We start from the raw sequence: 72,089 nt of genomic DNA, 5'->3' as shown, positions 1-72,089 counted from the left end.
GGATCAGGCTCCCGTCGTTCCCTTCAAAGAGCCGGTTCTAAGAGTCATTTCGTTCGCGACGGACCCATAACTAGTAAAGAAAGTAGCGCTATTAGCCTTTAGCCGTAAATACGTGCGCGCCGCGGTAATTAATTATATGCGCAAATGTCATAATTCACACGTCTATTCACAGCTCATTTACATATCAGTGCAGGTCCAGTAGCAAATATACGGCCAATATAGTCACTTTAGAACAGACCAATAGAAAACAGTCTGTTTATGTGCGGGAGCTACAGCAGCTAACCCATAACAAATGACAAAAACTAGCTTCAGAGTCGACATATTTCCAACACTCACCGCTCACACAGGCTCCTCCTCACATCACAAATCTGCACTAATAAATGTCCTTTTAATCCAGACTCAAACCGATTGTCCGTAAAAAGAATATAATCTCAGTGTTTGGATCTGTGTCTGCAGGTGTAAACAAACACACGTGAGTGACGCGACTCTGTGGTGTGTTCAGGGACAGTACGGACACACACAGACAAATGACTCCGTAGATAAATACTGATGTGGAGCCACATATTAGGACATTTATCTGTCTGTAAATTGGATTAAATGAACAGAATGTAGAGAGTCTAAGCTTTATAACGAGGTATAACATGCCCACGTGAAATATTGGCCCCTATCAGCAAGCATATCGGCCGATAGCTCGGCTCACTAAAAGCTGCTGGTTCTTTTGGCTCCCAAGTGGCTCTTCAGATTGTTTTGTTGCAAGCAGGACTAAAGCACGTCTAAAGCAGGACTGAATCAGGACTGAACCAGGTCTAAACCAGGACTGAAAAAGGACTAAACCGGGACTTTAGTCTAAATGAAAAAAAAAACTCCAAAACCAGAAGGTCGTGATGTGTGAAGTGTTTAAACCCCGACGACAACATTATAACATAGAAAATAGTGTGATATGTGCCCTTTAACGGTGGCAGTTTTGTGTAGAGCTTTTCCAATTAGGCATATCGGCCGATAGCCGATATGCCTAAAGTTTCATATCAGCCCGATAATATCGGGCAACCGATGTATCAGTCGGGCTCTAGTATAAACCAGGTCTAAAACCAGTTCTACACCAGGTCTAAACCAGGTCTAAAACCAGGTCTAAACCAGGAAACCAGGACTAAAAGAGGACTAAACTAGGACTAAACTAAACCAGGACTAAAGGACTAAAACAGGACTAAACCAGGACTAAAACCAGGACTAAACCAGGACATAAAACAGGTATAAACCAGGTCTAAAACAGGACTAAACCAGGTCTAAAACAGGACTAAACCAGGACTAAACCAGGTCTACAACCAGGTCTAAAACCAGGTCTAAACCAGGACTAAACCAGGTCTAAATCAGGACTAAACCAGGTCTAAAACAGGATTTAACAGGACTAAACCATGACCGTGTCTCCTCCTCCTCTTCTATCAATAATATTTTTAATACGGTTAACTAAAGTCTGGGCTTTTTCTTTTTCTTTTAGCAGACAAAATTTCTTATGTGAAGATTTCCTCATCTTTGCTTCTTTACAGCAAATCAAGTAATCCAAAGTATTCAGATTACTTTACTCACTTTAAGTAATTTAATGGATTATGTTACAAACTACATTTTGGGGTATGTAATCTGTAATCTGTAGGGGAATACATTTTAAAAGTAACCTTCCCAACACTGGATACAGTCTGCCATATGATCGATACTAAAAAAAAAGTCACATTCACAGGACAGATATGAACCTTTCCTGAATAGCTTTAGAATGATCTTGAGATGTATCAGAACTAGTATAAGAGCACAGAGACTAGTGTACACTCAAGGACCACTATGAACGACTGAGGGACTCCATAGATCTAAGACAATCACATTCTACTGCCTAAAGAAAGAGTATTTTATCATTGTGGTATTGGAATCTGTTTCAAGTATCATGCCCATTCTTTAGTATTGAAAGGACAACACAATACTGAAGATATTTATTTCACCATGCCCAAAACATTATATATTACTCTTCAACCTCAGTAAAAGTCCACTTCAACTTCCTTTTTAAATTTCAGGTCTTTAACTCATTCACATTCACACAGGTGCGTGAAGTGTCTTGCCCAAGGACACATCAATAGAACACAATAGCAACGGGAACCTTCTGAGACTTCAGCTAACACGACTATCCATTCTATTAAAGGTGCATGGGACAAACCAGACGAGGATGAAAGAGGAAGCAGACTGGAGCGCACTGCCGATGTACTATAAAGGTATTGATCTGACCATGCCCAAATGAACAAAAGGTATTGAACTTAAATCAGAGTCATTTCCACTGGCCATACCGTCCAGCGTTCCTGTTACGGACTACGACTCTCATTTAAAGTGCACATGATCAGATAGAATACTAATTTCACTAAAACTTAAATAACATACCGTATTTTTCGGACTATAAATCACACTTTTTTTCATGGTTTGGGTGGTCCTGCAACTTATACTCCAGTGTGGCTTATATGTTAAAATTTTCAGCCGCAAGAGGGCACTCGAGGCTTGTGTACTCCTGTACCACTGTTACTTTCTTCTTCATTACGCATTTTTTGGCTGTTGCGACTTATATTCTGTAGCGACTTATAGTCCGAAAAATATGGTAATTAGATTTAAGGTTTTACAAAATCTTGCTGGTGAAGTTTATCATGACTTCCTCGTGGGCAGCAGATGTGACATAAGCATAGACTGTATAAAAGTGGACTGTAGAGTGTGATTTCACCCACAGAGTTCCAAGACAGGCAAAATGAAAAATAAATAAATAAATACAAGTAGAAATCAGTCAGCTGGATCGGGAAGTGTCATAGGCTACGTTTATATGATGAGGGTCTGAACAGAAGACGCAAAAGTGGCATCGCATTCACTTTTTATTCCAAGTTTAGACAAGGGTTTCGGGAGGAAATCTGCGCGCATACGGTGACGCAAAATTGTGTGGAATTAGATTGGGTATGCATGCCATCTGACATTTTGACAGTTTGTTTCTGTGTACTGTTTGTATGTGACATAAACGCATACACAACGTGAGCAGATCAGACCAGAGTTTTGCGTTTTGGGCAGTGTAGACGAAAACGCTAGGGCAGGGAGTATTCAGTTTTTCCACTCTGGAGGGTGGTTTCAGATTTTTGCGTTTTTAAGCCCCAAAAACGCCATCACTGTCTAAACGAAAGGCACTTCCGAAAAAATTGTTTGCCGTTTTTACCCACGAGCGTTCTTGTGTAAACAGGCCCATAATCACTTAACAACTCTATAACTAAGGAGCTAGCTATGGACTTTTGAGATGGTACAGGCTTTTTGCAACATGGCAGCAAATGTGGCCTTCCAGAAGAAATACTTTGGGAATGAACCATTTGATCATCAACTGAAACACCAGAGTGGAGTAAGAATGCAGCATAAATGTACCAAGGACCAAAATGTGTCTAAACTGCATGACTTTGATTGATACACTGATAAATAACACAATGTCAACCATGTTTAAACCTTTAGAAAAAGAAGTCCCTTGTGCATGAATAGTCATTGTATTCTGAATAGGATTTTCAGTGTTGATGACATAAGTAGATGTATTCCATTTTAGAAGACACTGCTCCATTTTCAAACTTTCCAATCCCACCATCCAGCGATAATTAAAACAAGAAAACTTGTGATATGCACTTTCATTTACTTATACATGCAGTGACATTCACATAATTTCCTGGTGCGAGGCGCTAACATGGAGCACTGTGTGGTTTATTCAAACAAACCATGCTAATCTTCATTCATATCATGCAAGGATGGGCAGAGCTAGCAGACAATAGACTGGCCTCTGACCAAAGCCAGCTAATACCCAGGCAACAACACGGTCAGGCTGAACACAGAGCCATGAATGAGGGCAGTCGTGTGCACAAACTCTCATGGTTTTGCAGGATGATGATAATGTTATACAGCTAATCCACAGTAGGGTCAGTCTGGGGCAACTCAAGTTACACAGAGTCTTACCAGTAAATGAGTTTCTGTTGTACAATGTGATGATGTATTGTTTCAGACAGAGGGCAGGGGTCTGTGAGAGTCTATGGGCAGATTACTGTTTTTAAAAAATATACAAATGTATGATTTACAAATAAAGACACAATTATTAGTCAGGGATTGCTTTTCACACATGTGCCCTGTGCCCCAGAAGAATGACATCGCTGAAGGTGCATTCACACTTGCACACAGAACATGTACAGACTGGGACTAAACTGAAACTACATGCAGAACTAATCCTGGACTAAAAAAGAACCAAACCAAGTCTAAACCTAGACTAAATTGGGTTTGAACCAGAACAATTTGACCTTTGTTTATTTATGATAACAGAGTATGATTAAATTTAGGCATTAAACTTTTTGTGTGCATAGATCCAGCAATTATAGAGATATTAATCGTTAACCAGGTCAACAAATGTAAAATACCAAGGATGTAACAATAACCAAAATAATGTGATATTAAAGTTAAAGTTCTCACAGTAATATCATGGACCATAACAATATATCGAATTACAAGTCTCTTTGCTTAAATGAATAGTTATGGTGCAGCAATAGCTAAAAAAAAAAAAAGACAGGGAACTACATGGGGAACTACATAGACCATGATCCTTTGCTTAATTTCTGTGCAAACTACATGAAGAAATAACAGTCCTAAGAACTTTTAAATCTTAGTTCTTTGAATTAAGTCTTGTCAAGGCATTTTAAGAGGAAAAGTAGCATATCCACAAAATATCACAATAAATATCGTACCATGAGATGTATATCGTGAAAATATCGTACCAAGAGCTTTGGATATTGTTCCATCTCTAATCGTGAGTCTCCCCAGCATATAAATATCGTACCCTGAGGTTCATACCCCGACGATATCGCATCGTGACACTTGGATATCATTACACCTCTATAAAATACCATCATAAAATTCTGACCTGTCCTCCAGTTCCATGTTAAACTATAGGCATTTTAGACATATGAACACAATGTCCATACTATAAGAATATGTCATTTTTAGAATAAGATACACAAAGTCAGCACTGGAAATCAATGCCAAGGAAATAATTTAGCCAGATGCAAACAGTTTTCTCCAGACCTGTATAGCACATTGGAGTCAGCGCAGCGGAAACTACCATTTTACGACGGAGACAGCTGCCTGTTTATAAATTTTAACTTTTTATTATTTAAATTACTAAATCCTTTCCTGGAGCCATTTTGTGGTTTGTTCAGCCAACCGCCATGAGGTAGTGTTTCTGTCATTTGAGTAGTAGCTACACAGTACAGGCTGCTGATTTAGGAAATTCTGCATGTTGACATTGGTGGAAATATGTGTTGTTTTTTTTTAAAGCATTTGTTATTACGTCTTTTTATTACCGTAATTTTCAGTCTATAAGGTGCACCAGATTATAAGGCGCATTAAACTAAACAAACGGACGACACTTGAGACTGATCCCTTAGCCCAGGCATCCACAATCCATTGGCAGATTGTGGCATAACTTGCCCGGCGTTGCCTCCCTGTCTTGGTGAATGTGTATTATGAATGTGAATGTGGGTAGATAATTTAAGTTTGTTTTTTTATTTCCTATGAGGAGGACTCAAATATACAATGAGTAATAATGTGTTTAATGCAGCTTTGCGCACATTTGTTTATAGTTTAACAGACACAAAATTAAAGCTACATGGCTAATTTGCATAAACTATAAATGCTGAAAAAACAGATCGCTCCTTGTGCTGCTGATGGGATTAGCTCCTGTCGGACTAAAGGACACGACTCTGCAGGGCTCCTGACTACGGCAGCTGTAATGCTCTGACGATCCATCAAGCGGTGTAGCTTTGTAGCTTACCAAAGTCATACTAAAACATTTAGACAGATTTTAGAGCGCTGTGTACCACATAAAATTGGTTCAAGGTCAGTAAACACAATCAGAATTAATACGCAAGGCGCACCGGATTATAAAAATGTCAATTTTTGAGAAAATTTAAAGATTTTAAGTGCACTTTATAGTCCGAAATATACGGTAAATTTGCCAAAGAAATTCATTGATCACAAATGTCTCTATTAGTTTGAGTGATTAGTTAAATATTAATCACTAACTTATTGTTCAAAGGCCAATATATTACACAGAATTGACTCTTGTGAGCTTTAAGTCATCTTATAATGTTGTTACCTCATCACAAACATACCTGGAGGTGTGTTTTGTTTCATTTACACATTTCAGTAATCCTTTATTATTAGTCTCTCTACATGTCCAAAGCTCAAAATGCTCTGTTCCACCTTGTGATGTCAGGCAGCGGTAGTTTTCACGTTAACAACTAACTTTTACCTTTAGTTCCGTAAAGATTGGCGATTCCAGGGCTGAAATTATTAAGTGTGTGTGTAGTGCAGTGAAAGTGTTTGGAGTAACAACACAGTGGAGCACTTCCTGTATTACCATGCGTCATCACAAGGTGGAAGAGAGTGTTTTCTGTTTGAGAGAAGAACTCTGTAAATATGCATGGTTTGTGTGTTAAATATGTGTTAACAATGAAACAAAACACAACTCCAGGTATGTCTGTGATGAGAAAACTTTATAATATAGATCAGAAAATAGCACAAAAATGAGCCCTTTAAAATGTTCTTCTACTTTCCCCTTCCAAATATAATGACCACTATATATTTTACAGATAGATATTCTTGTTACATATTTAAGAGCACCGCCCCCTCACGCACGGACTTTCAAAGGCCACCGGGGTCATTAAAAACACAGGTACTTGAGTGTCCCCTATGGAAGCCCCATTAACAACATCATAATTCACCTTTCTTGTACAACGTGACTTTATTACAGCCAACTGTACAAAATCCATAGGCAGAGAAAATGTCATACCACTCACATGATATCCAGCCTCACACGACAAGACCTTAATAAGTGGGAAATGGAAAAGGAGGGATGGTAAAAGAGACATAAATTCCGCACAATTCTAAAGGTTATTATTTCCTGGAGGTACGGAAGCCCTTATGATCAAATCAAATTGCCGGCAAGTGTGGGAATGTAAATTAACCGAGATTTGTGTCGACTGGAGCCTCTCTCCAATTTGCCTGATGTTAGACTTTTATCAGTGTCAGAGCAGACGTTCAGTGATGAGTGCTGTTAACACAAGCTCTTTGGGCAAGAGCTTCCATATTACATCAATCTGTCATTCTCAGGTTTACACTGACTCTGCCTACTGCTGTTTCAATGGAGAGTGGAGTACAAGAAATATTAACTTTGTGAGTCACATTTACGGTTACTGTAAATGTAATTTAAAGGGCCCATATTTTCGCTATTTTCGGATGTTCCTCATCACAAACATGCCTGGAGTTCTTTCAGTTGTTTCAATCACACTTTCACACTCCATACTTAGGCTGAGTTCTTCTCTCAAACTTAAAACACTTTATTCAACCTTGTGATGTTATGCTGTAATACAGAAAGGGCTCCACTGTGTTTTTAAACTCCATACACATTCACTAGAATCATTTAGATAATTTCAACTCTGGAATTTGCCAATCTCTACTGAACTAAAGGTAAAGGTAGAGGTGTAACGATATCCAAGTCTCTCGATACGATATCGTCACGGCATGAACCTCATGATACAATATTTATTGCAATATCATGGGAAAGCTCACGATATGGTGGGGAGGCTCACCATTAAAAATGTAACAATATCCAAATCTCTCAATACGACATTTATTGTGATATTTTGTGGAGGCAACAAAACTGTTAACATGCAACTTTTTCCTCTTGAAATGCCTTGACAAGACTTCATTTAAAGAACTAAGACTTAAAAGTACTTAGAACTGTTATTTTTTCTTGTAGTCTGCACTGAAATGGAGCAAAGGATCATGGTCTACGTAGTTCCCTTTGTCTTTTTTTTTTTGGCTATTTCTGCACCATAACTCTTCATTTAAGCAAAGAGACCTGTAATTTGATATATTGTGATGGTCCACAATATTATTGTGAGACGATATCATAGGGATGGGCGATATGGATCAAAAAATATATCACGATATATTTTGCTATATCTCGATATACGATATATATCTCGATATATGTTCAAGAAAAAATAACCCCCTAAAACTGAAAACTGCAAAAACAAATCTGGCAAATTCCACAAGGTCCTTTTTTTAAATTGAAGTGTAAGAGGTCAGCAGTTCATATAGGGACATTTAAGATGACAAAAAAACCTAATTACATAAATAATAATTTAACTGTAAAATAAAAGAAATAATACATATTTCCTTCTTTTCATTCATAAATAAAACAACTCAACACAAGCTCATCTTTGCATTAACTCTGTTATCCAAACCATAATCATAACTGTGAGCTCATTTAGCACAGGAAGCTCAGGATGTTCCTTATTTTAACAGACACATGTTCCTATCCAGGAGTAAGGAGCTCTGAGGTTTCCCACAATCCACTGCAGATCAAACCCAACGTTTCCAAACACTGTTGTACAAGTTACACTGCAGCAGATTATTAATTCAAATCTTCTGCATAAATAAACTTTACAATATAAAAAAGCATAACGACTCTAGAGCCACATCAGCCTGTTTGCGATAATGTGTTTAATGCAGTTTTGTGCACGTGTGTTTACATTTTACAGAAACGAAACTTAAGTGCATGGCTCATTTGCATAAACAGCGCACTTCTTGTGCAGCTCAGCTCATTTAGCTTCTTTTGGGCTAAAGGACGCGACTCGGTGGAATATGAGAATGTGCTACTTCTCCAAAGCTTTGAGCTTTGGAGAAGTAGACAGAGGAATAATAAAGGGTTACTCAAACATGTGAATGAAACAAAACACAACTCTGTCTGGGTATATGTTTTGATGAGCTAACGGCATTATAAGATAAGTAAAACCTAAGAAGAGTCCATTTTGTGTAATATAGGGCTTTTAAATGCTCTGTAAGACATAATAACTACATTTGAATAGCCTTAATAAAGCATGAACAAAGACTGAACAATAAACAAATAGTTTAAAGGTCCAATATTATGCAAAATGTACTTTTGTGAGCTTTAAGACATGTTATAATTGACTTCTATTACTTTATCAAAAACATACCTGGAGTTAGGTTTTGTTTCATTCACACACATTTGAGTAACCTTTTATTTTCAGTCCGTCTGCATCTGCAAAGCTCAAAATGCTCTGTGTTCCAAGTTGTGATGTCATGAAGTGGTAGTAATATGGACCCTTTAATAAAGCATGAAGAAAGACTGACTAATGAATAAATAGTTAAAGAATGATCCAGGTTTAGTAACTGCTTAATGAACACTCTAACCTTAACCTTGTAATTGGTGGTTTTCAAATATCAGATTGTGATAATGTCAGAGAGCCCGGAGGGGACAGGAGCAAGATTTTCCTATTGATTACACTGTTCTTTGAAAAATTAACCAATGCTGAACCTGATGTTTTAGTGACTAGACTCTACAGAGCTCACTTTAGTTGTATAATAGAAGTTTCTTGTAATTTGTTGACTTTTATGTGAAGCACTTTGGTCAGCTGAAGTTGTTTTAAATGTGCTATATAAATAAACTTCAATTGAATTTAATATTAAAAATGACTGGGCTATAAAATGTACCATGACCATCTGGGTTTAGAAAGTGAGAACACCTTTCAAGTGATGTTGTCAACACTGTGGGGTGAAGCTAACTTGAGGAACTGCTCTAACTGAAGCTCTTTTGATCACGTTACACTCCAATGTATTTTGTGTTTTTACAGTCTGTTAAACATCGTCATTATTTATAGCACAGTACTTAAGCAAACCCAAATAGGCAGTGTTAGCCTTGTAAAATGCGCAGGTACATCTTGTCTCACAGTTAGGAGATGTGGACTGGGTCCTTGGGCTCACGGCCAATGTTCTCTCTGTATGAAGTCTTTAAGAGGTGGTCTCTACACTTTGCCAAAAGATATGCAGGGAGTCTACATGGGAATAGTGAAATTTGGATCAACATCAACATCGGAAAAGTCATATTCAGCTTTTTAGGGGGTATTTAGTATTGAACTACAACATGTTCAGACCAACATTATGCACTTTGTTCATCGTAAGCTGGAATATTTATACAAGTTAGTCAATTGATTTCCTGTTCAAAACAACAGAACTGAGAAAAAACTGCTTCATAATGGCATTTCCCTACAACAAACAGTGGATTTTCATCGATTTCACTGTTGATAAATGGCACACGGGCGTTCTACATGCATTTCTATTGGTGGAATGTTCAGCAGTTACCATGGTGACAATTCACATGAGTTTAAAAATAGTCTCAAGAACACAAGAAGTACTACTAAATGGATTTAAGCAGCACATTTTCAGGAGTCTGTGATCAATACAAGCACTCGTGGTCTTGTTTAAGTGTTTGATTTTCAACAAAAAGGTGTGAGCGATGAACTGAAAAACTGTTGGTTAATGTTAGTAAGCTTGTGACTGCAATTTTGTGTGAGAGAAACATCAGATCACAGGTTGTAGTTCCAACTCAGTCCGTTTTTTTCTGGTCAAATTGTGTCAAATAAAGCTCAGATTAAGTCTAATTGGAGTGACAGAGCTTTTAACAGAGTAATGCTTCCAGTTTGTCATCAATATTCCCAGGGGGGCGATGCTAAGTATGAAGTATCAATGACGTTTTTGTGTAACCCTAAACATATGGCCTAGAGTCAGAATTGGTTTGAATAATTGGAAGCACAGAGGAGTGGGCATAGACAGGAAGTAGGTGAAAACAAATTTTATGATCCCTCAAATGGAGGACAGTAGATGATATCTCAGACTCAAAATACTAATTTCTCTAAGCTAATGATGTAACCAGTGGTGTAGTGGGGATTTTTAAAGTGGGGGTATGCGATTCGTGATATCATAGACCTGGTTTAGACCTGGTTTAGTCCTGTTTTAGTCCTGTTTTAGTCCTCCTGGTTCAGTCCTCCTGGTTCAGTCCTGGGATCAGTCCTGGTCCCCTCATGTCTCAGGTCACTATAGGACAGTACTGAAGATATCATGCGCCTAAGCAGGTTGTTTTCACCATTGCCAATAGCTCCAGTTTGACATTTAAGTTGTAGGCTATTTTATATTTGTTATTTTTTATATCTCACACCCACTATACCCCCAGATGTAACGCCGTTATAGCATAATTGAAAGTAAAGCCTGTTTATAGTGTATGTCCTCTTAAAATTCATGTGGCACAGTTATAGTGGTAGACTCCTGAACAATTCTGGACTTTCTTCTTCTTTAAATTCTCTTTGTCAAAATCCAATTAGCTATATTGATAGAGGCCATACCAACGGGTTTAGTGCTTGGTAAAAAGTAGAGCTTGCAGTCGAATTAAACTAGGCTGAAGATGAGTGGTAAAAATACATAGGCGTAATTGAGACAGAGACGCATACGTTTGAGTTTTCTATAGATGAATCTTTTCCTTTGGCCACACTTCACTGCTGATTTCAATTTCAAACCAAGGACGTTTGCTGATAAATTGAACCAGTGTTGTAGAAAGTTCATATTACACACAAACTACTCCCATGAGCTGTAAAATAGTGTAGTGTATAGGGTATATGATAATTCAGCGTCTATTTCAGCATATGAATGTTGTAGTATGTGTTCAGTACGTAACTTAAAGGGACCCATATTACACTATTTTGCGATTTAGCTTATGATGTTGCCCAAAGTTGTGTTTTGTTTCACTCGCACATGTTTAACACACAAACTCTGAATATTTAGGATGATTTTTAAACTCCATACAGCCTCTGTGGTGGATACTTCTGCCACCACTCCATAGTGTCAGTATAATTTCATTTCATTTCATTTACATTACATTAATTGCATTACACATAATTTTACAATTTTATTTAGACTTGTATTCTGATTTGAGTGCACACATTTTAGTTAATATAAATCTGATTTATTTACACTTCTTTTTTGTTTTTGAGTACCGGACGAAGGACCCTTGGGAGAGACCATCATGACTCAACAAGAGGGGAGGGAGCACTATTTAGTTACTAAGTTAGTTTGTTTAGTTTGCTTTAAGGTCACTTTATTATCACTTATTATTTTTTGTATTATAATTAGTTGCCTTCTTGCTGCTTTGATTAAGTTAGTAGTTTTAGTTAATTATTTAGTGTATTTCCTCCCTCTTGTGTTCAGCTTTAGTTGGTCCATAGGTATTTAAACCCCCCTGTTCTTTGTCTGGTTGGGTTAGTTTTGTTCTGTTCAGTTTGATTTAAGTTACCACAGTTGGACCTGACTTTTTTGTTAATAATTTGCCTAATTTGAGCCTTTGTTAAATTATATCTTTTTTGACTTTATTAAATTTAAACATATTTTTTTACCATGTCTTTGCCTTTCTGTTTGGTCCAATACACCCTTACTAGAATTATTTGGATGATATCAACCCCCGAAAATTGCCAATTTCAACTGAGCAAAAGGTAAATAGCTGTAAAAACTACTGCTTCATGACATCACAAGGTGGAACAGAGCATTTTAAGCTTTGAAGATGCAAACAGATAATAATAAAAGATTACTCAAACATGTGTGAATGAAACAAAACACAATTCTAGGTATGTTTTTGAGGAGGTTAACATTATAACCTGGCTCAAACCTCATAAGAATCAAGTTTGTGTAAAAGGGTATTTATTGTTTAAAATAAATTTGCTCTGTTTTTCATGTTTTTAAGATAGCAAAAATCACAACAGCGTTTTTAAAATGGTCTCTTATCAGCATTTTTGGAAGATTTATTGTTGCTTCTTAGGTTACAACCGAAAGCCCTGATGATGCAGAAAAGGAGCAATTGCTGTTTTGTTCTTTCTGTGTAGCAGTCGGGAAAATAAATAAATAAAATAAAAAAAATAAAAACTTGTACCGTATATTGCAAAAGTAGCTATTTGTGGTGGAAATAAATGGACAGAAAGCAGATGCGTAATGGATGTGAGCCATAAGAACGCAACTTCGAGGAACAGATAATTTTATTGGAAAAGCTGTTGAATAAAAACCATATGGAAACAACTATATGTGACGAAGTACAGTGGCTTTAAATTGGAACTAAACAAACAGAGCTGCTAAACTGAGCAGTACCTGGAGGACTAAAAAAAGAGAATGAAGGGGAGGAGGAGAGGGGTTTGGGGGTATCCACACTTCAAACTCCGCCCCTGCAGCCACATCTTTGTAATCAGAAATACCTGGCTATAATAAGGACAGCCATGTATGATATCACCAACTACTTGAAACTGCAGAGGCCACTGGAGACAACACACACTCAGTTTTTCAGCAAATTTACCGAGTTTGAACTAAAATTGCTACAAAAAAAAACTACAAGTAACATGAGATAATGCTATTAAAACATCATATGTACAGTTAAACAAGCAATAGCAGATTTAGTGTTTTGTTCCACTTTAAGGTTGTATTCACTTGCACATGTCAACACTGGGGGTGTAACGATATCCAAGTCTCACGAAACAATATCATCACGGTATGAACCTCACGGTACGATATTTATTGCAATATTTTGTGGAAAAAGCTAAAACTGTTACTACTTTTTTCCTCTTAAAATACTTGACAAGACTTAACCCAAAGAACTAAGACTTAAAAATGCTTAGAACTGTTATTTCTTCTTGTAGTCTACACTGAAATGGAGCAAAGGATCATGGTCTGTGTAGTTTTGTCTGTCTTTTTTTAGCTATTGTTGCACCATAACTCTTAATTTAAGCAAAGAGACTTGTAATTCGATATATTGTGATGGTCCACGATATTATGGTGAGAACTTTGACAATACGATATCACAATATTTTGGTTATTGTTACATCCCTACTCAACACAGATCTAAGGTGGTTCTAAACTTGGACTAAATCTGGAACTAAACAGACTATACCAAGACTAGAACATGACCAAAACAAATCTAAATTAGGACTCAAATTGGATTCAAACAAGGACAAAATGAGGAGCACAACCAGGCTTATACAGTATAGACATCAGTTTATTATTGTAATTTTCATCTCTGGTCACTACGCTACAGCTTGAGTTTCCACTTTTTCAGACAGTTATAGCACCATCACAACTGCCACCAATGGAACAAAAGGTCACATGGGTGAGGAGCAGCACCTTCTAAATGTAGTCCTCTTCTCATTTGCGTCCCAGCAGTTACATAGGTCTTTGTCAAACCTGATCCTTTGGCCCTGACAGCTCTCTGCTTTTGCTAATGCGCCATGATCTCTTCCAAAGTCATTCAATATATGCATGGTACCAGGGCATGAATTATTGAAGAGGCTGGCACCCTTTTAAATGGTGTGAATGTTCAGACATCCACTGTTATCAATAGGTGTAATATTCCGCGATCCCACTAGGCCAATGTAATAAGAAGGTTTGAAACTGACCTCTGCGCGACATTCTAGCAGGAATATGAAAGCAGAAGCTGACGAGGCATTTTGGAGCAGTCGCAGTTCAAAAGATGTACGGACATTATAGGTGCAAGAAAGTAGGGCTGAGTGATTTGAGAAAAATATGTAATGTGATTCGCAATTTACGTTTTAAGGGGCCCATATTGCACAATTGTCTGATCTATGTTATAATGTTGTTTCCTCATCTATCAAAAGCATGACCAGAGATGTGTTTTGTTTAATTTATACATGTTTAACTCACGAACTCTGTACATATATGCCAAGTTCTTGTTATGTGGTAATACAGGAAGTGCTCCAGTGTGTTTTTAAACTCCATATACCTTCACTAAAGTCAGTTGGATGATTTCAGCCCTAGAATTGCTCATCTCTACTGAACTAAAAGTAAAAGGTATCTGTTGACTTGAAAACTACAGCTTCATGACATCACAAGGCGGAACAGAGCATTTTGAGCTTTGGAGATGTAAACTGACTAATAATAAAGGATTACTTAAACATGTGAAAGTAAAAAAACACAACTTCAAGCATGTTTTGAGGACGTAACATCATTAATACATGGCTTAATAAGAGTCAATTTTATATAATATAGGACCTTTACTAATAGCATTATGTTCAATGTTCACATTTTTAAGTGGGTCTAGAAGAATTTACAAAAAAAACTGGAATATAAATTGGCAAACTAAATATTATAATACTATTAATGCAAAATATATACATAAATGTGTGAGTGAGAAAGACAATTGGATGGCATGAACTGGAACTGCTATGCATTATGTTTCATGAAAACATTTATTTTTAAACACAGCAACACGTCTTAATTTAATTGGGATGGAGCAGATGGCAGGTACAATTTACAGTTTTTTTTTGTTAGTTTTTTTCATTTAAAAATAATGTCTAATTTACACTCCATTTAATTTGTACCTGTCACATAATGTACTATTTAACAAGCTGTAATAACATAACTTGGAGTATTTGGATGATTTCAGCCATGTAGTTCACAATCTCTACTAAACAAAAGGTAAAAGGTAATTTAACTTGAGAACTACCACTACACAGAGGTGGGGACTTGGACTTGAGTCAGTATTTTTAGGACTTGAGACTTGACTTAATAAAATGGACTAAGACTTGGGACTCAACTTGGACTTGAAGGTCAGTGACTCAGGACTTGACTCGGACTTGAGGCCTGTGACTTGAGAAGACTGGATGCTTCTCGTAAAAAAAAATACGTTTTTAGAAAATATTTTTTCCTTTACAGTTGATAAATATGGCGCTGCATTTTACAGGAACAAACTGGAACATGTCCCTCCCACTTCTGTTTGTTACTTTGGATGGAACTGAAGTACTGTGATGTGGTATCCTCAAATGTACTACAGTAATACACAGTGCAATACAGTACAATACAGTAAAACAGAGGGAACTACATAGAACATGATGCTTTCAAATCTTAATTCTTTCTGTTCTGATGGTTTCAAGACTTGAAACGACTTGAAGTTCAAAGCAGACGACTTGATCTTGACTTGGACTGATGAGCCAGGGACTCAGACTCGACTTAGACTTGCCTTCCTTTCACTTGGGACTTGAGGTCAAAGACTTGAGACTTACTTGAGACTTGCAAAACAACAACTTGGTCCCACCTCTGCAACTACATGACATCACAAGGTGGAACAGAGCATTTTGAGTTTTTGAGGTATGTTTATGAGGAGGTTAAGAGCATTACAACATGGCTAAAAGCTCACAAGAGTAAATTTTATGTAATACAGGACCTTTAAACATTACCACGGTGTATAAGTAAGTTAGTTTTACTTCTCTTTTACAGGTATCTTAGCAAAATAATATTCATAAAAACAAGTGCAACACAGACCCTCCTGAAAAGTTACACTGTTTAACTTTAACAACCCAACATATTTGTATGTCATTTTTATTATACATTTTCCACATTTTGCAGTCTCTTAACTTCTTTGCAACAGAAAGCCGATGACACATTACCATCGCCTTCTGGGTTGACCTCTGCCCGTCTGGTTATGAAAGCTGTCATGGACCACGTTAGATAACTTTTATTTTTTTATATTTTCCACGAGAATATCCGTCAATATTCCCGGAGTTTTTAGCACCTCTATTGACTACAAGTAATGGACATAAAAGCTGCTTGAAGGTCACAGCTAAATCCTTGCGCATTAAAGCATCAGGTTTTTATGAGAGTGAGAAATACGAAAGACGTCAACAAGGACTCTGGCTATACGTTTAGTGGCAAATCTACACTACAAAGAGAAAAAAACTGTTATCATTTCTTTTCTTTTTTTTTGACCAGAGACTTTACTAGATGGGTTTCGTCTTTATCGGCGACATTTTGAGGACTTTCTCTCAGTTTCGTTATAGCACCCTATCAATACAATGTTATGTTTAAAGAGCTGGTATCACAGTACTTTCTGTGGTATAATATTGTTTCTTCATCACAAACATAACTGGAGTTGTGCTTTGTTTTGTTCATGTTTAACACAAAACCCCTGCATATTTAGGTTGAATTCTTCTCTTAAACAGAAAACACTCTGTTCCATCGAGTGATGTCATGTGATAATACAGGAAGTGTGTTTTTAAACTGCAGTCCATATTTCCTTCTTTACCAGTCTTGTTAAATCTGTGTATCATTTGTTCATTCGTGTTTCAATATAAAACCAAAAATAAGAAAATGAAAAAATAACTGTTTTCTTCATTATTTGTCTCCAAAACCAAAATGAAAAAAAAAAAAAAACAGGTAACGATTCATTTTTTCAGTTTTTGATTTTGGGTTAAATGAATAATGAAAAAAACTGATAGCCGTTTCCCATTTCTGTGACTTAGCCCTATACGGACTATTATGAATGTGAATGTGGGTTGATAATTTAAGTTCATTTTTCATTTCCTACGAGGAGGACTCAAATATACAATGACGTGATATACATACTTACTCCACTATGCTCTGGACTATGGTAGCTGTAATGCTCCGACAATCCATCAAATGGTGCGGCTTCGTAGTTTACCAGTCGTACTAAAACATTCTGACAGATTTTTTTAGCACCATTTACCACATAAAATCAGTTCGAGGTCAGTAAGCACAACCAGAATTCATACTTAGGCGCACCAGATTATAAGGCGTACTGTCAAATTTTGAGAAAATTTAAAGATTTTAAATGCGCCTTATAGTCCGAAAAGTATGGTACCAATTTGAAAGCCCTAAATTCACTCCCTGCCTCGATGAGCTTCATTTGACTGGAGCTGAGCACTATGATTGACGTCACACTCCCTCAGTCCACTTCTTTATACAGTCTTATGGGCAACACAGCGGTCACATCATGGCCAAACATAAGCCCTAGTACAATATAGCATAACGTGTCAATTTGGAAGACTGTGGTCTCGCTAACATGGCCAGCGGCGTAGGAAATACAAAAGCTACGGTGTCCTTTTAAACTTGGGATGCTCTGGTTGCTTTGTAGCCTCAGTCTTGTTTTCATTGATAAAGATAGAATGAAACACAATGCGTACTGCGCTGGTAATAAGGGTTCAGATGGCGAAGTTATTGCAGCCTAGAGGAAAGATGGCTGATAAGTTTTTGGGGGCAGAGACATAAGAGTAATGGAGAGGGGAATGAGGCAGTATTTAGAAATGCTAGCATCATCATCGGTAAACGATTAACACATCCCTTTAACAAACAGAAGAGAGTTAAAATAGTTATAATACGCCTCATTTAAATGCAGATGTAATTAGTAAAAACTGCTTCGTGTTTTGTTGCATTCTCTTTCTGGCTGCCATTTCAGTATAGGGAGTACTTTCTGGTAGTCTGGTAGCATATACTTTAAATTGGAAAAGAGACTATGCATTTTTCTAGGCCCTATAGGATTTAGCAAAACATTATGACCACTAATCAACCTTCAATGCCACAAGTGCCCAGGGACCCATCTTCAGATCTTGAGTCAGGCTACCTTAACTAGATGATTTTGCCTTTTCATCTTTAATTAATAGGTCAATTATAAACTATGATGGTCAATATTAATGGCTTTAGATTAAGAACATCCGTCTTATCTTCTTACTAAAATGATTTATTAGCATTATACAAATAAAGTGTTTTGTTGGGCTGTTGGTGGTGTGCAGTGGTCTGAATGCTGTTTGCAGTACTTCCATTCTGTTTTTGATGTATTTTGTAAGGTAAATGCAAGGTTAAGGTACACTTGAACACTTTATTGTCCACATAGGGAAATTTGCAATCTGGATTTGACCCATTCTTCAGTGCTGCTGGGGCACCTCGTCAGGAGCAGTGGGTGCCACAGTACTCCTCGTGATCTTGTTGCTAGGCTCTGACCAGAACTACCTTGTACAGTATTTATGTTGAAGAGCACAATCCATTATAGAAAGTTGCAGAAAAGAGAAACAATCGTTTCAGCTTGTGCAGTAAGACTCATAATAGTTTCAACTGTCAGCTGGCCTTGAGCGTTCACAGAACAAAAGTCCAATGAGCTCCACATGTTTGTTTGTGATTGGTCGTAGTTGGAGAGACACAGAATGGCAACCATACAATTTTTAAAGGTGCACTGTGTAACTTTCTGAATGGAGGGTTGCACTTTTACAATTTACATGGAGACATGCGCCAATTTACAGGTCCAATTTATGGAGAGGTGTTATGTTTAACGCCATACTGCGGTACATTCCATGGTAAGCAATCTCCCTAACATCTCTCCATAGACACAACCAGGTGCAGGAAGTGTACCAGAAAAGTTACATAGTGCAATGAGAGAAGTCACTGTTTATTATTTTTATTTTTAGTTTAATTAGAGATTACCCCTTATATGTGCCTGCTTCTAACTCCCATCAACCCTGAGGACGCCTAGCACAAGATCTGGACATGGATGCTCGTGACAGATCCCAGCAGCATTGAAGGATGGGTCAAATTGCAGGGGGTGTACCTTACCTTAGTTAAAAGTAAATTAAATCTAACAGAACAATTGTAATATCAGTCCTATTCCAATTAGATCAGAAAAACTCAAATGGCAAAAGAAGAAAATCAATTTGTCAACTGGACAAAAGTTTATTTGGTCCAATACATTTCACAGCTCATCCAAGCTGCTTCTTCAATTCTGATTAAAATGCTGGTGAACACTTCCTTTTATCTGCCTGCAGGGAGGAGCTAACTACAATGAAACTACTCTGAAACTAACACACCTACTTGTTTACAGTTTCTGTTTGTTAACTAGGCCTATTGAAGTGAGTGTGGGGTCACATTAGCAGAATCTTTCAGGGCCTGACCTAAGTATACTTATTGTTTTCTTTGTTTGTTTTGATTTAGGTTTGAGGATGGAGTTGTAAATAGGAGATAGATTATGTCTAAGTCCTCCATTTATGTTTAAGGAAGGACTGTCTTTCTTAACAAAAATAGCTTCTTTAACTCCTCTCTCAAACCTCAAACCAATTCTATTCTCTGGCTAAGATCTGGACCTCACTATCCTGCCCTCTCGTTTGTGTTGGTACATCCTCTTGTGAAGTGGCTGTTTTGTTTCTCCAATGTAGCGCTCACTGCAGTCTTCAGACCACTTTTCTTTCTTTGTGGCTTTGTGTTTTGTCCTTTGGGTGGACCAGTTTCTGTCTTAAAGTAGTCTTTAAAACAGAAACTGGTAGGTGGGCTAGTTTCAGAATAGTTTCATTGTAGTTAGCTCCACCCTTCAGGCAGATATAAGGCAGTGTCCATCAGCATTTTGACCAGAACTGAAGAAGAATCTTGGATAAGCTGTAAAACGTATTCGGCCAAAATAAACTTTTGTCCAGTTAACAAATTTAATTTCTTCTTTTGCCATGGATTTTACCTGGATGACTAAGGGATTGTACACACACTCAAATGTAATATAATACAAGTATACCATGGCCACAAACTGAAATGTCACACCTGTGAATCTGAAAAGCCTGTTTACTGTCTCTAAAAGTCTCAAATATTAGTTATTTGAGTGTTTTAAATGAAACAATCCTTACGTTCTATCCACAGAAGTTGAGCATATATTTACCGGTTGCTATGGTGATATCACGGCGGTGGGAAGAGAGCAGTGATATAAAATGTGATTTAACCTTTGCCGAACTACTTGTGTGTTATGCAGTATTAAGTATGCAGTTAGCTGTTCGTCATTCTCACGGATCGTGGTATAAACTATTTTAACCAGCATTCGTTTGTAATCAAAATGGCTGCCATCTAAGCCCTGCCCTGATTCGAGGTTCATCAACATTTAATTGTCCATTTGTATGTATGCTAATATAAACCGTCTTCAACCCAAAGCTTATAAACAATTCAGATGCCGAGAATAACAGTGTCCCGTGTGAAAAGAGGGAGGAGAGGAGGGGGGTATCTCATCCTAATGTCTTTTTCACGTCAGCTGTGAGATGGATTCTGTTCACTTCAAGGTGAATGCATCTGAATCACATTTCTATTCAAATATTACTGAAATGGAACTAATACCTCGAATCCATGGCACGCTCCGATCTGATTTGACACTGACTTATGGGCGGCGGTTAGAGGCGGTGAGGGTAAAGCGTGTGGTGTATTAGTCGATTTAAAAAAAGAGATTCACAATTTCAGATCATTCATCATGCCATTTTCAAACAGACGGGAGCCAATCAGAAAGTAATAAATGAGTTTCCAGGGACCAGTCCATTTACAGTTCAAATGATTCACAACCGGGCGGGATTTGAAATTGAAGTGAATTTTTATGGTTCAAGTGAGGAAAAAAGTATGAAAGATTTTCCAATAAAGATGTTCTGATGAAGACTGAAAAGTTTAATTAAATATTTTGATGTTGTCTGTTTATTTATCAAACAGCAAATTTGTCCCCCAAAAATGATTTATACCAAACCAAAGAATTTAATTTATTAGAGAGCAAAATTCTTTATAGTGGCGTTTCATCACAGCAAGCAGCAGGATTTTTTTGATTTTAGTGTTATTACTTTTCAACAATTACAACTCTACAATTACATGTTTTGAAACCCTGGTCAGCATTTTCTAAGAATTGTAAGTATCCAAAATGCACGCTTCGCCAACACTTTACAAAAATACAAGTCTGTTCACAAGTGAATCTCTGCGAGTTCAGATGGACGTGATTGACAGGTGAAATAGCCAATCAGGAACAGGAAGGGTTTGTTCGTATCAAAACAAATATGTCTGATTATGAGGAAAAGAGGCAAAAATACCACAAGGGGATTGAAAAACATCGCAGATCTATGCAGAATCAATGAGCGAGGCACTAAACTTAATCTGAGGAGAGAGAAATTAGACTTTGTTCTAAATGGGTGACCAATGAGCTCCTTTATTTTAGATGTGTCACTGACTGCTCAGCCATGTTTGTTGCATTGGAGAAAGTGGAGACCAGGCTCATATCCACCTATACTAGTAATTATATTAGTGATACTCAGGTCAACCCCATAACCTTTGCTGTAAGACTAACTAAGACCTTTGCTCTGTAGCTCTGATTAACAAACAAGGTCACATGACTTTTGTATTTGAATGTTTCAAGTGTACAAAGACGACAAATATAAAAAGGAAGAGAAGAGAAAAAACTTGTATGGCGTTCTGTGCGCATGGAGGAGCCACGCTATCAAGTTTTATAGCTACACACTGGAACTACACAAACACGGCTCCAGATTGAACAAGGCAGGTCACGGGTCATATGGGGCTATTGATCACACGGGCTTATAAACGCATTCAAAGACAGAGCTCCACACTTGGACAGAGACACTCACATTGCCCTTATGCTGCGTCAGGTTAGGCACTCTCTCCTGCATGATCCAGCTGCTTTAGTTCCAAATTCTATAAACGTCTATCAGCACTTTGTCTGTGAGTGTGTAAGCAGTTTCAAACAGGTCCTAAAGTGGCAGTGGTCAGGGTCAGGTAGTGTAGTCAAGACCAAGACCCGTCCGAGACCACAGTGTCCCGAGACTGAGACAAAACCAAGACCTCTGAGGGTCAAGACCGAGACAAGACTGAGACATTTAAAGGTGAAGACCGAGACAAGAACAAGACCAAGACCCATCAAGACCAAATCAAGACCGCATTTTTTTATAGATCTATCTCCAGTTGATCTAATTAATGTTTATATGTTCTTAAAATAAGCCAAGCAAACTGTACTGCACTTAAACACTCTGTATCCCTTTTCTGGACCCTCAACCACAGATTGAGAACCTTTTCTTTAAGAGAACTTCCACTGGCATTTTGTGCAAACTGCTTCAAAGTGAAAAGTGGGAAAGTAGGATTTTTAAACCTGTTTTTTCAAGTTCTTAAATGGAGTCACTTTCTTTAACTGATTTTGAGACAAGACCGAGCCCAAATGCACTCGAGTTCGAGACGAGACCAAGACCATGAAACAATCTTGGGCCGGTCTCGAGACCAAGACCGGTCTCCAGTACTACGACACTAGGGTTAGGACCCATTTCAACATTTCTTAAGGCCAGGGTATCAGGTTGGAATTTTTACTCGGTCGGGCAGAGCAGGTCACAAAAAAAGCTGACCGCTGATTGCTGAATCACTAATATATATATATAAAAAGATTGTTTGAAATCATTCTGGACTTGCCCAGGGGTAATACCAGGGTAACAGCTGCAAACAGACAATATCTTTAATAGCAAACTGAGCCAAAGCAACTGATCTGTAACATTAGCACAAGTTCCATCAAACATTAAAATCACCAGGCTAAAATTGTCCAAACTATTGCCTTGAGATCGGGGCTGTCCTTGATCAGCACAGCGGTGTGTTCAGTGGTGCGTGCTCAGGTGAGTATCTGATCGGGGCCCTGTGTACCTGCCTCACGGGGCTCCTCCTGAAGCCCTCTGGGAGAGAACGGGACAGGACATACACAGCCCCAGCCAACCCTGCAGGACGCCAACAACTTTGTTTAAAAAGTACGTTCGTTTGTGCCAAGTTACAAAGTCATAGATTTCATGGGAGAATTACTTTTTCGTTATGAGTTGAGGCTATAACAGGAAACATTATGCATTACTTCACCGCATTTAATTTCAAGTATTCTCTCACCTTCACCTTTGTAAAAGTTTTTTGAATCATTTCATTGATATTAAAGGTGCACTGTGTAACTTTTGAGGTGAAGGGTCTGCTACAATCTTGTCTTAATGGAGATGTTATTGCTTTGCCTGGTATGTTCCACAGTATGACATAAAAAATATATATTTCCATGGTAACAGGCCTAGTTACAGCTCAGATCTGTGGAGATGTTACCTGCTTACAGTTTGAATGCATGTTTTTCGTTGAGCTTATAAACAATAAAAACAGACATAATTGTATTAAATGGAAGACTTAAGTTTAATGTCATACTATGCAACATTCAAAGCAAAGCAATACAATTTCCATGGAGACAAGTTCTCCACCAAAAAAGTTACACAGTGCAACTTTAAGGCACATAAACTTGAAATAAACAGGGGTAAAATCTATTATTCAAAAACGAGGATGCATATTTCCAAATGTACTAACGATGACAAAAGGAGGACACATGGAGACATTCAACTTGAAAAACTCAAATGTGTGATGAAAAGCACAAAGCTAGTGTCATTTTAACAAGAACAACGTTGTTTTATGCCAATTAAAATTCACAACTTTTCCTTCAACACTAAGTCACAATGAGCTGAGACATTATTCCATTGTAAAATATCTATGAAGAACTATTCTATGGCACTACTGCAAAATCATAATGCATTTTCTATGGTTTAGGAAGTGTATTCAAAGCTGTACATGGCTGCAGATTCATGGTTAAGGGCAATAGTTTTGGTTTGAGTTTTTGTGTGTTTGACTCTTTACGGGTTTTCTATTAATTTTGTATTTTAGAAAAAACAGCCTGTCATCCTCACATTTCCTGCTTGACTTGGTCAGGACTTACTTGGAGGATTTTCAGCTAATAAATTTGATGAGAGTTCTAATCTCTCGGGTACTGTGCTGAGTTGAGTCTAGATTTCTTCCTGTTCAACTTTTAGGATCTTCTACATCTACACTATACAGCACTTAACATCAGCGGAATATTCACACATGCATCTATACACAGTGTTGGGAAGGTTACTTTTAAAATGTATTCCCCTACAGATTACAGATTACATACCCCGAAATGTAGTTTGTAACGTAATCCATTAAATTACTTAAAGTGAGTAATGTAATCTGATTACTTTGGATTACTTGATATTGTCATGCCTTTTAAAACTACATGAATGTAGAAACCACATCCTGAAAATTCTTGTTTGTTCTCTTCAAATTGTCTGTTGAGCCCAAGTCTCCATGAATAAGCGACTGTTTACTGTAGAGAAAGCAAAGACCAGGAAATTTTAACATAAATTTTGTCTGCTAAAAGAAAATAAAAAGCCCAGTCTTTCCTTAACCATATTAAAAATATTATTGATAGAGAAATTGTTTTTATATGAGATCACCTTAAATTATGTCCAACCTACTGTTAGGTATCATTGTTTAGACCTGGTTTTAGTCCTGGTTTAGTCCTGATTTTAGACCTGGTTTTAGTCCTGGTTTAGTCCTGGTTTAGTTCTGGTTTAGACCTGGTTCAGTCCTGGTTTAGTCCTGATTTTAGACCTGGTTTAAGTCCTGGTTTAGTCCTGGATTAGTTCTGGTTTAGACCTGGTTCAGTCCTGGTTTAGTCCTGATTTTAGACCTGGTTTAGTTCTGGTTTAGTTCTGGTTTTATCCTGGTTTAGTCCTGGTTTAGTCCTGGACTGGGTTAGTCCTGGTTTTAGTCTTGGTGTTAGTTCTGGTTTAGAGGTGCACAAGAGGAAGCGCGGTCTACACAGCGTACGAGAGAAAACACGGTCCACACGTGGCATGCGGGAGAATGATGGTGGTCCACATGTTCTCAAGTCGATGACGAAGATGAAGGTGTGTGTTTGTGTGTGTTTGTGTGTGTTTGTGTGCATGTCCCCTCGTGTCGCAGGTCACTATAGGACAGTAGTGCAGATATCATGAGTCTATGGAGTTTGTTTTCACCAGTGCCAGTAGCTCCGGTTTGACATTTAAGTTGTAGGCAATTTTATATTTTTTATTAATTTTTTAAATATATTTTTTATATATATTTTTTATTTTTTTTATATCTCACGTCGGGAGAATAATTTCCAAGACACGAATGTGTTTTTACCTGTGCACTGCTGCCTCTGTTCTACTGGCTCTTCGACCTCGTCCATTGTGTGACTGACGCCGCTGACGTTAACATGACGTTTACGTTGCTCTTATTGCCGCGTTCTGTTTGGGTTTCCAGCAATGAGTGGAATTACCGAAATAAAAAATAAATAAATAGGATGTAGCACAAAATGTGAAAACAGGAAAATATCGCCTTGTAATCCACTTATTTCAGCAAAGTAACTGTAATCCAATTACCACTCATTTAAAGAGTAACTGTAACTGAATACAGTTACTCATAATTTGTACTCTGATTACGTAACGGCAGTACATGTAATTCGTTACTACCCAACACTATCTATACATTGGTGTACACAGCTAAGACTTAACTTGTTCCCACCAATGGTCCATGGAAGCTGTAATAGAATACGAGACACTGTACCTCATTTTTACTTGTATAAATCAGAACTTGGTCCAAACAGTGGTCCAAAGTTATTCCTCGCTTATTTTATGCACTCCAAGCATCTTAATTATTCACTGCGATGACTTTATAAGCACTTTTCACAATGTTTTTCCATCACAGTAATGTTAACAACAACTAGCATGCTAATGTGCACTTCCTGACTATTGAACAATACAAAGCTTAATAATTAGATGTAGACAGAACACGGATGACTCAAGAGCCGGTTATACTACCTGCTTGTTTCTATGGATATGACACTGCTCTGTCTGGAATGTTCCGCAGTGTGACATGTCACGGCCCAGGCTGTGTGTCTGCACCCTGCCGCTCTCCTCTCTCCCTCTCCAGGTGTGCGCCCTCCTGCCCTGCCAGCCTGCGCCATGGGAGTATAAAAGCCGCATGTCGCTCTATCCTTCTCTCCTCCGGCTCCTGCTCTGTTCCATCCCCCAGGGCTTGCCACGCCACCACGACTCCACGACCAATACCACCATGCTTTTATAATAAATACCCAACTTCTCCGATGCCGTGTCCCCCTTTTTTGTTGCTGCCCTTTGAGCCAGGGCCGTAACAAGTGGAGGCTCATCCAGGATTGACCCATTCCTACTCTCAGAGGTCTATTCTTTGTCTTCTTAAATACGCTACCTAGCCCAGAGTGCCTACCTGCTGCAGAGTACAGACGGAGGGGAGAAGACTAAGAATGGCACAGACTTTTTAGGACTGCATTCTGTGTTTAACGAGTATACTTAAGTTGGGGCTCATCCTACAGAGTTGGTAAAGTATCTCTCCTAGACAAATCTGACTGCGCGTTGGGATTTTGTTAGATATACTCTGGCCAGACGTACCTTATATTTATTCAATTACAGGTGGTTTTATAACTCAAAAATACCAAGAAAACATACATACTAAATGTGAGCGGGATTGCCTCTCCACAGATCTGACCTGTAACTTGGTCTGGTATGGTTTCCATGAAAAAAGAAAGGTTTTTTAATACCATACTGTGAAAGATTCCAGACAAAGCAATAACATCTCCGTGGAGAAAAGCATTTGACAGACACAATGAACCTTTAAATCATGTGAAGAATGGAAAAATTCAGCTGTATTTTAGCTCTCATTCAAACAACTAGCTTTTACAAGAAATAAAAACATTGTTGGCATACCTTCAGGCTTTGTAAATAATACCCATAATCCCTCACAACAATTACCGGATTTAGCAACACACAGAATACAAGACTGAGTAAGAGCCATGATCATAGTTCTACCTTTTACACCATTTTCATATTTTAAAGGTCCAGATTACTCCATTTTATTTCATATACACATGTTTAACACAAAAAACTACATATTTAGGCTGAGTTCTTCTCTCAAACAGTCCACCACTAGAATCATTTGGATAATTTCAGCCCTGGAATTGCCAATATCTATTGAAATTATGGTAAATGGTACTTTTTAACTTGAAAACTACCACTGCATGACATCACAAGGTGCAACAGGGCATTTTGAGCTTTGGAAATGTAGACAAACAAATAATAAAGGATTACTCAGACATGTGCGAATGAAACAAAACACAGCTCCACATGTTTTTGATGAGGTAATAACATTATAACATGGCTTAAAGCTCATAAAAGTCAATTTTGTGTAATATAGGACCTTTAATTAGTTCAGTCCAATAACTGCTGAATTCTTCCCTATGAGCACCACATTGTACATCTCATTGGGGCCTTTTGGTTTCACCGGGTCTGTTTTCTCTCGCCAACGAATCCCGTGCTCTCATTGTCGCGAAAAGTCTGGAGGGCACAATTACAACTGGCAAAGGGGAGAAAACGTTGGCATTGAGAAGAAATATGAGGTGTAATCGGGCTCATTTTTCTTATCACTTTTGGTCGCAGAAGCCTTGGAGGAGTGAGAATTTCCCCTGATAAAAGCAGCTTCACAGAAACAGTGGCGCAAGTAGAAAACATGCTCCATCTAAACTCCACGCTCTCCACTGGTTTGTGCTGAATTGGATTATCTTATTTTTTTCTTTTTTGGTCTTAGAGGTTTTTGCTATTGCTTTGTCTGGAATATTTCACACTATGGTATTAAAACTTTCTATCTTCATAAAGACCAAACCAGATGAAGTTACAAGTCAGATCTGTGTAAAGGCAAACCTGCACACAGTCAGAATGCCTGGTTATCTAGAGTTGTTTAATGTCATACTGTGGAACATTCCAGGCAGAGCAATGACATATTCATGGAAACAAGCAGATGAAGGACCAAAAAGTTACATAGTGCTTTCCTTTTTAGGCTACGTTTATATGATGACGGTCTGACAGAAGAAGCAAAAGTGGCATTGCGTCTTCTCTTTTTATTCCACGTTTAGACGAGCGTGTTCAGGAGAAAATCTGCATCATACGGTGACGCAAAAGTGTGTGGAATTCGATAAGGTATGCATGCCAGGCGGATAGGTGGTGGCGCTAGGTGGTGACGTAGACGTGTACGCAACGTGAGCAGATCTGACCAGAGTTTTGCGTCTTGGGCAGTGTAGACGCAAACGCTACGGTGGAGCGTATTCAACTTTTCCACTCTGGAGGGTGGTTTCAGATTTTTGCGTTTTTAAACCCCAAAAACACGTCAGTGAACAAAAGGCACTTCGGATAAAAAAAACTTTAGAAACACAGTAGACCACTTCCTATATACCACATGACATCATAAGGTCTAACACAGCCTAAATATGCAGGATTTGTGTTTTAAACATGTGTGAATGGAACAAAACACTACTCCAGGTATGTTTGTGATGAGGAAACAACACTATAACATGGATCAGAAAATAGTAATATGGGCCGTTTAAAGCTTTTCTGGAGTTCCATCACCTGCTTGTTTCCATGGATATGTTGTCATTTTGCCTGGAATGTTCCACAGTGTGACATTTACTTTATCGATCACCTCACATCTCCTTCTACCCCCCTGAATCTCACGCATACTAAATCTAATAAGGGCTAAGTGCTGTACAACAAAGGACATCATCACTTTGCAATGTCATTGGGGAAGTCCAGCCACTAAACGAATACAGCAACTTTAAAGGGCCCATGTTATGCTATTTTCTGATCTAGAGCATGTTATGATGTTGTTTCCTCATTAAAAAAAATACCTGGAGTTGTGTTTTGTTTCATTCAAATCCTGCATATTTAGGCTGAGTTCTTCTCTCAAACTGAAATCTCCACCTTGTGATTTTTGGATTACTTTAAAGGCCTTGTACCACTATGTCCCTTCTCAATGTTGCACAGAAAAAAACAACTTGTGATTGTCCTGGTACTTACTTCCACATGGTTCTCATCCAACAACATGCCTAATTGGACACAAGGGGGCGCCACAGTTGTTCTTACTTTGTTTCTCATAAATAAAAACCTTTATTGCCCCGAAGGCAGTTTGTCCTGCACACTACACAAAGGCAGGACAGAGACCACAAGAACACAGAGAGGCAATGTTAAAATACAGTCCATGTATTAAAGCAAAGTGTTAGGACTTTTAAAGGTTTTATATTACACCAAAACTGACTCTTGTGAGCTTTGAGCCATCACAAAGTGGAACAGAGGGTGTAAACGAAACAAAACAAAACTGTCATGTGGTAATACACAAAGTGCTCCACTGTGTTTTGCTAGAATCATTTGGATGATGACTAGGGATGTGCAAAAATATTGAAATATCGATATATTGTACCATTTAATGTGATGATACAGTATCGATATCGTGGGCTGCTGTATCGATATATCGCCAAGAGTATTTTTTTATGTATTTTACTAAATTATTTTGTTAGAGAGCTACAGTTTTGGTGCTTGTTTAGAGGAAGGAAACTTGTTTATGCACCACATTTGACATTTTCACTGTTTTGACGATTAAAATGTTTGTGTTTCATATGAACTTTGCACAAAAAGTGGTTTAACAAAGACTTTTAGTATCACAGACATGATTTAGTCTTTGTTTTTATTGAACTGTATCGAATCAATCTAAAATATATCGAATCGCACCGAAAGCTCACTATATGGAGATATGTATCGTATCAAGATAACTTCTTAATGATACCCAACCCTAACTCTAATCGCACACTTTTTTCTTTTTTTAATCAAGTTATCTAGGGGTGTGAAAAAATACTGAATTATCGATATATTGTATCACTTAATTTCATGATACTGTATTGATACTGTGGGCTGCTGTATCGATATATTGCCAAGGGTGTTTTTTTTTGGTATATTTTAGAAAATTATTTTGTGAGAGAGCTACAACTGTGTTGCATGTTTTGAGAAAGGAAACTTGTTTATGTGGTACATTAGACATACTCACTGTTTTGAGTAAAATGGGCATTTTATAAATTAATGCACAAACATAGTGATTTAATAAAGACTTTTAATATCACAGCAAAGATACAGCCTTTGGTTTATACCGAACTATATCGAATTGTATTGAATAGAAAGCTCACTGTATCAAAAAACGTATCATATCATGGCCTATGTATCAACGTATGTATCGTACTGGCAGCTTCTTAGTTATACCCAGGCCTAATGATTACAGTCCTGGAACTGCCAATCTCTGTTGAACTAAAGGTAAAAGGTAGCTGTTAACTTGAAAACTACCACTACGTGACATCACAAGGTGGAAAGAGCGGTGGAAAGATCATTTTAAGATTTGGAGATGTAATAATAAAGGGTTACTCAAACATGTGTGAATGAAACAACACAACTCCAGGTAGGTTTTTGAGGATGTAACAAATTATAATATGGCTTCAAAATCACAAGAATCACTTTTGTGTAATGTGAAAACCTTTAAAAACCTGTCGCATTCTGTTTCTTGCAATGCATTGTGGGGGAATAGTATGGAAGACTATGTACATTCAGACACAGCCATGCTCTGAAATCAGGTACAGAAGTCAACACATTCCCACTCTCTTTTCTTTGCCCTTATGCTGCACCTGGAGGCCCTGAGCTGATCTGATCCGCACACAGTCAGTGATGGAGGAGCTTTTGCACAGCTCGCCTCCGCTCGTCCCTCACACTAGATCTTAATTAACTCACCATAACCACGCAGACGATTGGAGCGAGCCTGGGAATCGGTCAACGGGGACGATTTCTCTGAGAAGATCTGCTCATTCAATATTCATTATCACACTGTCCCATTTCCTCACAGTGGTAGCTCGGGTCCTGTGGGGGATCAAACCATCTCCCCCATGTATTTGAACGCATAAAGCCTTCCATTTGGAGACTTCATGTGAAATTTATTCAGTGTAAAAAGGGCCCATATTGCGCTATTTTCTGATCTATGTTATAATGTTTCCTCGTCACAAACATACTTGGAGTTGTGCTCGTAGTATAGTAATACTAATAGCAATATTGCCATAGTACTGTCACTATATAAAATTAAATGAAATTTTAATTAAATAATATTCAAAGTTCTCATTCTTTTTCACTGACAAAATTTCTAAAATTTTCCATGACTTTTTCATGACATAAAGTGAATTTTCCATGATTTTATGGCACCAACATGTGTAACTGATCATACTTTTAAGGCTAAAAATGAAATGTTAGCCCTTTCCACTCACTTTATGGTTTGGTTTTATAATTTTTTTAACATTCAAAATACTATTTATTGTCATCTCTTTTAAACAAAAAACACATACTATACGTTCAGAAATAACCATAATAACTTAATGATAACGAAACAAAAAGATATAGTTGTGTGAAAGAGAAACTAAAATTCCATGACTTTTCCAAAACTTTCATTGAATTTACAAAATTCTATGACTTTTCCAGGCCTCGAAAATTACATTTTCAATTTCCATGACTTTTCCAGGATTTCCAGTAGGAACCCTGAATATTCACTCATGTTTAACACACAAATCCCTGCAGTCCTCTCAAACAGAAAACACACTGTTGCACCTTGTGATGTCATGTGGTAATACAGGAAGTGCGCCACTGTGTTTCTAAATGCCACACATCTAGAATTGTTAAACTTTACTAAACAAAAGGCAAAATGTTGCTGTGAATTTGAAAACTAGCATTTCATGACATCACAAGGTAGGGATGTAATGATATCCAAGTCTGACGATACGATATTATCACAGTATGAAACTCACGGTACGGCATTTATTGTGATATCATGGGAAAGCTTACTATATGGTGGGGAAGCTCACAATGTAACAATATCCAAATCTCACGGTACGATAATATTGCGATATTTTGTAGAGGCAAACAAAACTGTTAATATTCATGACTGTTAATAACTGTTAATAATGTTTTTTCCTGCTAAAATGCCTTGACAAGACTTAATCCAAAGCACTAAGACTTAAAAGTGCTTAGAATTTTTATTTCTTCTTGTAGTCTACACTGAAATGGAGCAAAGGATCATGGTCTATGTAGTTCCCTCTGTTTTTTGTTGTTGTTTTTTTTAGATATTGCTGCACCATAACTCTTAATTTAAGAAAAAGAGACTTGTGATTTGATATATTGTGACAGTCCACGGTATTATTATGAGAACTTTGACGATACAAAACATTCTTATCACAAGGTAGAACAAGGTGAAAGAGAATAATAATGCAGTATATCCTAGAAACACACACACACACACACACAAAAAAGGAACCTAGAAACCTAGAAACGCACAAAACACAACTCCAGGAATGTTTTTGATGTGATAATAACATTATAACATGGCTATAAAATCACAAGAGCCAGTGACCTTTAAACGCATAACGCCTCCCATTTGGAAAGTCCATGTGAAACTGCGATGCACTTTCAAAAATTAATCAGTCATGACATATTTTCACTCCGTTTGATTTCGTTAACTAGTGAGAAGTTTCCGCGTGAATTGGTAACACAGTAAATACAGTGCACAGCTTATTTAATGCTCTGGAAATTGCCTGGGAAAGATGGCATTTGAGGCTGATGGTATTATGGAGCTAAGAATGCGGAGAGGCGCCTTCCATTTGCCCCGTGCGCAGGAAGAAAGAGCCTCGGGGATGGGTTTAATATCCTTATCAGAAGCCAAAGAGAAGACAAATATAAACTATTCTTGTCCCCTCAGCTCGAAGCCCCGGGGGAGAGGGGTATAAAGGCAGTTCAAGTGTGCGGATTCACGAGGTGCAGGGAGAGCTGGCATACGAGAGGTAGTATATGGTAAAAGCAGGGTTTCTGATGGGTGATAATGAAAGGCTGTGGAAGAGAGCTGAAAAGTAGAAAGAACTGGAAAGAGGTGGTTTTGCAGTACGCAGGGGAATATATGTATTCATGTAACTTATGTTGTTGTCAAATGTATCGAAATATCAGATATTATGGGCCGATATTTGGACTTTTTATCATATCAGCAATATTTTGTTTTGGTCAATCTGTTGCTTAAAAAAAAAGACACACAAAACTTTAAAACAAACAGCACAAATCATGACTATACTTAAAGGTTTGTGGTAAAAAGGGCTCTGAATTAGTTTTTAATTTAAATTACATTATTTGGACAAAGTATTAAAAATCTGTCCCACATATCTACCCAAAAATACTAGCAAATCATATTGACAATAGTTGGCTTTGGTATTGGCCCAAAAAAACAAAACAAAATAAAACATACTGGTTGTTATTATTAATGACAATAACTAGTTCATCTGCACACCATACGATAAAGAAAGTATTATGTATTTTTTTAACAATACTGTCTGCTAATCCTAAAAGAGATAATTTTTAATATTGCTGTGGTATCGAAATTAGTAAATTAAGGTAAGGTCTTTAATGTCCCAGTAAAGAAAGTTTTAATCCGTATTCAACCCATTAGTCAACGTCTCTGGGACAATTTGTCAAGAGCATGTCCATATCCAGAGGTAGGCTCGGTCAGGACGAGGGCTGGGTATCATTAAGAAGTTACCGATATGATTCATATCTCGATATATAGGCTACAATACGATAAATATCTCAATACAGTGCACTTTCAATTCGATACAATATATTTCAAATCGATTCGATATGGTTTGATAAAAAATAATGGCTAAATAATGGCACTTCTTGTGATAAGCTAATGAAAATGTCAAATGTGTTGCATAAACAAGTTTCCTTCCTCTAAAAAAGCAACAAAACTGTAGCTGTACACCAAATAATACTCTTGGCCATATATCGATACAGTCCCTGATATCAATACCATATCATCACATTAAATAATACAATATATATCGATATTTCAATATTTTTGCACACCCCTATTCAGGACTGCCATAGCTTGGGGATTCTTGCGTATGAAGTCTTTTCAACACTAGCAAGATTTACGCAGTCAAATGAGACAAAACATCCTTTGCTCAAAAAATGTAATAGTATGTCTTATTAGAAAAGAAAAAAATGATAAAAGACAACAGTGCCACAGATATTAATGTGAATCAATGTGATATTTTGGACTGCAAACCAAAAATGGAAACTATCTGAGGAAGTAAACATGGCATTTGAGATAATATGCTAATATGTTTATGTGAAGCACACATTGAAAGTTTCAACCAAACAAAGCAAAATGGTCAAAAATGGTCATCCTCTTAGAAAACAAGAATCTTTCAAACTTCCACTGGCCACTGTGAACATTGTCTAAAACTGTCCCCTGAATTAAATGGTTTAAATATGAATTCTCAGCAGGCCCATGAATGAAGTCATTGTGGATCTATATTTGATAAGATTCTAATCTATAATACATATTTCTGCTATTATTATCTGACTCAAACCAATGTATTTGACCTCAGAGTTTAAATGAAGGGACAGAATGAGATTACACATTCAGATCTGATAACATTTTTATATAATAGCTAATTGTAAAAGATTTTAATAAAGTGTACAGTTCTAGATGTCATATTCTATTGTCAAAGAGTCTAACAAGATGAATAACTTAACTTGATTTAACTTGTATTGAAAGGTCCGATACGACACAGAATTGATTCTTGTGAGATTTAAGCGAAGTTAAAATGTTGTTACCTCCTTAACTGTTGTATGTATTTAATAAAACCTGTATGTGTTTAAGTCATTAATATACTGAACATTAAATATTGACCTGCAGGAATGGGATAAGATCTCCTGAGACAAAACTACCAGAAGATTGTGCACAAAAGAGGAAAATTATCCCGTGAGACATTTTTCCGTGAGTTTAAATTTGGAAAGGATGGAAAAAAAGGAGTTAAGTGCTGGTGAGTTACATTTCTTGAGGAGCTGTAGTTCCAAAAGGCAGTGCTACAATGACAGCAAAAATAGGAAATAATGTCAATCAAAAATGGTGGGGCCAAAAATTTTGAACCAAACTACACAAATAATTTATAATACATTATGTCAATGTCACATACTAGTGAAGCAAATCCTGTGTCTCATCTTATCTTGTGGAAATACTTACTCATCCATCCCCTATTTATATGTTCCGTCTTTTATTATTAATACTTTGCAGCTGTTTTTCAGTTAGTCACTCTCACCTTTTAGTTGAAAACCAAACTCTTGAATGCTACTTTTTTTTTTTTTTCTTTTACTTAACCAGGAAAGTCCCACTGAGACTCACAGATCTCTTTTTCCAGGGGAGTCATGGCCAAGAGGCATCAACAACACAACCCACAGTATTGATCACAGGCTCCTGAAAACGTGCTGTTTATATCCATGTAGTACTTTTTCTTGAGTTTTCAGACTCTTTTAAAACTTTACTGTGTTTGCGAACATATGCGCTGTGTTACTATGGCAACTGCTGAATATAACGCCAATGGAGATGCATGAGGACCACTGCAAAATAGGGATGGGCATTCGCTAAAATTTTCTTAATCGATACTTGGGAGAATTAAAGTTTTATTTTTGATGAATCATTAATGTTTTTATATTAACCCTCTCAGGCTCAAATTAAATTTTAGTAACAGGAAAAAATCTGATATTTGGGAAAATGATCATGTGGGGTAGTAATATACAATCCTGACTTTTTGTTTGAGAGAGACCTTCACATCCAATGCATTCTGGGATGTTGCAGATTTGCAGCATTGGTCTGGTGTGGTAAATTAACACTGAAGACTAAAAATGATATGAACACTAATTTTATGTGTATACCACTTTTCATAACAATGAAAAAATACAGCACAGTGTAACAGTGCTTTAAAGTGGCAGAACAACATCACTTTTTCATGTGGTACTCCAAGAAACTATTTGTATCCTTTGTAAACAACAAATGTACTTTGCACTTCTGGCAGGCCATTTGCTTGTAGCCATTCTTGCACAGTCTGCATCGTCCACGTTTATCAGCATGGATGGGGAAAAAAGGCTCCTGAGTAAAAAAAAGCTCATAAAATATGGATTTGGAGTAAGTAGGTAATTGGATTTTAGCTGTTACAAATCTGCAACGCCTGCCTGGAGAGGGTTAAAATTATCATCATTATTATTACTATTAGTGCATAAATAAAGTCAGCTTTACAACATATAAACCATAACCACTATAGAGCCACATCAGCCCGTTTGAGATTATAATGTGCTTAATGCAGCTTTGCCACATTTGTTCACATTTTACAGAAACAAAACTTAAAACTGCATGGCTCATTTGCATAAACTATAAGCTCTTGTGCTGCTGATTCAGTTCAGCTTCTGTCGGACTAAAGAACAGTGGAATATGCTCCTGAGACCCAGTCCATTCATTTATGTCCTTTATAGGGGACATTGACTTAACCAGTTTATCTTTTAAGTGTTTTGAGATCGACTCTTAATGGGGGGACTAGGTTCCTCTGCCTAAATAAAGCTTGGGTATTATAGGGAACTATCATGTCCGGCTGGCCTGGGAATGCCTTGAGGTCCCCCCGGAGGAACTGGAGAAAGTGTCCAGGGTGAAGGAAGTCTGGAAGTCCCTGCTTAGACTGATGCCCCAGTGACCCGGCACCAGATAAGAGGAAGAATATAGATGGATTGATGGATCATGTCCAAAAGAATTTTTTTTTTTTAAAGTAAAAGGGAGTCTAAAAATGTTTTGAGGTGAGTGTAGAAGTCTGTCAGAGATGTTTGTCATCAAAAAAGTTGTTTTGTTAGGTTGGATTTAACACCAAAATGTCCCCGGCGTCCATTAGTGAGGACATGTTACAAAATCAAAATGCTTTACCTCCAAATAGATAGAAAAATCACAAAAAATATATATTGCAATACACTTTTTTCTTCAGGTCCCAGGAGGATATATGAGTGTTCTTTCTGTGACAGAGGATGTGCTCATGATGGTGAGTCTGTTCTGTGCTTCTATCGCGTTACACTACGCTACGCACAGCACCTCACATACGGTTTGTCGATTAAAAATGTACATGATCGACAAAATTTTTGGATAATTAATGATCAATTATCGATTAATCAACTAATTATGCCCATCCGTACTGCAAAGTATCAGTAGGTCAGCCACAGCAGGCCCTGATCCAAAGGTGTAAAAGATTAAAAGATTGTGTCTCATTTCAGTTCAGTTCAGTCAATATTAAAGGTCCTATATTACACAAAGTAAACTCTTGTGTTGTCCTCAAAAACATATCCACAGTTGTTTTGTTTCATTCACACATGTTTGAGTAACTCTTTATTATTAGTCTGTCTACATCTCCAAAGCTTTCGAGTTAACAGCTACCTTTTCCCTTTAGTTCAGTAGAGACTGGCAATTCTAGGGCTGAAATCATCCAAATGATTCTAGTGAAGCTGTGTGGAGTTTAAAAACACAGTGTAGTAAGGCTGTGCAATCAATCGAATTTTAATCGCAATCTCAATTTGTGTGTCAAACAATCTCCAAACATATATAATCGAGTTGAAATGATAAAGCTTAACAAAGTTTATTTTGGGATATTTTTATATGAATATGTATATTTATTTTACTTTTTAAATATAGAGATTGTAGAACAGCTGGATATATAGTTTATTTTGGATACAGTTATGTTTTTCTATGCCTTATTTCATGTTCAAAGTATATTTTTAATAATTTTTTTTTGTTTTATACATCACAAAACTGCTCTAAAGTACATATTTGTAGCCTATATTTATTTTCAATTTGAAAGTTTTGCGTAAATTATCAATAAAAGTATTTTGTTTTGGGGTTGTTGGGTTTTTTTGAGAGAGAAATGCTGAATCGATGCATTATGTAACAAAAAAATAATCATTTGAATAATTGTGATTTCGATATCGACCCAAATAATCGTGATAATGATTTTTTTCCATAATTGAGCAGCCCTACAGTGTAGCCTTTCTTGTATTACCACATGACATCAACATTCAACCTAAATATACAGGATTTGTGTGTTAAACATGTGTAAATGAAACAAAACACAACTCCAGGAATGTTTGTGATGAGGAAATAACATTATAATAGATCAGAAAATAGCGTCATAGGGGCCCTTTAATGCAGCGCTGAAACCCACAACAGCAGACGTGTCCAGCCTGCCCAAACAGACTGAGTGGACACAATATAACACTGGTCAACATGTTTATTCGTTCTGACATGTTTTTCGGCAGGTGTCTAGAAATATAACTATTTTCCACAAACTCTGTCACAAATATGCCTCTGGACAAATGTAAACACCCACTATAATAACTGTTTTGAGAAGAAGAGGAGAACCGCATAAAGAACCTCGTTATACCTGGTGTTGTCACGATTAGAGATGTAATAATAACCCAAATATCGTGATATCGTATCGTCAAAAATCTCACAATATATCAAATTAGAAGTGCTTGCTTAAATTACTAATTATGGTGATTCTACTGTCTTTGTGATTTTAATGTCTTTCTTATTCTGTAAAGTGCGTTGAATTACTTTGTGTATGAAATAAACTTGCCTTGCCGTGGTGCAGCAAAAGCTAAAAACCAGAGGGAACTACATAGACCATAATCCTTTGGGGTTGTCAGTGCAGACGACATGAAGAGATAACGTATTACTTTTAAATCTTAATTCTTCCCATTATAACAGTACCAAAGTCTGTTCAAGGCTTTTAAAAGGAAAAAAAGTAGCATATTCACAATTTTGTAAACTTCCACAAAATATCGCAAAAAATATCGTACTGTGAGATTGATATCGTTACATCCCTAGTCACGATACTAAAATTTCAAACTCTATTTCAATACTAGGAATAAACTTGATTCTCAATATTGACTCTGATACCACAATGATTACAAAAAAACACATCAGGATCATTGTAAAGCTACTCAAGAAAGGTTCATTTCTGCCCCGTGAATGTGACTTTTTAGTATCTGTTCTTGAGTATTTTTTTAGTAGTTTTAGGAGTTAGTAGTTTTTTAATATTGATTAGTGTTTTGGGGAGAGCTCGTTGTGTGGCTTATAACTGTTGTGACCACCAGGGTGTACTGCCATCTGTAAGAATGCATGATGAGAAATGATGTTGTGATGATGAAGTTTTATGACTTTTATTAAAAATGTTGAACTTTGTGTCGGTGTCTGGGTGTGTGTGTTTGTGTGTGAGGTCCTGAAACATACAGACAAAGAAAAAGAAAATATAATTAACTATAAATACAGCTAAACAAACACGTTAGAAACAAGCAATAATAGCGGGCCGTTAACTGGCACTTAACACATCATAAAAAAACATTTAATTGGCCCTTAAACATACATTTCCTATAATTTACTACTGCAAACAACTTCAAAACACTCTGCAAACATGTTACTGTGTATGTGTGCCTTTTTTAAACCACTACTCACTAATACGCACACAAGACTTTCACCCACAAGCTCTGCAAAATGCACTGAAAACAACTAAAACACACAGCGCTGTCAGCCAGACTTGAAAATGATAAGATCTGATTGGTTACAATGTCTGTCAATCAAACACCCTGCAGAAATAGATTATGTCCTTCAACACAATTAGTGTCTGATTTTTCATACTTTCAACAACATTACTGACACATTATTTGCTCTATGACGTACAGAAAATTCTTTGAGCAAAAAATAAATAAAAATTAAATTCTAGTCAAATCAAGCTCTAATTGTTTGCTGATAACAATTATTGGCTGTTTTAATCAACACTTCTGCATCAATCACTGAGGCACTAAAGCAGGTGTTTACAAGAGTTTGGATTTAGGAAGAAAACATTTTGTGTTAAACACATGACTGGGAAAAAGAGTTTCTAAACTATGTGAGATTTTAGATGAAAAGTCCAAAACATTTTCTCCATGGAGATGTCCTTGTTTTTACTTTTTAAGTTTCACTAAATGACATAAGCCTTTGCAATCTCCACTGAGGCGAGCAGATGTCTTCACAAAGCCAAGCATTTTTCGTAATCTAATAATGAAAGAAGTTTAGTCCATACTGTAAAACATAAAGTAATTATATTTTCAGACAGGCCCTCCTCCAGAAAACTTACTTATAAAGCCAAATTTATTGTTTATTCAAAAGTAAAAATATTTTTATTAAAGGTCCTACATTACACAGAATGGATTCTCCTGAGCTTTTGGCCATAACCTTCTAACCTCCTCAAAAATATACTTGGAATTGTATTTTGTTTCATTCACACATGTTTGAGTATCTTGGTTTATTAGTCTGTTTATATCTCCAAAGCTCAAAATGCTCTGTTCCACCTTGTGATGTCATGTAGTGATGGTTTTCAGGTTAACCTTAACTTTTAGTTCAGTAGAGAGTGACAATTTCATGCAAATGATTCTCCTGAAGGTGGAGGTGAACAGTGGAGCACTTCATGTATTGCCTCATGACATCACAGGGTGGAACAGAGGTTTTAATTTTCAAAGAACTCAGTCCACACATGCCGGGTTTGTGCGTTATACATGTGTGAATGAGACAAATCATAACTCCAGGTATGTTTTGATGAGGAAACATTATAATATAGTTCAGAAACTAATTAATTATTGAGATCAATCAATAATATAAATAAAAGTCTAGAAATGTCAGGTAGGTTCCATCGCAAAAGAAATTTCAGTTCCGTCAACTGGACAAATGTTTATAGAAATACAAACAAGTTTTACTGTAAAATGTTAAAAATACTTTGAGGTATTTGCCCATCTTTGCTTCTAGATGAGTCATGTTTTAGCAACATGCGTGTACAGCACTAAGGTCATACACCGTGTCTGTCGACCAGAGTCAATCGTATTATAGTTTATCGACTTTTACTGTTTTTTTTTTACTATGATGAATGACTGGAGCGAGGTCCACCCTGTGCATGTGGATATACAATACATCATGTCAAGTTTTGGTATCATGTGATATGGTCCAATCTGTCTTCCATCACTCAATTCTCAAAGCAATAACCCTAGCAGTAAGTTAAATTTGTTACAACTAAACGTATAGAGAATCTTGCTGTAATTGTCCCTGGCTATGTGTAGAAAGGCCCAATGGCGTGACGGGGTTAGACCTGTCCCCAAATCCAGCTTGATAGATGAGTCTGCAGTTGGCTGTCATTGCTAGTTGCTTTAACCGCCATTTTGTTCCACAGCAGGTCATATTTGATAAATGGTGCCTCTATATTTTTCGAAGCCACTCATCTCAGTTCTCCATCACCTCTCGTATTTATAGAGTAAATTATCAAAAGTCCTAATATCTTACATGATTTCACCCATGATTGCAGCTCAATAAAACTTCTCCATCTGCTATAAGAGAGTTTTTTTTACAAGGATATAAAGATTCAAACACGTTCTCGGAAGCCATTTTGAACACTTGGGGTAATTGCCTTGAGGATACAGACATATGCTCGCAAAATCACACAAATAAAATGCGTAAGGTAGTTTGGGAAATAAATCAGACGCCGTCACCCCAGCTGAAGTTTTCATTTTTGAACAATGAACGTTTACGATCTTGGAGATTTGTTGTTGAAGAGAGCTGATAGCTATTTGCAAGTTGCAAGTCGGGTTTTAACATTTAGTGTCGATTCTAAGAAAGAAATTCATTGAAATAGCATCTAGTGTTTGTGTCTCATATGTAGAAGTAGACAAGGTCAAGTCAGTCAGCGCCCATGGGTTCAACTCTTGCCAAAAAAGTTTTGTATATGTTATTATTAAATTATAGTATATATCAGGGTTGTCAAAAGTATACAGTAGAACACCACATGCTAATCGATAATAAAAGTATCAAAACTAGATACTTATTTGAGAATAATATTTAATATAGATGGTGGCAGCTAAAATTAATATTGTTGAAATACAGATCTTTGTTGTTACACAGTTCTAGAGTTCAGTTAATTACCGTATTTTTCGAACTACAAGGAGCACCCGATTATGAGGCGCATTAAGCGAAAAAAATGGACGACACTTTCGACTGATCCCTTTGCCCAGGCATCCACGATCCATTGGCAGATCGAGACATAACTCGTCCGGTGTTGCCTCCGTGTCTTGGTGAATGTGTATTATGAATGTGAATGTGGGTGGATAATTTAAGTTTGTTTTTTTATTTCCTACAAGGAGGACTCAAATATATATTGAGTAATAATGTGTTTAATGCGGCTTTGGCGACATTTGTTTACGTTTTACAGAAACAAAACATAAAAACCACATGGCTAATTTGCATAAACTATAAGCGTTGAAAAAAAACAGCTCACTCCTTGTGCACTGATGTGGTCAGCTTCTGTCGGACTCCAAAAAACAGACTACGATAGCCGTTATGCTCCAACAATCCATCAAGTGGTGCGGCTTCGTAGTTTACCAAAGTCGTACTAAAACATTTTGACAGATATTTGAGCGCCGTGTACCACATAAACACGGTTCGAGGTCGGATTATAAGGCGCACTGTTGATCTTTGAGAACATTAAAGGATTTTAAGTGCGCCTTATAGTCTGAAAAATACGGCATAGAAATGATCTGATTCACTTGCACTACATTAGATTAAGATTGTATTTGCATAGTATTGATACTTTGCAGTTACATTACACTGAGGGTGTTCTACATGTATAATTAACGGTGGAACATTTTGGAGTTACCACGGTGACACAATGCAGAAATGTTTTAACACTGTCTGAAAACTCAAAAGAAAAAGCACAAAATGAATTTAAAAACCACATTTTCAGGAGCCTGTGATCAAATAATAATTAGTTTTAGCAGTACATGTTAATAGAAATGCATTTATCTAGAGCAGTATCGATACCAGAATGAATAAAATTTTATTAAACACCCCAAAGAAATTCAAGAAGGTTTGGAAAGTCAATCTTCAGGTACAAGCACCCTATAACCACTGAGCCAAGAAGAGGTCTGGCATCTAGATCGGTCAAATTTAATGCATATCACTACTTGGAAAACAAATACACAAGTTTTATTTTCAATAGTAAAGTATTCAGAAGGCTAAAAACATTACAGCTGTAAATACGCCACCACCACCTCTGCCATCCTGGACAAAAACACTAAATACATTGTTGTAGATAAAGAGTCAGCGCATTTACTGCTTTGAACCGAGCGCACTTTCTAAAGTTACAGACTCCTCAAAGACCTTGTGTCCACTCACACCCCCTCGACTTTCAAGACTTAAAGGAGCTATTCTGGTTTTTAGGTTACTCTGCTCTTTACAAAGGCCAGTCTCCTCAAATAAACCTCCTTCATCCCCCCTGCACAATGCTCTGTACAATCACATAATACCAGTGTGGAAGAATTACTTTGTTTTGTTTTTCAAGTACAAGTATAGTACAGATGCCAACAAAGAGCAATGAAGTCTACTGAATTAAGTATCACATGAAGTATCACATGAAGTCTACTGAATTAAACATATTAAAGTACCTGTTTAAGAATGTACTTGAAGAGTAAAAAGTAAAAGTATTTTCCGTAAATTTCAAGAGCTTATAAAGTTTCAAGTTTAGCGATTTTCTTACAGATTTCTGATAAATTTTGTTTGATGAAAACAATGGAATCAATGTTTTTATTCTAGCTGTTTATATTTGTTGTTATATTTTTGTTTGCTCAAATTATGAACGTGTTAAAAATAAACCCTCAGCCTTTTCAGCCGGGAGCAAACAACAATAACAAATAGGGATGTAACAATATTCAAATCTCTCAGTACGATATTATCACAAAATGCATCTCACGGTACAATATTTATTGCGATATTTTGGAGAGACTGATATAATTGTAGACACTTTTTTTGCTTTTAAAATACATTGACAAGATTTTGGTGTGAATTATTACTGTCATAATCCCAAGAATTCAAAAAAATATATTTTTTTTTTCATGTTGTCTGCACTGAAATGAATCATGGGATATGTAGTTCCCTATGTTTATAAGCTGTTGCTTCTATAAAAATGTAAATTTATGCAAAGAAACTTGCAATTCGATATATTGTGACAGCCCACGACATTATTGAGAGACTTTTGATGATACGATATCACGATATTTCGGTTATTGTTACATCCCTAATAACAAATACTTTTACTTTGCAGTCCAGTCCAAAAATACTTGCTCTCAAATGTAGAGAAGTAATAGTAAAAAAGTATCCTATATTACACAAAACCAACTCTTTCATATTGCAATTATAATGCTGCTACCTCATTAAAAACATACCTGGATTTGAGTTTTGTTTCATTCATATGTTTGAGTAATCCTTAATTATTAGTCAATCTACATCTCCAAAGCCCAAAATGATCTGTTCCACCTTTTGATGTCATAAAGTGGTATTTTACAAGTTAACAGCTACTTTTTACCTTTTGTTTAGTAAAGGTTTGACTATTCCTGGGCTAAAAATCATCCAAATGATTCCAGTGAAGGTGTATGGAGTTTGAAAACACAGTGAAGAACTTCCAGTATCACCACATGACATCACAAGTTGGAGCAGAATGTTTTCCATCACTGCATAATACAAATAAATCTAAGAACACAGCAATCTTCCAGCCATCACAGCAGCAGACAAGCACATATTTCTCCCTATCACTCACTCTATTTAACACAGGTGACTGGTTTTTATTGGTTCGGATGGATGAGGACATTGAAAGGGCATCTGGCTTAAGACATATCGCAACTCCAGCGCATAAATTCTCCATCAGCTGATCGTTGGGGAGTCCTTGGGAGTCCGTGCATTCGCTTGGGGTCAAAAAGCCACTGGCCATAAATGCGTTGGGGTCAAACGCAGCGCAGACCACACAAAGTCAAAGTTCGCCCACATTGGTTCATAAATATTACCTAGCTGAACTCTCTACAGAAGAAATAATAAATAATGTGTAACCCTGAGAAGACTGACCCGGCAATAATGACTGATATCGGAGTAGGAAGGACCGGCGCCTACCTATCCGTCACTGCCACAAGTTTAGCCTCTCCCTGGTCACTCCTGACTGGCGGCCATTTTGTCATTTAATATTTATAAATGTGAAGGATGATTGAGCTTTATTTCTTGGAGTGCGTTCAATCTAAATCAGTTTTTCAGTTTGTTTAGAATGCGCACCGCCGTCCCGGTCTAAAACATGCACTGTGGCTGCCCTGCTTTTGGTCTCATCTCGTAGTTTCGTTCTCTAATATCTTTGCGGTGACATAACCAGGCCAAGGAATTCGACAGTTGAAATGTGAAAACAAGTTTGGGACAAAGACAAAGGCAAGCTGGGTATTCGCAAAAATGCAGTCTAAACTCTGGATAGTAAAATATATGGAAGATGACACAACCATACAATGGCCAAATCAGAGATGAAAGAGAGTTTAAAGGGTGCATATTAAACTATTTTCTGATCTATGTTATAATCACAGATAAAGATATAAAAGCTCAAACAAAAGTCTCAGTGTAGCTCAACATGTAGATCCAGGCAGTTAAGGGGTGAATCTGGAAAGACATTCGGAAAACAAGGTACATCATGAAGATTATTTGAATCTGATTGGTCTGATTTTTTGTTATGTCCAGTGGAGAGAAAAGCAGACAACTTCCCTGTCCACAAATGCACAAAGAGCTTAAATTCTGCACTTTTTTTTACAAACAAAATAGTCTGTATTGATGCTAAAGCAGGCTGAAGTACAGCTGTTGCCATTGCCATGTTTGTTTTGATTCAACTAAAAGTAAAAGTACGTAAAACAATGTAGAGCCCTGCACTCCCGGCACAAAACAGTGCGGCGTGGGATGATTTTTGAAAGCTCATTACGGGTGCGGGTGGGAGCAAGACTGCACAATGTGGGAGAGGGCGGGTGGGATGATAAACTACAGTCCCGCAAACTAAATGAGTGTAAAGTAAAATATACAAATGATGTATGACTAAATTTGCGTATGTGGTCTAATCGCACGCACAATCTCCATGTTTGATAGAGGTTAAGATAGCGAACATCCCCATCTTGTGGGACTTGTGAGCAGAAGCGGGACAAAATATCGCAGATGCGAGTGGAAGCAGGACTGAGAATTACAATTCTTTGCGGGAGCGAGACTGAAAATGTTGTCTCGTGCAGACCTCTATAAGAATGTACTTGAAGAGTAAAGTAAGTAAGTAAGTATTTTGCGTAGATTTTGAGATCTTATAAAGCTTCAAGTTTAGTGATTTTCTTACAGATTTCTGCAAAATTTTGTTCAGCAGTAACAATGAAATCAATCTTTTTATTCTAGCTGTTTTATTTGTTGTTATATTTTTGTTTGCTCAAATTATGAACCGGTTAAAAATTAAACACAAACAAAATAGTCTGTATTGACGCTAAAGCAGGCTGAAGTAGCTGACAGCGTGGCCATATTTGTTTTGGTTCGTGTGGGCTCTTTGCCTTTGGCTTCTGCACAAACCTCAATGCTGCGACATGATCGGTCTGCCTGCCCGATTAACAGTGGGAGTCTCTCAAGATGATTTCTCAGGAGTTTGTGCACAAATATCCACCCTGCTATGCAAGGTTGATGAACCGATTACTTCCACCATCGACGTGTCAGGAGCAGAGGGCAACCACAACGCAATGCTAGAGAATGAATCTTTAAACTGTGAGCCAGGATCTTTAGTCAGACTTTACATAGCTTGAGAATTTGCCTATAGATATTGAACCTCTCCAACTACTGTCAGTGCAACCCCTGCAATACCAGAGTTAAATCAGGACTAAACCGTGACCACCACAAGCTGAACCAGTATTGCTTAGCACAGATTGAGACTGTGTGATCTAATTGCACGAGGGGCCATGTATTTCTGTCAAAGGCAAAATGATAATTAGCTCTCGCTGCATATCATTTGGAAATAATAAATGTTTTCTATTCAAATTCAAACCCATTCACCTGTAATTAATTCTGCATGTTCCAGATGAGTAAGTACGGAGAACGTCGCTGTCAGAACAACTTGTCACATTAGCTCTCATTGACATTAATTGGACGCATTACACCCCTCGGTAATTATTTTTTTCTTGTGCTGTTTTGCAAAGGTATCTTAAGGTACGCACAGATCGTGTACGTAGATATGTGGAGGAGTGCTTCAATGGAACGAATTTAATTACAACTGCAGAGGCACTCACAACAAGAGGCTCAGATAAAGGGAGAAAACGCTATTAGCTACTGACATACTAGCTGCTTTGTCACAATGTCAGATATGGAAAGAATATGGATTGAATTTAAAGTGTCTATTGTGCTACTGATGTGTCAAGGTTTTAGAAGGTCCTATATTATGCGAAACTTACTCTTGTGAGTTTTAAGCGAGGCTACAATGTTGTTACCTCCTCAAAAACATACCTGGAGTTGTTTTTTGTTTCATTCATACATGTTTGTGTAACTCTTTATTATTATAACATCTCAAAAGCTCAGAATTCTCTGTTCCACCTTGTGATGTCATGTAGTGGTCGTGGTTTCAAGTTAAGAGCTACCTTTTACCTTTTGCTCAATAGAGATTCCAGGACTGAAATGATTCAAATGATTTGTGTGAAGGTGTATGGAGTTTAAGAACACAGTGGAGCACTTCCTTTCTTACCAAATTACATCACAAGGTGGAGTTGTTTTTTTTTTTTTTAAGAGAGTCTTCGTCATCTTCGTTGTCTTTTTCGTCATCTTCTTCGTCGTCGTCTTCGTCGTCATCGTCTTCGACTTCTTCTTCTGCGTTGTTGTTCTTTGCATTCTTCTTCTGCATTGTTGTTGTTGTTAATTTTTTTTTTATGTATTTATTTTGGCAAGTAAGACATTTATATTCTTATACAATGGAACATATAACCTTAGTGAAATCAAAATAGAAATAACCACAAAACTAAAAAAAAAAAAATGTCCAAAAAGGAGTGGGAAGAAGAAAACTTAATTAATCCCACCTTATCTTCTAATTTAACATGAGCTTTCTTTTGCATTTTTCAGACATTTTACTTTAAACTATATGAACCACTTACAAATGCGAACAAAGACTCACTGTTATAGCTTGATAATTTAGCTTCATCATATTGCAGTAAAACATAAGCAGACCAACAATGGTAAGGTTAAGGATACCGGCAACGGTGACAGACAACAGACACAAGAAACAGGAAACAACAAGCATAAAGCAGCACTACATTGGACAGTGTTGTTCTAATATTAAGACCCACACTTTATATACTGTAACCAGGCCATGTTTATATAACAACTTGAATTTATGGATATTTTGGCGCTGCTTGCCAAATTCTTACTTATTGAGTGTCATGCATCATTTAGTTGGTGTCCAGCCCGCATAGGCTTATAAGATACATGAAAAGATAAGCAGACAGATCACACATCAAACATAAAGTGTCCTCTTATGGAGGTCCCAGGCTTTCAACACAAACTGAGCCAGCTTGAAAACATTAAATTTAAACAAAAACGCCAATCTCTCCTCATCAGACACGGCAAACCAACAGTAAGATACATTAGACAACAACTGACAGCGAAGGTCATGATACAAAGGACAGTACTACAGAAGACATAAGAGAACTAAATATGCGGCGTTTATGTGTTAAACATGTGTGAATGAAACAAACACAACTCTATGTACTGAATGTTTTTGATGAGAAAACAACATTATAACATAGATCAGAAAATAGTGTAATATGGGCACTTTAACCATGTAATATTATTGTATCCCCCCTCGGGAAATTCTGCACAGGCCTATTTTAGAGCTCAAAATGGTTGCCCACTCTAGTATCACTAAGCATTTTGTAGTTTGTGAAGCTCCTCCCTGTTTTTAAAGTCCATACATCTTCATCAGGCTTCTAATTATGTCCAAATTGCCTTCACTACACCATTGTTTTAGCGTCTACAGTGTTTTTAATGCTAAAGCAGATGCAGTCCTAGCACCCTCTGCTGGTCTTTTGTATTCACTGGTTTGTGAGATTTTGAGTACCTTAGTTTTAAATTGTTAATCGCTATGACAACAAACCTAATTGTTTATCATTCTGAAAGAAGCCATGAATAGACATCTTTTATCCAAACTGTTAGAGCAAAAACTGTTAGAGCAAAAACAAGGCCACTGTGCTCAAAGTAATTTAAAAAGTGAATGCATAATATAGGACCTTAACTAAACATAATGTACTCTGATATAATATATAACTTATATAACTTTTTTTCTGCCTTTTTCATCAAGGCTAAATTACAGTCAATCAGTTGCATTGTACTAGATGTTCCTCCTGTCTCCACTAGCCAAATCACCGTGACTGTAATGGAATATACGAAGGGAAACAATATGTATTTTGAGGGAGATTTGAATCTAAAAAAGCTAAATTTGCTTTCCTGGGATCCAGAATACACACTTCAATACTTGGAAAAAGTAAAGGAAATAAATATATACACTGCCAGTCAAAAGTTTGGACGCACCCTCTCAATCAATATTTTTTTTTCTATATGTTTACTACTTTCTCCATTTGCTACACATGCAAAAGATATTAAATACATGCTGTACGATGTGTGGTATTATGTGGCAAAGAAAAAAGTTAAATAGTGTTTTAAAATTTCACCCAACAAACAAAATCATGAAACTAAATCATAACAGATTTGTGTTTTCATGTTGAGAATTGTGTTATTTATTTATAACTACATTTGTTGTATTACAAATAAGAGCCTATTGTTCCTTGAAAATCGGTTTGTGGGCGGCAGTTAAGTTCTTGGACTCCCATATGTAAATCTGTTGGTGGTTGGATTGCCTGGAGTTGTTAAGATCTCTCACTGTTTATAGCGATAAAAAACGAATACTATTGACGAAAGAAAAACTGAAGATGTATGAATTAAGCGTAAAGTGTTTTATGTTTTATTTTAGCCTTTATTTCCTTCTAAACATATTTTGGTTATGGTTCTTTTGGCATTTGTATGTGATGTTTCAGAATGTAACAATGTCTATATTTGGAAAACTCACTTTAGCAGGATTTGAGTGTTAAAATCAGAGACTGTATATACAAATGGACATAGATAACGTGCTCACTACTGCGTTCCAAATAGGAAGTTTGAATGGGGGCTCTTCCAGCTCCTTTTGACCCTGGCTCCTACTGAGTTATATTAGAATATGTTTGACCTGTCCCACTGAGGAGCATCAAAGCCAGAAAATCTCGGCTGACGTCCAGTTGTTTTTCTGAGGCTGTCAGACTTTTGAACGGTGCACACTGACTTCCTGCTTAGGCTGCCTCCCTGTCAGAGTCCTGCACGAGTCCATTTTTGGAGACCCACACCTGCCCTCACCCGCGCAGTACAGCACCGCAACCCCCCGTTAACCTGTGATTTTATCAAAGTTATACATGCACCCGCCCTTGCCTGTGATAAATCACACACATTAAAAGCATTGCAAAGGAATCATCCATCAGAATACGAATTGCAATGTTACGACTTCAAGAATTAAAATCACGAAATTAAATGGTTATGCTTTCTTCAGTACGAATACGAACTCACAGACTTGACTGTCAAAAATACAACATCACTTCACAGGCTTTATTTACTGAGCAGAAGAAACATTGATCGAGATGCCGGACTTTTGTGCTGCACATGCCACAGACTGAACCAGGACTAACCCAGGTCTAAGACAGGACTAACCCAGGACTGATTCCAGGACTGAAATAGGAGGACTAAACCAGAAGAACTAGGACTAAAACAGGACTAAACCAAAACTGAACTGAGGACTCACTGTCGGGACGGGCTCGGAGGTGTGCACGCGTAGAGTCGGGTGACCACAGGCAACAGGACCTGCGCAGAACTCCACGCCCCACGGAGGTAAGCAAAGTCGTCGCCAGATCGCGTTTGGGGACACCCTGCTCTACAGGCTCGGGGTTCTCTCTCTCTCTTAAGTCCAAGATTAGTCCTGGTGTAGTCCTGTGTAGTCCTGTTTAGTCCTGACCCACCCGTGTGTAATCATTACCAGCCCACATACCCACCTGTAAAATTTCAGAATGTTAAAACTCGCCCATTTCAGCAATTATTTGTCCGTACCTGTCGGGTACCCGCAGATACCCGACCCGGTGCAGGACTCTGCTCTCTATTTTGCCACACGTTCTACTTGTAGAACATACTGTGAAACACTCTTGATGTACATTTTAATATTGCTTATTTACTATAATTTTTATCTCTATTAATCACTTTGCCTTGAGGAATACATTTCATTCTGTCATGTGTTTCTCTCACATGCTTGAATGACAAATAAAGAACCTTGAACCTTGAATATTGTCGTCCCTCTCTCTGTAATTGCAGCTGTGAGCCTCGTCATTTTGGTCTTAAAATGTTCGTATTAACCCACTCTACATGATCCTGGTGGTGTTTTTTTTTTTTTTTTTTTTGCTATTTTGCTCGTCAAAAAAATCTGAGTCAAATTTGTTCCTGTAACCGTTAGCATTGTGAGCTTCATTTGAGTGTCGCTTAGCCCACTTGTTTACACAGTCTGTGGTTAAAATGAGAGAAAACATTCCAGGAAAATTCCAGGAAAACATTATAACCTACAGTAGATCAGAAAATAGCATAATATAGGCCCTTAAATATGGCCTGATGGTGTTTTTCGCAGAACACCACAGATTAACCAGGCAGGACATCTCCGGCACAATTGAGTAATGTCTTCTTAATGTACTTGACATTTGCCGACAGTTTTTCTTATACTCTTCACATGTTGTTTACACTGAGCAGAGAGGCTGACTCAGCAAGCATCGCTAACAGACGTTTAGCTTAGCAGGGGATCGGCAATTAAATCTGCACACCGAACAATAGTGCGTTAGCATTAGCTCGCGTCAGCAAGTGTAAGAACAATGAAGCACGGAACTCAACACTTTGATACTGTTAATAATGGCCATTTGGTTTAATTATGTTTTCAGGGCATGGCATTTCAAGTTTAACTTTATTCCTCACTCAAAAGCTTTGCAACACTTTTTAAGGAGTACAGTTTTCCCAACATAAGCAAAATAAACCTATACACTTAAAGGTCCTATATAACGCAAAATTGACTCTTGTGAGCTTTAGGCAATGTTAGAATACTGTTTCCTCATCAAAAAGATACCTGGAGTTGTGTTTTGTTTTATTCATACTTGTTTTAGTAAACTTACATTATTAGTCTTTCAAGTTAACAGCTACTTTTTTAGTTTGTTCAGTAGTTTCAGAGTTTGACAATTCCAGGTCTGAAATTATCCAAATTATTCTAGTGAAAGTGTATGGAGTTTAAAAACACAGTGGAGCACTTCCTGTATTACCACATGACATCACAAGGTGGAACAGTGTGTTTCTGTTTGAGAGAAGAACTCAGCCTAAAGTTGTGTGTGAACGAAACAAAACATTATGACATAGATCGAAAATAGAAAATAGGGTAATATGGGTCATTTAATTACAATGTTTTTGATTTGTTTGTTTTTTCAATCAAACACAAACAAAAAAGAACATGTTGATTTACTATAAAGTGTTATTTGTTGTCAATTGTGAAAAATGTAAAAAATAAATGTATGAAGAAGACTGTTGGGAGATATATACAAAATCTGACGCTGCGATGGTTGTTTTGGAGATATGCTTAAATAAAATATCAAGTTTATAGACATTTATAAAAAACTATTTTGTCTTGGAAAAAAAATAAAAAATACAAACAAAACAAACTTCCATCCACCCATCCATTTTCGTCCGCTTATCCGGGGCCGGGTCGCGAGGGCAGCAGCCTAAGCAGGGACTCCCAGATTTCCTTCACCCCAGACACGTCCTCCAGCTCCTCCGGGGGGACCCCGAGGCGTTCCCAGGCCAGCCGAGAGACATAGTCCCTCCAGCGTGTCCTGGGTCTTCCCCGGGGCCTCCTCCCAGTGGGACATGCCCGGAACACCTCCCGAGGGAGGCGCTCAGGAGGCATCCGGAACAGATGCCCGAGCCACCTCAGCTGGCTCCTCTCGACGTGGAGGAGCAGCGGCTCTACTCCGAGCTCCTCCCGTGTGACTGAGCTCCTCACCCTATCTCTAAGGGAGCGAACAGCCACCCTGCGAAGGAAACTCATTTCGAGCGCTTGTATCCGCGATCTTGTCCTTTCGGTCACTACCCAGACAAAACAAACTTGTAATAATCTTTCAAAGAGTATAAAGTGATATTTCTGTTTGTGGTTCATTTCATAGTCCATTTGTGTGGTACTCAACCAAGGCAAGCTCATTTTGGGACATTTTTGACATACTGCCATAAAAAATGCAAAAATAAATAGATAAACTCAATGGTCTACCCCTACTGAAGAATGACCAACAGTATGAACATTAAGATTAAGCTACACTTTATTGTCCCCATAGGGAATTTAATCCTCTGCATTTGACTGATCCTTCAGTGCCACTGGGGCAACCTGTCAGAAGCACTGGACCCGTCTTCAGATCTTGAGCTAGTCTTGATACAGACTAGGGATGGGTATGATTAGTCGACTTATCGATAACTGATCATTAAGAATTTTGTCAATCATGTTCATTTTTAATCGACAAACTGAATATAGGTTGCTGTGCATAGTGTAAGGAGATGAGGCTGTGTCTGACAGCACAAACACTGGAGTGCGGCCTCACAGTCCCACATTTCGGCTCTGACACGTCCTTTGAGATCACTACACCACTCAGTAAGTGCATATACATGGACATCCGTATCCCGGTTATGATCGGGTTTTTTGAGTATCCCGGTTTCATCATGTTGCATGTATACGCACTATCCTGGTTACTGCAACATAAAGTTAAGTGTGCATGTGTCCAAAAGACAAACACTTTTCAGTCTTTTCATCACAGCCAAAATAGTGACCAACATAAATAAAGTGAGTGAAATGACTGTTAAACCTGCACACGTATGATCTCTGAAAACATGAACCATCTCCAACGCGATATATACACAGTCTCACAATCATCAACATCCCTCTGTCACAGAAAGAACGCACATATTCCACTGAATCGAGTCCTTTAGTCTGACAAAAGCTGAACCACATCAGTGCACAAGGAAAGAGCTGTTCTTTTTTCAGTGCCTTTAGTTTATGCAAATGAGCCATGATGTTTTAAGTTTCATTTCTGTAAAACATAAACAAATGTGGCAAAGCTGCATTAAACACATTATAATCTCAAACGGGCTGATGTGGCTCTATAGTGGTTATGGTTTATATGTTGTGAAGTTGAGTTTATATATGCAAGTTAGTAATAGTAATAATGATGATCATTTTAATTTAAAAACATTAATGATTGATCAAAAATCATTAATTCTCCCGACAATCGAATAGGAAAAGGTAACTGAATGCCCATCCCTACTACTTTATCTTACCTACTAAGCATGTTTGGGTTGATGGAGGAAACCAGAGTGCCCAGTGAAAAGTCACCCAGTCAAGGGGAGAAACATGTAATATTCGCATAGAGAGACCCAGGAATTGAACCAAGCACCCTCTTACTGCCAGCGTGCCATTGTGCAGTTTGATCAGGGTTGAACAAGAGAATCCTCATTGTGGTCCTTGTGTGGAGGAGGCAGGAGTTGTGAGGCTGTGAGTGTTTTGCTTTAGTGTATCCGCGCTCCCAGACTTGGTAAATGCAGTAGAGCTTGCTCAGATAAGCCGCTGTCATTTGAAATCCCGCTATCTGCTGACAGTTTGTGGGACTCAGCGGAGAGGCCCGAGTGATGCCAGCATGCTTAACAGGGGGACATAACAGGGGACGGGCTTCTGCTGTTATCAAGAGTTAGGGGGACAGACTGACAAGCAGCCCATGTAAAAAGCAACAGGGTCAGAGTCAATCAGGCTGTGTCTACTGCAGCAAACTATAAAGGGGATTGAGGTAATAGGTACTTACAGATCAACAGGGTCTTATACTATGCATTATTCATCCTTTTGCTCTCACTAGGACTTGTGTACACCTGTGATTTGGTAGTGTCCATAGAATAACTTTGCATAATGTGTGTGTGTATGTAAAACAAAACAAATCATTTACTATCTCCTAACCTATTGTAGAGAGAAGAAAATGAAGCTAAAAGAGGTGCTTGCTCGTACTAAAGGGTATCAGCAGTACACTGAAGGTACTAAAGCTCTGAAATGGAACTTAATTGGCTTTAAAAACACAAAGGAGCTTCTGGTTAAGGTTTTTCCAATACCAATGGAGCTCAACCACTAAACTAAACAACAACTAAATTTACCATTCATTTTTCTCATAGACTTTCTGAAAAAATATACACATATAATTTTAGTTCAACAAGTTTGAAAAGCTTGCTCATTTATGTGGTGACTAATGAGCACAAGACTTGTAATTTTATTTAAAATCTGTTTCTGAAATGTTATAAACCACAAAGTTATTAAAACATTTCACAGACTCTAATGTTTTAAATGTGTTTTTTGGACTTAAAACCACCACATTATGGATATATAGTTACCATATAGTGGGTTAGCCTCCACATTGTCTTCAAACTCTTAATATTTGACTTTTTTTTTAAATCTCTCTGGGAAAATGAATGGAAAATTTACTTCATTTTATTTAGCGAGCGGTCACTTTTTCAGGTGCTGTAACATTTCAGACACTGGGAACATAAACTCAAATAAACCATCTTTTATTACACACTATTTTCTATGGAGGACCAGGGTTGGAATCTGCACTACAGATAGGTGCAGCTTATGGAGACTCAGATGCTAAAATACTAAAAATTAGAGCAAATAAATGATCATCACCATGCACAGTGATACAGACCTCAAATTACTGTTCCAAACTTTATTAACGGGTCTATATTATGCTATTTTCTGATCTATGTTATAATGTTGTTCACTCTTCACAAACACACATAGGAGTTGTGTTTTGTTTCATTCACACATTTAACACACAAACCTGAGGCGTCTGTTCTTCTGTCAAACACAAAACTGTAACTGTTAACTTAAAAACTAAAACTACCACTATCAGAGCTGAGACCAAGTCATTGTTTTGCAAGTCTCAAGTAAGTCTCAAATCTTTCACCTCAAGACCAAGTCAAGTCCCAAGTCAAATACAGGCAAGAACAAGTCAAGTCTCAAATTGCTGGCCCATAAGTCCAAGTCAAGTCCAAGTCGTCTGCTTAGAGCTTCAAGTCATTTCAAGTCTTTAAACCAAGGTACCAAATATAGCTTAGATTTTTGCAATTTACATGACTTTTAAACTAAATTGTACTAAAAAAAAAATCATGGTATATTTATATATAAATATTTATATAAGAGTTGTAGAAATGCAAATTCTCAGTGCAAATCAATACTGTCAAAACAAAGAATTCAGATTTAAGAGGGCTTAATAACAGTTATTTTGCCTTGTATTCTGCACTGAAAAGGATGGATCGTGCTCTGTGTAGTTCCCTCTGTTTTGCTGTATGATACTCTATATTACTGTAGTACATTTGGGGATACCAAACCACAGTATGTGAGTTACTGTTGCTATAGTAACACACAGAGAAGTGTAAGGGAAATGCTCCAGTTTGTTCCTGTAAAATTAAGCACCGCATTTATCAACCATTTTTTAGGAGAAGCACCAAGTCTTCTTAATTCACAGGGCTAAAGTCCAAGTCATGTCCCAAGTCATTGACCTTCAAGTCCAAGTCGAGTCCCAAGTCTTAGTCCATCTTATCAAGTCAAGTCTCAAGTCCTAAAACTAGTGACTCGAGTTCCCCTCCTCTTATACAATACTTTTGAGATGTAGACAAACTAATAATGCAGGATTACTCAAACATGTGTGAATAAAACGAACCACAACTCCAGGTATGTTTTCAAGGAGGTAACAACATTATAACATGGCTAAAAGCTCACAAGAGTCAATTTTGTGTAATAAAGAACCTTTAAAAGTACAGTGGCTCTGTCAAAGCTGTGTAAAATGCACCAATCTGAATGACCCACTGTATCGACTCCAGTGAAGAAAGTCTGGACCCCCTCCTGCTCTAGTGGCAAACACTTTCCCACTGCACCACTGTGACACATCTCACATTAAAAAACACTTGGGTCCTTGTATTGAGGCTACAAAAAGCATTCTGTATCTGACTTGCATACTCTATAACACAGCAGATGGACCAGGCCACAGCTCCTGCCCCACATTTGACCTCTCTCTACGGGGAAACCGCGGGGTTGTAGAGATCATGCGCTTCCCTGTACGGCGCAGTCCTGTTTAGCATAACAATGATGTTCAGTAGACGGGGTACACTGGTGGCTGGCTCTCTCTCTCTCCCTCTCTGTGGCTGGAGTGGAGAATCGAGCTGTAGAGGGGCACTTGGTTCCATGGGGGGCCGATCGAGAGCAGCTCTGAACTGCGAAAAACCCAACTGAGAAGCATCAACAGCAACACAGACTGCAAAAAGCTCAAAGGCAGCCAGGAGTCTTCTCTGTCATTTAGAGCAAGGGTTCTCACTGGGAAACTGAGGCAACCCTATGATTTTATGAAATGTAGAAGTAGCTTGGTTCGCTGTGGTAATGCAATGTATGGCCCTAGAGTCTAATGCTGCTTAAGCGAGTTTGCAGGAAAAACACATTTGTAATCTTGAGGTAAAATAAAGGAGTAAATAATGGCAAAAATATATGTTAAATTATCCTTATCATAGGGCTGAACTATTTAAAAAAAAAAAACATTGAATTGCGATTTTTCTGGCAGATATTGTGATTTCATCCAAGATTTTTTTTTTCCAAATCAAGTTTCAGTGCACATGAACTTTTGCAAACATCACAGAATCCTGCACAGGGTCGGGTATCTGTGGGTGCACAGGCATGACTACTACTGTCAAAAATCCGTGATCACTTCACAGGCATTATTTATTGAACGGAATCCTAGGAGTGGACCAGGAGGACTAAACCAGGACTGAATCAGGAGGACTAAACCAGGACTAAACCAGGTCTAAACCAGGTCTAAACCAGGAGTGATCCTAGGAGTGGACCAGGAGGACTAAACCAGGGCTGAATCAGAACCAAACCAGGACTGAACCAGGTCTAAACCAGGACTACACCAGGAGTGATCCTAGGAGTGGACCAGGAGGACTAAATCAGGACTGAACCAGGACTGAACCAGGTCTAAATCAGGTCTAAACCAGGACTACACCAGGAGTGATCCAAGGAGTGGATCAGGAGGACTAAACCAGAACTGAACCAGGTCTAAATCAGGACTAAACCAGGACTACACCAGGAGTGATCCAAGGAGTGGACCAGAAGGACTGAACCAGGACTGAACTAGGTCTAAACCAGGTCTAAACCAGGACTACACCAGGAATGATCCTAGGAGTGGACCAGGAGGACTAAACCAGGACCAAACCAGGACTGAACCATATCTAAACCATGTCTAAACTAGGTCAAAAACCAGGTCAAAAACCAGGTCTAGACCAGGACTAAACTGAACTGAAGCATAACTGAACCAGGACTGAATCAGGACTACACCAGGTCTAAACCAGGTCTTCAATTAATCATTAACATTTTATACTTTCCAACATATAAACCATAATGACTATAGAGTCACACCAGCCCGCTTGAGATTATAATGTATTTAATGCATCTTTGTGCACATTTGATTACGTTTTACAGAAACAAATCTTAAAACCACTTGGTTCATTTGCATAAACTTTAAGCACTGAAAAAAACATCTCGCTCCTTGTGCGCTGATGCAGTCAGCTTCTGTCGGACTAAAGGACGAGACTCAGTAGAATATGTGTGTTCTTTCTGTGACAGAGGGATGATGATGATGCATACATGTGTGAAATAGTTGATGAAACAAAACCTGGGTCAATCAGTCAGGAGCACTGCAAAAAAAAAAAAAAACATGGCTTTGACGCTCCCAAAATCGTGTTGTCTGAGATCGCGATATTCGGTCCAAAATGATAGATGGTTCAGCCCTACCTTCTCATATCTAATTATTTTACTGTATTGGAGTGGTCTTACTAGGTATAGTATAGTAGTGTATATTTAGGTTGTGTTCATGACATTTGAGAATTTGATGCAAAAATCCAACTGAGAAGCATCAACAGCAACACAGACTGCAAAAAGCTCGAAGGCAGCCAGGAGTCTTCTCTGGCATTTGTAACAAAGGTTCTCACCGGCAAACTGAGTCAACCCTACGATTTTCTGAAATGTAGAAGTAGCTGAGAGATGCACTGTTGTGGCCCTGGCAAGGGATGTATTGCCCCAGAGTTTAAAGCTGGTTAAGCTATATCTAGCAGGAAAAAAACATACATTTGCAAGTACCATGAAGGAGTAAATAAAAGCATAAATGTATGTTAAACAATTCAATTAATTATCATATGTAGTGTATCACATTTGACTGCTCAGGCTAGATACAGTAAGTTGTGTTAATGACATTTGGGAATTTAATGTTAAAACCCAACTGAGAAGCATCAACAGCAACAAGGACTGCAAAAGCTCAAAGGCAGCCAGGAGTCTTTAAGAGCTTAGAGCAAGAGTTCCTACTGGGAAACTGAGGCAACCCAAAGATTTTATGAAATGTAGAAGTAGTTATTTTCACCCTCGCAATGTAATGTCTGGCCTTAGAGTCGTCTTCTCTATTTTTTAAAGAAATATCCGAGTCTGCACGTATGCGTAAAAGAGAAAAAAAAGTTGAATTGTTTAAAATTAGAAAGAATTAGAAAATTCACGACTCCATTCAATAAGGATCAGGAGAACTCCCGTCTGTTCGCTTCAAAGACTGCCAGCTGTAAAAAGAGCCATTTCATTCATGACCGACCCATAACTAGTAAAGAAGCTAGCACTATTAGCCTTTAGCCGTAAATGCTGCGCGACGCGGTAATTAATTATATGTGCAAATTTCATCATTCACACATCTATTCACATCTCATTTACATATCAATGCAGGTCCAGTAGCAAATATATGGCCAATGTAGTCAATTTACAATAGGCCAATAGAAAACAGCCTGTTTATGTGCGGGAGCTACAGCAGCTAACCCATAACAAATGACCAAAACTAGTTTCAAAGTCGACATATTTCCAACACTCACCGCTCATACAGGCTCCTCCTCACATCACAAATCTGCACTAATAAATGTCCTTTTAATCCAGACTCAAACCGATTGTCCATAAAAAGAATATAATCTCAGTGTTTGGATGTATGTCTGCGCGTGTAAACAAACACACGTGAGTGACTGACTCTGGGGGTATGTTCAGGGACAGTACGTGACTCTGGGGGTGTGTTCAAGGACAGTACGGACACACACACAGACAAATGTCAGACAGATAAATACTGATGTGGAGCCACATATTAGGACATTTATCTGTCTGTAAATTGGATTAAATGAACAGAATGTAGAGAGTCTAAGATTTTTAACGACGTATCACATGCCCACGTGAAATATCGGCCCCTATCAGCAAGCATATTGGCCGATAGCCGATATGCCTCCAGTTTCCCATATCTCTCTCTAGTAATTACACATATATTAACCCTAAAGCAGGTCAAAACATGCAAAGACAGTCTTAGTATTACCACTGCAATGAACTATACAGAACATCACTCTTCTGCAAAGGTCAGAAGTCCTTAAAATGGCATCCACAACACAAAAAAGTTATGTCCCTAAGCCTTACGGATAACTTTAAAGACATCAAATAAAATGATTTCATGTATCCAAGACTGCAGATGTTGACAATTGAAAAGTTTTGTTGGTAACTTGGAGAAGGAGACATTGAACGCCAGTTGTACTCAGAAAAAAAAATCTATTTTTCTAATCTAATCTATCTTTTAAAAAAATACTTCAGCATATCAATACAATCGCCTAGGTGCATTGTGAAACTTTTCTAGTGGAGGGTCCATCAAATGCTTTTCTCCATGAAGATGTTATTGCTTTGGCTGGAATGTTTCAGCCAGAATGCCTGTTTTTCAGTTTATATATTAACCCCTTTATGAGAAAAAATTCTGAAAACACTGACAGGCTGTAGTTGTTGACAGTGGAAGGGTTTTGATGGAGACTTGGAGAAGGAGACATTGAACTCCAGATGAACCCAGAGTAGAGGAATCTTCTGCCCATCACTCCATTAATGCTACACTTACGACATGCTCAGAGACAGCCATTTGTTCCTTTGAGTAGTCACTGGAGGAGCACTAGTCGTAATGGGAACGGTCCGGAATATTAATGGGTAAAACTAAAACTGTTTTATCAAAGCAAGATAGTCCTATGTAGTGTTAGATCTTTTTTTTGTATTTTTTACAAAGGACTTTTTAAGTGTTTGTAGTGTGTTAGACTGAGGACTGAAGTTGAATCAGAAAGTCTGAGCAATCCCTCAGCCGTCCAAAAGGTAAGAAGAAGGTTGAGTTCTATCAAGAGAACTGATGTTTTTAGAGTGAATATATTTTGCCACTCATCCAAAGAGCTTCTTCAGTCCCAGGGCAGCTCTGAAGACTCAGGTGACAGTTCACACCTTAGGGTATTTCAATGGACTTAACTAATGATACCCCTAAGTGTAAACATTTAGGGTGTGTTAGTTTAAGTGTAAATCACAGATTCAAATGCAAACGTAAAGAGTGTCTTTCATATTATCAAAACAACTGAACTTACTAAACTTGTGCAGCCGATGTTACGCTACCAACCAAGTATCTTCTCCAGGGCTTTGTGCCAGTGACTGTGGCTCTCATGGATGTAACCATGAGGCGACCGAGTGTTGGCCCTCTGCTGTGGACACTAACCCACATGTGACTCTCTCATACAGTTAAGGGGCACTCAATGACAAACTCAGGCTGAAATAACTGAAACTAATCTTGAGACATTCAGGGACAAGATATTACATATTATATAAGCCATCCTCAAAACTAATTTCAAAACAAAAAAGAGAACAACAGTTGCAGCCAGGTCAGGTCCAGACGTGTGGAAACTCCATTATGGCCATGAATTATTATGCTAATTAGACCTGACACTCTGTACAGTTCAATAGGCCGAACTAACTAACAGAAACTATAAACAAGTAGGTGTCTTAGTTTCAGAGTAAGTTAGTTAGTTCCTCCCTGAAGACAGATATAAGGAAGTGTCCACCAGCGTCTGACCAGAACTGAAGAAGCAGCTTGGATAAGCTGCGCAACGTCTTGTAACTTTTGTCCAGTCGACAAACTGAATTTTCTCCTCGACAAATTATATAAGATAAACACTGATGTCTTTCATGTACAAAAACTGTACTGACTGTGAACATTTTCAAGAGCCCAACACAACACATTTGAGATTGTTTGACACTTTCCACCTGAACGTGGCATAGTATAAAGGTATAATGTAGGTTAAAAGTACTTCTAGAATTTATCTATTTTATTTTTAATTTTTTTTTTGGATCATTTTGCAGCACTACAAAACAAAAACAAAACAGACCACAACTACATGGATCATGAAAGAAAGGGTCCAAGCTGAAGCAAAAGTACCAAACCCTATTAAGCAATAACAGAATTCCAAGAAAGAAAGCAGTGCATGGATAACAAGTTTGCATTTAGAAATTCACTTATGACTCACTGTACATAATAGACAAAATATAAATTAAAACAAACTAAATTTAATGCATAATTCATTCCAGAGCTTTATATCTTTCAAAACATAATGCTTTAAACTCATCACTCAGGTTTTTCCAAAACTAACCCCTCTAACAGAAATATAATCACCTTTTTTTTTTTTTTTCTTGAAGATGCCACCTTAGATTTTTTTTTGTTTTTTTGTTTTGATTTTTCATGTATGGTCATACAAACTAATAACAATGTTAACAAAGGCACAAAAGTTTATCGTTTATGATGATACAAAATAAAAAACAATGATGAGAATGAAAGGATGTAAGGATTTTTTTGTTTTCGTTTATGGGCGTACAAACCAATAATAATTTTAAAGGAGGCACAAAGTTCATAGAAAATTATTTGTAATATGAGAATTTTCATCTATCTTTTAAAAATTATTTCAGTATCATTACAAACTTTAAGTGCAAATCTATGAGTGCGCTACACTTGTAAACAAAATATAGGCCATTTTCAGTTGTAAATTAAGATGAATTCAACCATTAAACCGCACATCTCCATGCATCCTCCCGGCTATACACCGACCTTAAGGTTAAACAGATAAATACAAAATCATGATCACAATCTATCACCTTCATATTGCTCTAATTGCGTCGCATTGGAGAGGCAAATTAAGCCAGCGACTACTTCACCGGCCCATTTGTCAGAGCGAGAATGGCACTTAAGAATGGGCCCAAGCTGAGTGATAGCCCCTGCTCTACTGTACCACTCAAATTGTCCATCACTGCAATGAAGTCTGCGACAGGTACAGCGTGGCCTCAAGACAAAACAAATGAAACGCTCCAGCAAGTGCAATTTCCAATGACCTTGACTAAAGAAGACTTCTGTAAAATGGCTACCCAATATACGGCCGCATCTAATCAGCATCTGGTACAAAATAAGGGACTATATAGGTTTCCCACTTCTTCCATTTCAGCGCTTCCGAGGTGTATCGCCATGGGAACGCTGTCTGTCAGAGTGGGAATAAAAAGATTCAATATAGATGGGTTTATTGAGCTCTGGGCGGACAACACGGGCTTTGATCTTCCATATTCACAATTTGGAGATAAGACAAAGAGACTGTATGCGTTTTATAGTGCGCCGAAATAGAGCATAATTGTGTTTCGGCCAGCTCTGAAACTGCAGTCTATTTTGAGCGACAAGGAAAATAGTGGTGATATACGCATGGAAAGTAGGAGCGAAAGTGAGTTAGGGTTATGTGTAGGGCAATTCTCGAGAAGTTGTTAGCATAGCGTTTTTCAAAAATATTTAGATATTATTTTTCACTTTTAATCACTGATCACTTTAAAGATGCTTTCGAGATACTCCAGCCTGTGCCATCTGCTTATCCTTTGTTGGATTAATCTGTTTGAAAACATCAATGATCATCTTGATATATTTTAATTTAAGGTCATATATTGCATAAAATTGACTCTTGTGAACTTTAACCCACGTTAGATTGTTGTCCCCTCCTCAAAAACTTGGAGTTGTGTTTTGCTTCATGGTCTTTACTGGACTGATTCATCAGCCGGTTTCACTTTGTGGAAACCGTCTGACCTCGCAGCATTAGAATTCATTCACTCGACGGTAGATGGGTACTTTTTTCATTTAACCAATCGCTGCTATTTGGTCATGACGTATGTAATGCGCCAAATCCCGTAGGAAGAAGGGCAATAACATCTTTCCCCTTGATAAAATTCATCAAACATTCTCTTTGTTCTGGCTTTAAATCCTCGATCTTAGGAATTGTTGCCAACAAATAATGTATGGCTTCATCTACATCCATCTTGACCGCTTTGTTTACTGTTGTGCTGTGTCACAAAAAGGACCCAGACAAGCGCTTGAGTTTGACGTCATGTCTTCACAGCTCTTTGCTGATTGGCCAGTGTGTGGTCTACAACTTCCGGGGTTCTTGCAAACCGTCTAGTGTATTCTGATTCCTGATCTAGCCGCTGGAGAGAAATGAAATTGAGCAGAGGCATTAGGTGTTGCCAGACTGGCTAGTTCTCTACACCCATAAAGCTCAAAATGCTCTGTTCCATCTTGTGATGTCAAGAAGTGGTATTTTTCAAGTTAGCAGCTACCTTTGACTTTTCATTCAGTAGACTGGCAATTCCAGGGCTGAAATCAATGTTCTAAATGATTTTGGTGAAGATGTATGGAATTTAAAACCACAGTGGAGCACTTCCTGTATTACCACATAACATCACAAAATGAAATAGAGCCTTTCGAGTTTGGAGATTTGGACAGACTAAAAATAAAGGATTACTTAAACATGTGTGGATGAAACAAAACCCAACTCCAGGTATGTTTGTGATGAGGAAACAATAGTATAACATCAGAAAATAGTGTAATATGGGCCCGTTAAGAGTGTATTTGGTGTTAAGTACAGTATTTTCCATGCAGTTACTCACCATAGAGTCAACACTACAGTACTTTAAACCTACTTCACGTTTTCTGCCCTTGCTTCTGACGCTGCTAAAGAGAAACATATTTCATTTGTAACAGTCCCTGTGGTCTTATTGGACAATTACTTAAATAAATGATGTCTGTGGAAACTGCTTCGGAGGTGTCACTTCTTGAATGTCATTGGCAGTAGACTTGCATAAGAGGAAGAAAAAAAATCGATGTTTTCTGAAAGTTGGCCGGCTCTCCGCGCATTAGCTGTGACAGAAGTGCAGTCTCCTGGAGGTAGAGTTTGAAGGTCACTACACCAGAGAGGGAAGACTAACAAGAAAACGTTGCAGCTTGTTGCACATTTGTTAAATTTTGATTTGATTTGTAGCGATTTGAAAAGCAGTCAACTGGGGAAGGGTTTTCAGGTAATGTGGCTTTGGCATTGGTACATAAGCCTTTTTCAGTTCTACAGTTTTACAAGAGGGACAACACCAGCATCTGTACCATCAATATTTTAGTACAGTGAACAATGTACATTAAATTATAAGGTGGAACAGAGCATTTTGAGCTTTGGAGATAGACTAATAATGATAAAAGATTACTCAAACATATGTGAATGAAACAAAACACAACTGCAGGTATGTTTTTGAGAAGGTAACAACATCATAACATGACTAAAAGCTCACGGGTCAATTTTGCGTAATACAGGACCTTTTGTATATTATTGTATATTAACCTTAAAAGCACTCTACTTAATGCTTACAGTTTTAAAAAGCTTGAAAAACAGAAGTTGCCAATTTTTAACAGTTTGTAGTGGTCCAAAGTTAATCCTCACTTAATTACTTCATTCCAAGTATCCTAGTTATTCACCAGTGTGGAGTTTTGCCATGACGGTAAAGCTAAGAACAACTAGCACGATAACACCATGGCTCCCACTCTTTTTTCACTGCCAAAATTTCAAAAATTTTCCATGACTTTTTCATTCCCTAAAGTGTATTTTCCATGACTTTACGGCACTCTACATGTGTCGAATTGAGCATCCTTTTAGGGCTAAATATGAAATGTTCACCCTTTCCACTCACCTTATGGTTTGGTATTGTATTTTTTTAACATTCAAAATACTGTCAGTCAAAATACTGTCGTCGTCTCTTTCAAACAAAAGGTGCATATGTTTGGAAATAATCATAATAGCCTGATAATATCTTAACAAGAACAACAAGAACAATGGAGTTGCATGAGAGTTTTGACTTTTCCAAAACTTTCATTAAATTTACAAATTTCCATGACTTTTCCAGGCCTGGAAAATGACATTTTCAATTTCCATGACTTTTCCAGGATTTCCATGACCGTGGGAACCCTGTAACACACACTTCCAGATGCTTGCCCCTGGCCAGGCTGATAAATGTTAAAGTTCATGAAATCAAACAGTAAAGGAAAATTTGAAACATTGATAAATTATAATAGAAAACATATTACAGATTAAGTGTAGAGAGCAGATTATGCAAGGTTCTTACCAATATCCAAAGACATATGATGCAAAAGTGGCACAGCGAGTTGAGTGTTAGCTCACATTCAAAAGCTTGTGGTTCAAAACGAGAGGCTTTTCAGTAAAGTGAAGTACAAGTGCAGGCATTATTATTATACTAAGAGCAGGTGCAGCAGCAGAAGAACTTTGCCATTTAATATTAAGTTACATTTGACCTTTATTTAACAAAGTCCCACTGGGATTCTGAATCTCTTTCACGCAGGAGTCCTGGGCCCTGAGGGAAAAGAAGCGTACAAAGTGTTAGAAAAGAAAAGAGCACACGGAAGGAAATCTATAGTATGGTGAAATTTCTTCACCAATACCAAGCTCTGTACAAAAATGATATACTAATTAATACTAAAACCTGTATTGAAACTATATACTAATTTGAGCAAGTATCAGTACGGATATTGAAAAATCTAATCAAATACTGTACAAAAATGAGATACGAATTAATATTATAACTAATATCAAAACTACATACTTATTTGAGCAAGTGTCAATATAGATATATTGAAAAATCTAATCTAATACTGTACATAAATGAGATATAAATTGATAATAATACTAATATCAAAACTATATACTTATTTGAACAAATACCAATGCCGATATATCAAAAAATCAAATAAACATGACCAAATTTGACCTTTCCTGAGCAATTTTAGAATGACTTTGAACTTTCTTCAGAAGTAAGACCACAATACAATATAGTACGATGTATTCTGTAAAGCACATTGAATTACTTTGCGTACGAATTGTGCTATACAAATAAACTTGCCTTGCATTTGTGTTGTCAATGTCAGACTATTGTCAAAAAGTATCATTTTTTAAATTATTATAGTTGCATTGAAAACTGTATCAAGCATCAAGCCTATATTATACTTAGCTCTGAAATTGCACTGTATAACATTTCTGGTGGAGGATCTGCTACCTGCTTGTCCCCATGGAGATACCATTACCTTGCCTTAAATGTTCCATGGTATGACTTTAAGCATATCCATCTAGCATTTATTCATTACGGGTGTTTCTGTTGATCAAAAATACAGTATTCCTTCAGTGAATAGGGGAGACTCTCCACAGATCTGAACTGTAATGTAGTGTAGTGCTATAACTTCCTTGTCTCCCTCATGGTAGATTGGTTTTATCTGTGGAACATTGTAGACAAAGCAATAACATTTCCATGGAGATAAAAAGGTGGCGGACCCTCCACTAGAAATGTTACACAGTGCACCTTTAATAAGATGCTTATATTTTTGGAAAGGACAACGTAGCCTGTAAGACATGTTAACCAAAATATTGTTTATGCCATGCAAATTGCTAAAAATTAGATGGTCATAGGAAAAAAAAGCTGAAAACATGCTGAAATTCTCATTTGTTACATCATAGTTGGACCCAAACTGAAACTCCCTTTTCACAAACACTCATTAGCCGAGTGTGGCTGCAACAAAACACAAATCTATTTTATTTTTGAAACATAACCAAGGACCTGCACAAACAGACTGAGGTGTCCTTCTATTCACCGAAATTAATTTGGCATATTTCAACCACCAGTAACCCGCTAACAGAGAGAAAGAGGGAGAGAGCTGAACACCTGCCAGTTTTAAGTAGTTCCACCTGCAAATACAAGCGGAAGAATTATAAAGGGACATTCTAGATCACACTCCAATTAAAGTGGTCATTCAGTCCAATGCAGGCTTCATATTCACCCACCTATATATGTTTTTATTATTTCTTTAAAGGCTATTACACCTTTATACAAAACTAAGTGGATACCAACTCCAAAACACATATCTTTTGAGCATCCCTATAGGCTCTTTTTACGCTTACGTCACAAACCAGGAAGACGTTTGGAAACATGCGATGACGACTTCAGGCGGGCTCTGTAGTAACTCTTGACAAAAATCTAGGAAAAAAGAGAAAGTAGCTCAATTTTCTTCATCTACATGTCATTGTAGCGTTCCATTATGTTCAGCTAATCAACAATGCAACCACACCTCAGTTTTTATCATTTCCCCACTGACACACAACTCCGAGCACACTGGGTACTTGCGATTAGAAGAGATGATGAGTCAAATTCAAGATTATTCCAAACAGCACATACGTATGCAGTCTTCATTTTACCGCTTTTACATTTACTTCAGTGGGTTTTTTCATGAGTCCAATGTTGGTAACTACACTGGAAGTTGTGAAAGAAAACTGGGCCATTTTCTTTTTTTTTTTCGTAGATTCTGTCAAACTTACTACTGCAAACAAAGCCTGTCGGAAGCTGTCATTGCATGTTTCCAAACGTCTTCCTGGTTTGTGGCGTAAGCATGAATAGAGCCTATTGATACTTTGCAGTGACATCGTGCTGGGGGCGTTCCACATGTATGTTTAGGAGTTACCATGGTGGCACAATGCACACATTAGGAAACACGGTCAAAAAAAAATTCTGAAAACTACAAAAAAAAGAATACAAAAGGGTTTAAATAGTACGTTTTCAGGAGCCTGTGATCAACACGAGTGTCTCTGGTCTTGTTTATTAGTTTGATTTTCAACAAAAAGATGAGAGTGACAGACTGAGAAACTCTTGCACTGCAAAAAACTAAATCTAGTCAAGTTAAGACGACTTGAATTAAGACAGTTTCATCATGATTTGAGTAAATTTCACTTGACAAGAAAAATGATTTGCCAGTGGAATAAGACTTTTTGTACTTAAAATATGAAAATACACTTTGCTACACTTAAAATAAGAAAAACAACAACTTAAAATAAGAAACAAAATCAAATGGTGCTTAAATTAAGAAAAACACACTTATTCCATTGGTAGATAAATTGCCAAGTTGAATCTACTCAAATGAAGTATGAAATGTTCTTAATTTAAGTCATTTTAACTTACCTAGATATTGTTTTGTTTTTTTTTCTAGCTTGCGACTGTAATGGTAACTGAGAGGGACTCGTTTAACAGCACAAATCAGCTCACCTGCTCTACTTTCAGCTCTTTCTGGTCTGATTCTGTTAAAATGAAACTCAGATTAAAGTCTAATAGTGTCCCAGACAGAGCAGAGCCTCCAGTTAGCATCACATCTCCAGAGAATGTTGATGCTAAAAAATATAAATTCTATTCTTTCTGGTGTTTGTAAAGCCATTAGTGGTATGCAGGTTTGTTAGCGGCATTGTTAGAGGTGTTGTTAGCGGTGCCGTGGGCTATTTAAAGAGGTCAGACTCAGAGACGATCCATCATGGAGCAGCAGCCTTCAGTGTTAATCAGAGGAGGAGCCCAAGCATGAACCAGGCTGCAGAGCCCCCATCACACTAAACACTGGGCTTCATTAGGACAGAGCGTCGTCACGTTTAAAGACACATCACTTTTGTTTAGTGAGCTTTGGAAAATGAAACCAAGAGACACGTGAGTATATCTAAAGGGGATTGTATTGTACTGTTTTGTATGGATGGATTTAAAGGGACTGCCTGGAATTTTGGATCTCATTTCCTAGTTAGTCAGAGTGTTGGAGACGTGTGGAGACACTTTTTTAAATATTCCATCCAGTCTTTGTAATTACAGAGGTCACTGGTGCTAGGCTAGTGCATGTCAACGGCCATAGTTAGCCTGCCACTAAAAACTGTTTTACCCACTCCACAAAACACCCAAAGTGAAACAATTATTACGCCAGTCTGTTGATGCAAATGTCTGTGTTGATAAAATAATTTTAGAAGTAAAACCAATCTTGCATTTGAAGGATTTATGTCGGAGCAGCAGCAGCGAGTTGTACTTCCTGATAGAAAGCTTGGCAGCGGCGGACTGATATATGAGAAAATAGTCCCTCAACATGCGACAATTCAAATGTTGCAAGGTTAGTTTTATTTCAAACATTATTCTCTTAACACAGACATTTACATCAACAGTCTGGCGTAATAATAGATTTGCTTCGGGTGCAGGATAACTATGGCCATTGACATGCACTATCCTAGCACAGACCTCTGCAAATACAAGGACTGGATGGAATATTTCAAAAAGTGTCTCCACACATCTCCAACACTCTGACTCACTAATAAATGAGGCCCTATGTCCAAAATTCCAGACTGTTCCTTAAAGCCCCAGAGCAGATATAGTGAATATGAAGCTCTTGAGGTAAAAGTAAGCCTGTATCTAATTATAAAGCAGTTTTTGCTGTCCGATAATCAGGAAGTGTGCATTAACATGATAGCTGCTGTTATTTTACTGTGATGGCAAAACTTTAGAACCCTGGAGCACAGCAAAGTCTTTTAAAATGAATTAGTTTTTCTTTTTTTTTTAAGACAGTAAAAATCAGGTACTGCGCCTTTATATTAAAATATAAATTCAGGTATGTAAACGTGGCCTTATGGGGAAAAAATTATAATAATTTCTATCCTCATATAGATTGATATTGGTTTTTCACTTTCTTTTTCTATTTTTCTCTTTTTCTTTTTTCAAAACCAAAATTTCTCTTAGAATCTTTCTTGAAGAAAAACAACCAATTTCTTCCTCCAAACTCTGAACTCTGCTCCTCTGCTCCACACATGCTTTCACTACTGGCTGTGGAGCTCCCCACTAAAAAACACCAGCCCTAAAACTGACCATTACATGACTGAATCTCAGTTGATTAAAATTTGATTAATTGCCCCGCCCTAGTAGTCAGTAATATGATTTAGTTTTTTACTCATTTTTCAGTCATAGTTGGTGGTGCCTTTTCACCACAGTTGAGACAAAGTGTGAGAAATGTGGTGAGAAATGTGGTGGTCACTTGGAAGTACGAGCACATAAGTCCTGTGCTCAGGTCTCTGCACTGGCTTCCTGTGCCTCAGAGAATAGACTTTAAAGCAGCTCTGCTTGTGTACAAGTCTCTTCATGGCCGAGCACCAAAGTACATCTGTGACATGTTAGTGTCATATGAACCATCTCGCACTCTGAGGACCTCAGGGACCGGCCTCCTGCTGGTGCCCAGAGTCAGAACTAAACAAGGGGAGTCAGCGTTTCAGGTTCATGCAGCTAAAAACCTGGAACAGTCTGAACATGTGAGACAGACTCTTCTGTGACGCTGTTTAAATCCAGGCTCAAAACATTTCTGTTTAACTGTGCATGTAACTGAAAGGTTTTCATTCCGCACTCTTCTCTCCAATTTATGTCTGTCTTTTGTAATTTTAATCTTCATGATTATTTATGTTTTGATTTGTTTTTATTATGATTTTAATGTATTTCTTATTCTGTAAAGCACTTTGAATTACTTTGTGTACGAATTGTGCTATACAAATAAACTTGCCTTGCCTTGCCATTCTACAACTCTTAACTTTTGCCTGTTCTGGTCTTACCAAAGCATTCTGACCAAGCAATGAGTGAAATGTATTGCTCAATGACAAATAAACTGCTTGCATTCAAATATCCAAGCATATAATTCTTTCATTCACAAGATAAAATAAGATAATACCTTCCAGAGATTTATCTTGGGACAGGGGATCACATGTTTTAACACGAAAACAAGACAAGAAAATCACTCTATACAGGCAAGACCTTCACAGCTTTGTATTCT

Source organism: Boleophthalmus pectinirostris, unplaced genomic scaffold (assembly GCF_026225935.1).
Source record: "Boleophthalmus pectinirostris isolate CB_2022bp ecotype Guang Dong unplaced genomic scaffold, ASM2622593v1 HiC_scaffold_12, whole genome shotgun sequence".
In the NCBI taxonomy this organism is placed as follows: domain Eukaryota; kingdom Metazoa; phylum Chordata; class Actinopteri; order Gobiiformes; family Gobiidae; genus Boleophthalmus; species Boleophthalmus pectinirostris.
This window is presented reverse-complemented; position numbering follows the sequence as displayed.